The following is a 72,089-nucleotide window of genomic DNA, read 5'->3' as shown; positions in this document are numbered from 1 at the left end:
ATCCCACCTCAACGCCACCCCACCCCCACCCCCATCCCCTACCCCTGTAAATTACTAACTCCTTATCTCAAACTTATGTCCTCCAGTCTTAGACATAGTTGCCATGGGGCAAAGATTCTCATGATTTACCCTCCCCCTCATAATTTTGCACACCTCAATCAGGTCTCCCGCCTCAGCCTGCTCTGCATGAGGGAAAACAAACCAAACTTATCCAATCTCTCCTCATTACTGAGATTTTCCATCCCAGGCAATATCCTGGCGAATCTCCTCTGCACCCTCTCCAGAGCAAATATGTCTTTCAGTGCTATAGCGATCAGAACTGCATACCACCAGTGCTTTATAAGGTTGAAACAAGAGTCATAGAGATGTACACCATGGAAACAGACCCTTCGGTCCAACCTGCCCATGCCGACCAGATATCCCAACTTAATCTAGTCCCACCTGCCAGTACCCAGCCCATATCCCTCCAAACCCTTCCTATTCATATACCCATCCAAATGCCTCTTAAATGTTGCAATTGTACCAGCCTCCACCACATCGTCTGGCAGCTCGTTCCATACACGTACCACCCTCTGCATGAAAAAGTTGCCCCTTAGGTCTCTTTTATATCTTTCCCCTCTCACCCTAAACCTATGCTCTCTAGTTCTGGACTCCCCGATCCCAGGGAAAAGATATTGTCTATTTATCCTATCCATGCCCCTCATAATTTTGTAAACCTCTATAAGGTCACCCCTCAGCCTCCGATGCTCCAGGGAAAACAGCCCCAGCCTGTTCTGCCTCTCCCTGTAGCTCAAATCCTCCAACCCTGGCAACATCCTTGTAAATCTTTTCTGAACCCTTTGAAGTTTCACAACATCTTTCCGATAGGAAGGAGACCAGAATTGCATACAATATTCCAACAGTGGCCTAACCAATGTCCTGTACAGCCGCAACATGACCTCCCAACTCCTGTACTCAATACTCTGACCAATAAAGGAAAGCATACCAAATGCCTTGTTCACTATCCTATCTACCTGTGACTCCACTTTCAAGGAGCTATGAACCTGCACTCCAAGGTCTCTTTGTTCAGCAACACTCCCTAGGACCTTACCATTAAGTGTATAAGTCCTGCTAAGATTTGCTTTTCCAAAATGCAGCGACTTACATTTATCTGAATTAAACTCCATCTGCCACTTCTCAGCTCATTGGCCCATCTGGTCCAGATCCTGTTGTAATCTGAGGTAACCCTCTTCGCTGTCCACTACACCTCCAATTTTGGTGTCATCTGCAAACTTACTAACTGTACCTCTTATGCTCACATCCAAATCATTTATGCAAATGACAAAAAGTAGAGGGCCCAGCACCGATCCTTGTGGCACTCCACTGGTCACAGGCCTTCAGTCTGAAAATCAACCCTCCACCACCACCCTCTGTCTTCTACCTTTGAGCCAGTTCTGTATCCAAATGGCTAGTTCTCCCTGTATTCCATGAGATCTAACCTTGCTAATCAGTCTCCCATGGGGAACCTTGTTTAACGCCTTACTGAAGTCCATATAGATCACATCTACTGCTCTGCCCTCATCAATCTTTTTTGTTACTTCTTCAAAAAACTCAACCAAGTTTGTGAGACATGATTTCCCACGCACAAAGCCATGTCGACTATCCCGAATCAGTCCTTGCCTTTCCAAATACATATACATCCTGTCCCTCAGGATTCACTCCAACAACTTGCCCACCACCGAGGTCAGGCTCACTGGTCTATGGTTCCCTGGCTTGTCTTTACCGCCCTTCTTAAACAGTGGCACCACGTTTGCCAACCTCCAGTCTTCCAGCACCTCACCATTCTACACCTTGGCTAATGAAGGCAAGCATACTGTATGCCTCCTTCACCACCCTGTCTACCTGAGTGGACACCTTGAGGGGTCTATGGACTTTGGCATCAAGGTCCTTTTGTTTGTCCTCTCCTCCCTTCCTTGACATCTCTATTTCCATTTCTGGGGATTGGCTGGCCACCAATATGCACTACAAACTCAGCAACCCCCACAGTTACCTTCACTATACTTCTCACAGCCTGCTTCCTGTAAAGACTTTATTCCATTCTCCCATTTCCTCCATCTGTTACATATATTATGATGATGCCAGCTTCTACAAGGGAGCCTCCAGAAGGCCCACTTTCCTTGTCAGCCAAGCATTCTCCACCACTGTGGTTGACAGGACCCTCAGCCATGTCCGACCCATCTCTTGCACTTTGGCCCTCACCCCGTCTCTTCCCTCTCACAACAGTCTCACCTACCGTCCCACTAGCATCTATATCCAGAGGATCATTAGCTGCCATTTCCGCCACCCCCAGCAAGATGGCACCACCAGGCACATATTCCCATCTCCTTACTTGTCAGCCTTCGATAGGGACCATTCCCTCCAGAAATCTTGGTGTCCACTCCTCTTCCACTCCCAATAACCCCACAAGACCTTCCCACAGCATTGCATCTGCCTGTTTACTTCCTCGTTCCTCACTATCCAAGACCCCATACTCACCTCCCAGATAAAGCAGCGATTGACCTGCACTTCACTCATATTCACTGCTCACAATGTAGAATCCCTACAGTGTGGAAGCAGGCCATTCGACCCATTGAGTCCACAGCATCTCCCTAAAGAGCATTCCACACAGATCCAACCCCCACCTTATCTCTGTAACCCTGCATTAGCCATGACTAATCCACTGAGCCTGCACATCCCTGGACATTTGGGGCAGTTTAACATGACCAATCCACCTAACCTGCACACCTTTGGACTGTGGGCAGAAACTGCAGCATCTGGAGGAAACCCCTGCAGACACAGGGAAAATGTACAAACTCCACACAGGCTGTTACCCTACGGTGGAATTGAACCCAGTCCCTGGTGCTGTGAGGCAGTCGTGCTAAGTATTGAGCCACTGTGCCGTACACATTGGGGAGATGAACGCAGACTGGATGACTGCTCTGCAGGACCCATATGTTCTGTCCTCAAAATGATTCTGAGCTTCTGGTTATCTGCCATTTCAACACACAACCTTGTTTCCTGGCCAACATCTCTGTCTCAGGCTTGATTCAGTAAAGCTTAGCACAAGTTGGAAGAAGAGCACCCCATTTTCTGCTTGGGCACTCCGCAGCATTCTGGATTCAAATTCAATCATTTTAGTGCCTGACCATCTCCTTACCCTGATCCCCACACACCAACCTGACCATCTCCTTACCCTGAGCCCCACACACCAGCCTGACCATCTCCTTACCCTGATCCCCACACACCAGCCTGACCATCTCCTTACCCTGAGCCCCACACACCAGCCTGACCATCTCCTTACCCTGATCCCCACACACCAACCTGACCATCTCCTTACCCTGATCCCCACACACCAGCCTGACCATCTCCTTACCCTGAGCCCCACACACCAGCCTGACCATCTCCTTACCCTGATCCCCACACACCAGCCTGACAGCTCCTTCCATCTCCTTACCCTGAGCCCCACACACCAGTCATCACGCGGACTGCTACACATAACAACTTATTGTCAGCCACTAATGCTCCCCATTAGCAGCTATTCATTCTCCCAGGCTGACCTTTGTCTGTCCAAATGCTGTTCTTTCTCTCCAGGGTCTATCTCCATCTTTTGTTTACTCTACTCCCCCTCTGCCCAACCCCTTCTCTAGCATATATACCCTCACTACAATCAGTTCTGAAGATCAGGTACTGGACCCAAAATGTTACCTTTGCTTTCTCTCCACGGATGCTGCCAGATCTGCTGAGTTTTTCCAGCAATTTTTGATTTTGTTTCTGATTTCCATCATTTGCAGTATTTTATTTTCCCTGAATTTTTGTGTCACCTAAAAATTTACTAATTCTAACTTCTATTTTCACATTCAAGTTGTTAATGTACACAACAAATAGCAAGGATTATAACACTGATCCCTGTGATACACCACCAGTTATAGGCTTCCAATCACAAAAACAACCTTCCACCGTCACCTTTCATCTCCTATTCATAAGCCAGTTTTGGATCCAGTTTGCCAATGTGCCTTGGATCCCATGGGCTCTAACATTTTGGACCAGCCTTCCATGTGGGACCTTTTCAAAGGCCTTACTGAAGTCCATGTAAACCACATCACTGCACTACCCTCAATGTATTTAATCACCTACTCAATTCAGTTAGTCCTCCCTCCAACAAATCTGTGCTGACAATTGCTGATCAAGCTCTGCCTTTCTAAGTGTTGATTAATTAGGATATCTGGTCGGCATGGACGATTTGGACTGAAGGGTCTGTTTAAGGTGCTGTACTTCTCTGCCTGTATGACTTTATAGTCCTGCCTCTCTGATTTTTTTTGAATAATTTCCCAACCACTGACATCAGACTAACTGGTCCATAATTGCCTGATCTATCCCTGCTGCCCTTTTTGAGCAAAAGAAGCAGATTTGCCATCCTCCAGTCATCTGGCACTTTACCTGTGGCCAGCAGAGTCTCTGCCAGGGCCCCAATAATTGCCTCTCTTGCCTCCAATAGTAACCTGGGATACAACTCATCTGGCCCTGGGAATTAATGCACCTTTATGCTCACTAAAACATCTAATATCTCCTCCTTATTAATCTTAACATGCTCTTCAGTACCCAGCAACACTGCCGTTTAGCATCCAAGGGGCTGCACCTAAACCATGTCACACAGCAAGTACCCACAGCCTCTTTCACCCTCCCAACCTCTATATTCCTCTCTCTTGTAAATATATGACCTCCCCCATTATCCTGAACTCTATTATAGGCCCTGTTTAATTAATGTAGACACCTATGGGCCCAGAGATATTTAGTTGACATAACCAGTGTTTGTAGTTACAATAGCTAATGCTGAAATTGGGATTTCTCCACCTGAACCCCCTTCCCCCTGATGACACAAATGATTCTGTTGAAAATGTGGGCTGGATTCCTGATCTGGGTCCTTCTGTCATGTTAAAAGGCATTCAACTTGGTCCAAACCCATAGTCTGGCCTGGTTATTTACATTTGGTAAAAATCAAAAACTAGGTATTGAGACATACGGAATTTTTTCAATTGGTGATGTTGTGGCAGAACAAAGGCTAATTGTCGACTGAAGACAACCCTTTATGTCCATGTCAAGATAGCAAAGTAAGCGGGAAAGATGGGTTGGGTCATTATTTTGTGGTTGAGACAGGCCCATGTGGGACTGGTTCATCTATGTTGACATGTCTGCCCTCAACCCTTAGTCTCTTTATCCTTCCTGACCCTGATCCTGCATGTTCTTGTACCATATACCTGACATTCCAAAACCCTCCCTCACGAGATCATTCTAATCTACAAACATCCAAATGAGGACAGAGTAGGCTACTCAACCCCTTGAGCTAGTTCTGTCATTCAACAAGATCATGATCAATCTATTGCTCCACATTCCTGCCTACCTGTAAAGAACTTTCACCCCCTCCTCCTAGCTTAACGAGTCCCACTGAAATTCCCTCTCCTACATTCTTCTCACTGCTTGGAATGGTAAGATTCTGCCCAGGCTCACTGTCATTTAGATTCCCTACAGTACGGAAACAGGCCATTTGGCCCAATAAGTCCACACCGACCCTCTGAAGAGTAATCCACCCAGATCCATTTCCCTACATTTGCCCCTGACTAGCGCACCTAACACTATGGGCAATTTAGCACAGCCAGTTCATCTTTGGATTGTGAGAGGAACCTGGAGGAAATCTACACAGACACACAGAGAATGTGCAAACTCCACACAGAGAGTCACCTAAGGCTGGAATCGAACCGAGGCCCCTGGTGCTGTGAGGCAGCAGTGCGAACTACTGAGCCACCATGCCTCCCTTGTTCATGTGGATAGACTGCCATGTGCTGTACCACTGCTAGAGGGCCCCAGCACTTGCTTCTATCAATCTCTATAAGTCCATTCCTTATTATAGAGAACAAGGTTGGAGTGCTTATCTCCATCCTTTACTGTAGTAACTCCCATTCCAAATACTGGATAAAGGATGTGACAGCGGTGAATTTCCCATGAACTATAGCAAGTGTAGCATTGAGTGAACTGAAAATAGACAAAGATGAGGGATATAAAAGCTGCTGGTGCTGAAAGTGGAAGAGTCAGCCAGTGTGGATAGGAGACCCACTCAGCTATTCGGGGAAGTAAGAGTGAAAATTGAGAAGGTGTTGACCACAATCTTCTGAACCTTATTAGACATAGGCCTGGAGGAGTGTCAGTACTGCACCCTCATTACAGCTAAAGAAGGGAATGGTGACCTGTTGATTTAAGTTTGTAGTGGAGCTGATTTTAGAACCATTCAAATGGGAGAGTCATTGATCCTCAGTATCTATCGGTTTCCTGCCTCCATTTTTGAGCAACAATATAATTTTTGCAACTGTTCAGTCCTGTGGCACCACTCCCATATCAAAGCAAAATTAAAAATGACCTGACAACAACTTGTTCCTCTGCCTGCACATTTCCTGCAGCAAGTTACTTCACAGTGATTGGTTGGACCGAGCATGTGTTTCCATGCTGTGTGACTCTATGAGCTCAAGGTGAGCGTCAGAGCCAAGGGACACTTGCTGGTTTACCAAGTGATCACCCACATTGTTAGAAATTGGGTTCCGTTTATAACTGAAGCTTCTTAGTATTTACTGTGCAGCATAAGATTGTGTTTCACTGCTGTTACAGCCATGACTAGCTGTCCACATTTCTAGTAAATAAAGAGAAAAGGAAGGTACAAAAAAACAGGTCCCGAGAATCACCTGGATTACCAAGGTCATGATATTCCATTGTACGAACATCGGTGTTTTATCCGATATCATAGAGACATGCACAATAAACGAGGCCCTTTGGTCCATCCAAGACTACAAGAATACACAACCACTTGATCTGACTTTTCTGCACCAACTTTGAATGTTATGACATTCAGTACTCATCCAAGTATTTTTTTAAAAAGTGAGGCTTCCTGCCTTAACTACTCTTTCAGGTGGTCCAGACCCCCACCACCCTCTGGGTGCAAACCCTTTCTCATGTCCCCTCTAAACCGCCTGCCTTTCATTTTAACATTATGCCTTTTTGTTATTGATCCTTTTAATTAAAGGGAAACCATACTTGCTCTACTAACAATGCAATGTTTTGGAAAATAGGAAGTTTTGCTCTTAGAATTAAAGTGACTTTCAGATGATGGTGGGCAAGGAGTCATTGTGACACCATCTGTGGTGATTGGCAAAAAGGGTTTAGACACAAGGTTGATGTGGTATTGATTGCTAGCTCCTCAATGATGGATATTAATGGGAGTCAGTAGGAAGGGAGTTAGGGGGAGAACCCGGGAGACATGCCAGCACCATCTTGGGAGAAGACACTGTGAAAGATGATCAAGGACTGGATGTAGGTTTGCTTGCTGAACTGGAAGGTTGGTTTTCAGACATTTCATCACCATACTAGGTAACATCTTCAGTGAGCCGCCGAATGAAGCACTGGTGATGTAGCCCACTTTTTATTTATATGTTTGAGTTTCCTTGGGTTGGTGACATCATTTCCTGTGGTGACATTATTTCCTATGGTGATGTCATTTCCGGTTCTTTTTTTCAGGGAATGGTAAATGGGATTCAAGTCAATGTGTTTGTTGATAGAGTTCCTGTTGGGATGTCATGCTTCTAGGAATTCCCATGCATGTCTCTGTTTGGCTTGTCCTAGGATGCATGTGTTGTCCCAGTCAAAGTGGTGTCCTTCCTCATCCATATGTAAGGACATTCGTGAGAGTGGGTCATGTCCTTTTGTGGCTTGTTGATGTTGATGTCGACTGGGACAACACATCCTGGCTGTAATGAGGGTCAGGAGCTGAGTGGACTGGCAGAACCTAAACTGGGCGTGAGTCTGTTTTGCTGAGCAAGTGCTGCTTGATAGCACTGAAGATGGCACCTTGTTACAAGCAACGTGGATTATAGGGATTCTGTAGATGTAATATATCTGGACTTCCAGAAGGCATTTGATAAGGTGCCACACATAAGGTTAATATACAAAGTAATATCGCATTGGGTTTGGGGTAATTTATTAGCTTGGATTGAGGATTGGCTAACCAACAGAAAGTAGAGTCTTAGAGTTGTTCAGCATGGAAACAGACCGTTCTGTCCAACTCATCCATGCTGACTAGATATCTGAAATTGATCTAGTCCCATTTGGCCCATATCCCTCTAAACCCTTCATTCAGAGAAATTGGATAAATGGGTCTTTTTTGTTTGGCAAGACACAGTTAGTGGGGTGCCACAAGGTTTGATCCTCAGCCCTCAACCATTTAACATCTATTTTAATGACTTGGATGCAGGAATACTCGATAATACAACCAAATTTGCATTTGACACTGAAATTGGTGGGAAACTAAGTTGCAACAAAAAGAACATGAAATTTACAAATGAATACAGATGAGTTTTAGGAATAAAAGAATGACTAGGGTAGGAATAGGTCCAGTCAAGGATAGTAGGGGGAAGTTGCGTGTGGAGGCGGAAGAGATTGGGGAGACACTGAATGAATACTTTTCTTCAGTATTCACTCAGGAACAGGGCATTGTTGTCGATGAGAATACTGAGGAACAAATAAGTAGAATGGATGGCTTTGAGGTATGTAGAGAAGAGGTGTTGGAAATCCTGGAAAAGGTGAAAATAGATAAGTCCCCTGGGCCTGATGGCATTTATCCTAGGATTCTCTGGGAAGCAAGGGAGGAGATTGCAGAGCCATTGGCCTTGATTTTTATGTCCTCTTTGTCTACAGGAGTAGTCCCAGAAGACTGGAGGATAGCAAATGTGGTTCCCTTGTTCAAAAAGGGGAGTAGGGATAGCCCTAGTAACTATAGGCCGGTGAGTCTCACTTCTGTTGTGGGCAAAGTCTTAGAGAGAATTGTAAGGGATAGGATTTATGCACATCTGGATAGGAATAATGTGATCAAGGATAGTCAGCATGGTTTTGTGAAGGGCAAGTCGTGCCTCACAAACCTGATTGAATTCTTTGAAAAGGTGACGAAGGAGGTTGATGAGGGGAAAGCGGTAGATGTGGTATATATGGATTTTAGTAAGGCGTTTGATAAGGTTCCCCATGGTAGGCTACTGCAGAAAATACGGAGATATGGCATTGAGGGTGAGTTGGAGGTTTGGATTAGGAATTGGCTGGATGGAAGAAGACAGAGGGTAGTAGTTGATGGCAAAGTTTCTTCATGGAGTGCCGTCACTAGCGGTGTTCCGCAAGGATCTGTTTTGGGACCATTGCTGTTTGTCATTTTTATAAATGACCTGGAAGAGGGGTTAGAAGGTTGGGTGAGCAAGTTTGCGGATGATATGAAAGTCGGAGGAGTTGTTGACAGTGAGGAAGCATGTGGCAGGTTACAGCAGGATATAGAGAAGCTGCAGAGCTGGGCAGAAAGGTGGCAGATGGAATTCAATGTAGCTAAGTGTGAGGTGATTCACTTTGGGAAGAATAACAAAAAGATGGGGTACTGGGCTAATGGTCGGATACTTGGTAGTGTGGATGAGCAGAGGGATCTTGGTGTCCATGTACACAGATCTCTGAAAGTTGCCACCCAGGTAAATAGTGCGGTGAGGAAGGCATATGGCGTACTGGCTTTTATTGGTAGAGGAATTGAGTTCCGGAGTCCTGAGGTCATGATGCAGTTGTATAAGACTCTGGTACGGCCGCATCTGGAATATTGTGTGCAGTTTTGGTCGCCATACTATAGGAAGGATGTGGAGGCATTGGAACGGGTGCAGAGGAGGTTTACCAGGATGTTGCCTGGTATGGAAGGAAAATCGTATGAGGAAAGACTGAGGCACTTGGGGCTGTTTTCACTAGAGAAAAGAAGGTTTAGGGGTGACTTGATTGAGGTGTACAAGATGATTAGGGGGTTAGATAGGGTCGACAGTATGAACCTTTTCCCGCGTATTGAGTCGGGTATTACAAGGGGGCATAGCTTTAAATTAAGGGGGGTAGATATAGGACTGATGTTAGGGGTAGGTTCTTCACTCAGCGAGTCGTTAGTTCATGGAATGCCCTGCCAGTAACAGTGGTGGACTCTCCCTCTTTATGGGCATTTAAGAGGGCATTGGATAGGTATATGGAGGATAGTGGGTTAGTGTAGTTTAGGTGGGCTTGGATCGGCGCAACATCGAGGGCCCAAGGGCCTGTACTGCGCTGTATTCTTCTATGTTCTATGTTCTATGTTCTAGTTGGGTGAATGGGTCAGAGTTTGGCAGGTGTAGTTTAATGTGAAAAAAGGTGATGTCTATCTAGAACCCACCATCTACCCCCTACCCACAACCCTCCCCCTACCTACCCCCTACCCACAACCCACCCCCTACCCACAACCCACCCCCCTACCCGAAGCCCACCCCCTTCTGTTCACGATATGTCCTGAGTAAGGCTATGCAATTTCCTTCACTTCAGTGGTATTCCCTAAACTCAGTCAGACTGATGAGGGTGTTCATTTCCATCTGAATACCCTACAACCCGCATTTTCTAATAACAAAACCAGTTGCAGCGCCTATTTGAAATCCAGTTGGCTCCAGCCATTAGGCACTTTTGCGTGGTTACATCATTAGTCCCACATACCAAATGGTCTCTTAAGCATCTCATTAAGGGTTATTCCAAAGTCACATGCCTCTGCCAGTCATCTTAACCTAGTCAAAAATCCTGATATGGATTCCCGTTGTTCTCAAATTGCAAAGAAAATCTGAAAGCATCTCAGAGTTAGACGATGCTTGGGGTGATAATATTTCTTAACTAAATCTGTCAACTCTTGAAAAGTTTTAGTATCTGGTGCCTCAGGAATAATAAGGCTCCTAAGAATCAAAAAAGCGGTGGGTCCACAAGCCATCAGAAAAATTACTCATTGCTTTTCATCTGCCCCAATATCATTTTCCGAGAAAACCAATGCATTCTGTCCACATGCTGGGCCCAGTCTTCAACGGCAAGATTGAACGAGTCAAGCTTCCCAAATAATGGCATGATGCCAGAAGTACTTACTCCAACTCAAAGGTGACAGTTTTGAGTGAATTTCTTCAGGAGTGTATTTTCACTCATTGCTACTGAAATAAGTCCGCAGAGGCCAGTATCCTTTCACCAAATCACTCTTCATTTACACATGGAGAGTCTTTGACGCTGATCCAGCTCTTTCATAGCCGGCTCTGAGTGAACAGAGCCCAATGTCAATTTTTTTTTTGTTGTTCTTTAAAGAACCAAAAGAACTTCAAAAGGAAACTCCTCCTTACTGCAAAGAAACCAACAACAACAAAAAAATCAGTCTCCTCTTCCCTTGAGAGAGCAGAGTCTTTCCCTTCAATCCACACTGAACCAGCCCCAACCAGCAGGATGTCTGACACTCGTGTTTATATTTTTAAATCTTTTTTACATTACCCCCACACTACTGTCTAATTGCGGTAGAGAATTCTGCTTTTTTCTTTTCTTTTTTCTTTTCTTTTTTTTAAGAGCAGTATATCCACCGTTTTATCTACAACACATTACTCTTTCCAAGAACTCCAGCAAATTGGTTAAACATTAGTTGACTTTCACAAAACCATGTTGACTCTACTTGATTGTGTTGAATATTTCTAAATGCCTTGCGATCTTTAAGAGTGAAATAACTCTCCAGAGGCTGGTATCCCATCACCAAGTCACTCTTTATTTACATGTGGAGAGCCCTTAACACTGATCCAGCTATGAGTGAACAGGATGGCTGACACTCTTGTTTTTGTTTTTCACGCCTATTTATTTTAAAAAAAATTTTTTTCCTTTTCTTTTTTACCCCCACACTACCACCTAACTGCGGTAGTGCTTATTCCTTTTCCCCAGCACCCATGTTGTGTGTGTGCAGGTGTGAGACACAGTGAGAGACACAAGGTGCATGAATCTTTATTCAAATTTCCGCCACCAGAAAGAAAGGAAACACCTGAGTGGCCAGTGACAAACACTGCCCTTCACATCAAAGGGCAGTGCTGTGTGATCAAACAGTGAAGGGGAGGGCAGGGACTAAATCAAAATAGAATTGGAGGGGGAAATGATGCACTCCACTCCCTGCGGCGCCCACCTCTCCCTGAACAACTCCAGGGTGTTGGTCGACACCGCGTGCTCCTTCTCCAAGGACACCCGGGCCCTAACGTAACCGCGGAAGAGGGGCAGGCAGTCGGCCCTAACGACCCCCTCCACGGCCCGCTGCCTGGACTTGTTTATGGCCAGTTTGGCCAGGCCCAGGCGCAGACCAACGAGGGGGTCTTCAGACCTGCCCTCCCTCCTGCATACCGGGTGCCCACGTGGAACTGAAGTGCAACCAAAAGCAGAGAAGGAGGTTTTTGAGAAAATCAAAAAGGGAGTGTAAACGACCACACCCAATATACACATGGTCCACGGACTCCACAGCGCCACAGAACAAGCAGTTGGGCTGGGAGTCCGTGAACCACCGCAACCTGCGGTTGCAGGGGACTGCTGCGTGCAGCACCCTCCACCCCAGATCCCCGAGAGAAAGGGGGAGGACTCCCACGTAGAGAGCCCTCCACTGGGAATCTCCACCGCCCGGTGGCAAATGGGCACGCCAAGGCGTGTCCGGACGGTGGCACTCTTGTTTACTTTTTTTCACCCGGGTGGCCAGTGACAAGCAGTGCCCTACACAAAAGGCAATGCTGTGTGATCAGTTTTTAGATTTTTTTTTCTCTCAGAACAAACAGTACCTTTAACACTCTTGTTTTTATTTTTTATTTTTAAAATCTTTTTTAACCCCCACACTACCGCCTAACTGCGGTAGTGCTTATTCTTTTCCCCAGCGCCCATGGTGTGTGTGTGTGCAGGTGTGAGACACAGTGAAAGACACAAAGTGCACGAATCTTTATTCAATTCCACCACCAGGAAGATAGGAAAACACCCGGGTGGCCAGTGACAAACACTGCCCTTCACATCAAAGGGCAGTGCTGTGTGACCAAAACAGTGAAGGGGAGGGTAGGGACTAAATCAAAATAGAGTTGGAGGGAGAAATGATGCACTCCACTCCCTGCGGCACCCACATCTCCCTGAACAACTCTGGGGTGTTAGTGGAGACCGTGTGCTCCTTCTCCAAGGACACCCGGGCCCTAACGTAACCGCGGAAGAGGGGCAGGCAGTCGGCCCTAACGACCCCCTCCATGGCTCGCTACCTGGACCTGTTGATGGCCAGTTTGGCCAGGCCCAGGAGCAGACCCACGAGCAGGTCTTCAGACCTGCCCTCCCTCCTCCGTACTGGGTGCCCGAAGATCAGGAGCATGGGACTGAAGTGCAACCAAAAGTAGAGGAGGAGGATTTTCAGAAAATCAAAAAGGGAGTGCAACCGCCCACACCCAATATACACGTGGTCCACGGACTCCACCGCGCCACAGAACAAGCAGTTGGGCTGGGAGTCTGTGAACCACTGCAATCTGCGGTTGCAAGGGACTGCTGCGTGCAGCACCCTCCACCCCAGATCCCCGAGAGAAAGGGGGAGGACTCCCGCTTAGAGAGCCCTCCACTGGGAATCTCCACTGCCCGGTGGCAAATGGGCACACCAAGGCATGTCCGGGCGGTGGCACTCTTTGTTTATGTCTGTCAACCAGGGCTCCCTGATTGGACAAGATTAATAGCCCCAATCAGGGAACTCATATTCTGTGAGGACCACTTGGTTGACCTTGTTACAATCGCTATAAGGTGCACAATTTAACAATAAGAGATCTAAAGATACAGATGAGGACTTTTTTCTCTGAGGCTCATTAGATTATATTTGTAAACACATAGGTTACATTATTGATAGAGGTAGATTGTGAAATTGTATTAAAAGTTATGGTAGATAACCAATGTCAAACATTTCACAAATAGCTCATAATTCTCTATAAATATGCATTCTATTGGTAACTGAAATCTACAAGAAAAAAGAGATTCATCCACAACTAACTGAAAAGTTTAAACAATGAGATTAACAAGATTGCTAGGAGGAGTAAGGCTGAAAACTGGCAGTGTTTTAGATACCAACAAAGGCTAACCAAATACATTGAAGAAGTGGGAACACTACATGATAAGTGAAGTGTAAGAGATGCTACAAGTATGCAAAGAGGAATAGTTTAGCAAAAGTGAGCATAGGTCTTAGAGGCTGAGACAGGAAAATGATCATTTGAACCAAAAAGACAGCAGAAACTTTAAGTTAATATTTTGTGCCTTTCTTTGCAGTAGAAGACCAAAACAAAACGAGAAACCATGGCTCAACTGTAAGAAACTTAAAGTAATTTGTTGCTAGTGAAGAACAAGTACTGCCGAAATGAGCAGGCCTGAAAACTAACTGATTTCCTGAACCTCATGCTGTGAATGTTTTTAAAGAACTGGCTGCACAGATAGTTGATGCATTGATTTGGATCTGTTCAAATTCTCCACATTCTGGAACAGTCTCAGCTGATCGAAAGTTGAGGAGAAAGTGAGGTCTGCAGATGCTGGAGATCAGAGCTGAAAATGTGTTGCTGGAAAAGCGCAGTAGGTCAGGCAGCATCCAGGGAACAGGAAAATCGACGTTTCGGGCATAAGCCCTTCTTCAGAAAGGTAAATGTAATGTTCAAGAAAGGAGAGAGAGAGAAAAAACAACACACCTGGTAACCTGACACAGTCTTCAGGCAAATATGAGTAAATTCATTATCTCAAGTGTGAGGGGATATTGAGCAGAATAAATAAAGGAGAAGCAGTGAGTTCACAGCATTTGAAAGGGTGTTTGATGAGATGCTGCATGAAAAGTTCTAGATAAGGATACTGGGGTTGGGGGTGTTATATGGATGATTGATTAACTGTCAGAAACAGAGAGTCAGATTAATCCAGTTATTTTCACGTTGACAGGCTGCAAATAAAGGGGCGCCATGAAGATCAATGCTCAGACTCCAGCTCTTTCTACATTGATAATTCAGATTAAGGAACTGCGTATTTAAATTGCTGGCAATACAGAGTTAGGTGACAAAATAAACTGTGAGAATATAAAGGATTGTGTTTCCCCAGCCCTATTATAAAGCTGTTAAGGAAATTTATAATGAGGTGGATCTGGTTGACTGTACACAGACCCCTCCCTTTGTAGATTTTAGAAGAATGAGAGGCTAGTTCATTGAAAACTAGTTTCCCAGAGGCACTGATAGGGGAGATACTGACAGTCCTTTCCTCTGATTAGTGTCTCAAACATAATTTTGTGCCGGGGGGGGGGCGGGGGGGTGACAGGGCTGCTGTTCTTGGACTGAAATGAATGGAAAGGTCTTCACTGGGGGTCATTATGAACTTTGGAAACTCCCTAACCCACTGAGCTGTGGATTCTCAGTGATTGAGACTTTACAGGGTTGAAACGTGGTATGGGTGAGTGAGGGCATGTAAGGGCTAGCAGTGGAAGTAGTTGTGGGTTAGAAAAGTGGGAGTGTGAGGGTGTGAATAAGAGTGTGCGGATGGGAATGGAAGTGTAGGATGGAAGTGTAAGTGAGTGGAGAGGAATGGGAGTGTGAGGGCTGTGATAGGCGTGTGAAGGTGGGAGTTTAAGTGTGGGAGGCTGGCAGGGGGGCGTGTGAGTATGGGGATGGAAATGGGAGTGTGAAGGAAGGGGAGTGAGTGTGGGTGGGAGTGTGAGGGAGGGGTGTGGAAGTATGAGCTGGGGGGCATGGAAGTGAGGGTGGGGGTGGGTTCTGACTGGGGGTGTTTTCTGGCTGGGGGGTGTGTTTCTGGCTGGTTGTGGGCTTCTGGCTGGAGGATGTGGGTTTCTGGCTGTGGGGTGGGTTTCTGGCTGGGTGGTGTGGGATCTGGCTGGTGGGTGGATTTCTGGCTGGGGGATGGGGTTTCTGGCTGATTGTGGGGTTTCTGGGGATGTGTGGGTTTCTGGCTGTGTGGTGGGTTTCTGGCTGGAGGGTGGGTTTCTGGCTGCGGGGTATGGATTTCTGGCTGGTTGTGGGTTTCTGGCTGGGGGTGTGGGTCTCTGGCTGGGGATGTGGGTTTCTGGCTGGTTATGGGTTTCTGGCTGGGGTTGGGTTTGTGGCTGGTTGAGGGTTTCTGGCTGGGGGTGTGGTTTCTGGCTTGGGGTGTGTTTCTGGCTGGTTGTGGGTTTCTGGCTGGGGGTGTGGGTTTCTGGCTGGGGATGTGGGTTTCTGGCTGGGGGTGTGGGTCTCTGGCTGGGGGTGTGGGTTTCTGGCTGGGGGATGTGGGTTTCTGGCTGGGGGTGTGGGTCTCTGGCTGGGGGTGTGGGTTTCTGGCTGGGGGATGTGGGTTTCTGGCTGGGGGTGTGGTTTCTGGCTTGGGGTGTGGGTCTCTGGCTGGGGGTGTGGGTCTCTGGCTGGGGGTGTGGGTCTCTGGCTGGTTGTGGGTCTCTGGCTGGGGGATGTGGGTTTCTGGCTGGGGTGTGGTTTTGTGGCTGGTTGTGGGTTTCTGGCTGTAGGTGTGGGTTTCTGGCTTGGGGTGTGTGTTTCTGGCTGGTTGTGGGTTTGTGGCTGGTTGAGGGTTTCTGGCTGGGTGTGGGTTTCTGGCTGGTTGTAGGTATCTGGCAGGGGGTTGGGTCTCTGGCTGGTTATGGGTTTCAGGCTAGGGGGGTGGGTTCCTGGCTGGGGTAGTGTAGGTTCTGGCTGGGTGGGTGGGTCTGTGCCTGGTTGTGGGTTTCTGGCTTGGGTTGGGTTTCTGGCTGGGGTGTCTGTTTCTGGCTGGGGTGTGTGTGTTTCAGGCTGGTTGTGGGTTTCTGGCTGGGTACGTGGGCTTCTGGCTGGTTGTGGGTCTCTGGCTGGGGGTGTGGATTTCTGGCTGGTTGTGGGTCTCTGGCTGGGGGTGTGGGTCTCCGGCTGGTTGTGGGTTTCTGGCTGGTTGTGGGTTTCTGTCTGCGGGGTGTGGTTTTCTGGCTGGGTGGTCGGTTTCTGGCTTGGGGGTGTGGATTTCTGGCTGGGTGGTGGGTTTCTGGCTGGGGTGTGTGTTTCTGGCTCTTTGTTGGTTTCTGGCTGGGGAATGTGTGGTTTCTGGCTGGTTGTGGGGCTCTGGCTGAGGTGTGGGTTTCTGGCTGGGGGGTGGGTTTCTGGCTGGTTGTGGGTTTCTGGCTGGGGGTGGGTTTCTGGCTGGGGTGGGTTTCTGGCATGGGGTGTGGATTTCTGGCTGAGGGGGTGTAGGTTCTGGCTGGGGGTTGGGTTTCTGGCTGGTTATGAGTTTCTGGCTTGAGTTGGTTTTCTGGCTGGATGAGGGTTTCTGGATTGTTGCGGTTTTCTGGCTGCAGGGTGTGGGTTTCCTGCTGGGGTGTGTGTTTCTGTCTGGTTGTAGGTTTCTGGCTGTTTGTGGGGCTCTGGCTGGGGTGTGGGTTTTTGGCTGGTTGTGGATTTCTGGCTGGTTTGGGTTTCTGGCTGGGCTGTGTGGGTTCTGGCTGGAGGATGTGGGTTTCTGGCTGGTTGTAGGTTTCTGGCTTGGGGAGTGGGTTTCTGGCTGGTTGTGGGTTTCTGGCTGGGGGTGGGTTTCTGGCTGGGGTGGGTTTCTGGCGTGGGGCGTGGATTTCTGGCTGCGAGGGTGTAGGTTCTGGTCAGGGATTGGCGTTTCTGGCTGATTGTGGGTTTCTGGCTGTGGGGTGTGGGTTTCTGGCTGGGTGGTGGGTTTCTGGCTGGGGGGTGGATTTCTGGCTGAGGGGTGTGGGTTTCTGGCTGGTTGAGGGTTTCTGGCTGGGGGATGGGTTTCAGACTGGAGGGTGGGTTTCTGGCTGGTTGTGGGTTTCTGGCTGTGGATGTTGGGTTTCTGGCTGGGGGTGTGGGTTCTGGCTCGGGCAGTGGGTTTCTGGCTGGGGTGTGGGTTTCTGGCTGGTTATGGGGTTCTGGCTGGGGGTGTGGGTTTCTGGTAGGTGTGTGTGTTTCAGGCTGGTTATGGGTTTCTGGCTGGGGGGTGGGTTTCTGCCTAGGGGTGTGGAGCTGTGTCGGGGCCCCCCAGCAAGGAGGGAGGGCGGGTGGGACTCAGTGAGCGGCTCCCAGTGGCTCCGGCTCAGCCCCAGAGGCGGGTCCGCGATCTGCAGCTTCACATAAAGAGCCGAGCGGACACTGGCTCCGCAGACCCGTCTGTGACATTCTTACTCCCCGGGATTGTGAAGCTATGTCTCCCGCGGAGGGCGAGGGTGAGTGAGAGTGAGTGGAACAGTGAGTGAGTGAGTGAGTGAGTGAGTGAGTGGGAGGGACAGTGGGTGGGTGAGTGAGTGGGACAGTGAGTGGGTGAGTGAGGGGGACAGTGTGAGTGAGTGGGAGGGACAGTGAGTGGGACAGTGGGTGTGAGTGGGACAGTGGGTGGGTGAGTGAGTGGGACAGTGTGGGTGAGTGAGTGGGAGGGACAGTGAGTGGGACAGTGTGAGTGAGTGGGACAGTGTGAGTGAGTGGGACAGTGAGTGAGTGAGTGGGACAGTGGGTGAGTGAGTGGGTCAGTGGGTGGGTGAGTGAGTGGGACAGTGTGGGTGAGTGAGTGGGACAGTGTGGGTGAGTGAGTGGGACAGTGGGTGAGTGATTGGGAGGGACAGTGAGTGGGACAGTGTGAGTGAGTGGGACAGTGTGAGTGAGTGGGACAGTGTGAGTGAGTGGGACAGTGAGTGAGTGGGACAGGGTGAGTGAGTGGGACAGTGGGTGGGTGTGAGTGGGACAGTGGGTGGGTGAGTGAGTGGGACAGTGTGAGTGAGTGGGAGGGACAGTGAGTGAGTGGGACAGTGGGTGAGTGAGTGGGACAGTGTGAGTGGGACAGTGGGTGGGTGAGTGAGTGGGACAGTGGGTGGGTGAGTGAGTGGGACAGTGTGAGTGGGAGGGACAGTGAGTGAGTGGGACAGTGGGTGGGTGAGTGAGTGGGACAGTGTGATTGAGTGGGAGGGACAGTGAGTGAGTGGGACAGTGGGTGAGTGAGTGGGACAGTGTGAGTGAGTGGGACAGTGGGTGAGTGAGTGGGACAGTGTGAGTGAGTGGGACAGTGAGTGAGTGGGAGGGACAGTGAATGAGTGGGACAGTGGGTGAGTGAGTGGCACAGTGAGTGAGTGGGGCTGAATGGGTGGGGAGTGGGTGGGAGTTAGTCAACACGGAGTCCATATCACAATGGAAAGCTTACTCTGTATCTCTGTGCAGCTGTTTCTCACTCTATAAGTATTTATCTGGAACCCTAACTCAATCTGTTTACTCATGCATTTCTCTTTCATGTTCTCCCCTGTTCTGTACTTCAACCTGTCTATTGACCTGTCGCTATCAAATCAAATAATTTCTCTGTTACTGTCTGTTTATATAGTTTGAGTTGACAGTCTGGAAAACTGTGTCTCCCCAACACTTGAGCTATTTCCTGCTGTTGTAATCCCTAACTGTGCTGTCCTCTCTTCTAGTACCTGAAGGGCAGCCTGTGGACTTGGCTGTTGACGATGTAACTGGCACCTCGCTGACTCTGTCCTGGAACACACCCAAGTACATTGGCCATACTGGGCTGGCAGGCTACCTTGTGGAATATCGCAAGGAAAGCAGTGAGTCACACACTTATCCTCTCCACACTGACTGACATTGGTAGTGCCTGTTCAGCACCTTGGCTAATGGACAGGTTCACCAACATTACACGCTGTAGATTAGCCTGGGTGAAGGAAGGTGATAGGGATTTAGAGTGGGCAAAGGAGGGCAGGTTAAGGAGGAACCTGTAGTGGTGGGATGGAGCTCTGGTTAGAATTGCAAATCTGCACAATCCAATACAGCCTTGTGATTGTGCTAAGCCCATCACAGAGAGATCTATATCCATAAACTGCTGACAATATCTTTGCTTGAAGTGGAATCCAGTGCCGTTAATGAGTGACGTCTACAACTCGCTACTTTTAGATGGTGATTATGGTGCACAGAGATCTCAAAGTGTTTGATCTGGATCCTCGCCTGAGTCATCTCTCATTTGAGTCTGGACCTCAATCCAAATAAAGGTTAAACATTTAAATTAAACAAGTACATCATTAACTAGAAACAAGAAAATTGACTGCAAATTGAAATTATCCCAGTCACCTTCAGTCAAGATTTGGAGATGCCGGTGTTGGACTGGGGTGTACAAAGTTAAAAATCACACAACATCAGGTTATAGTCCGACAGGTTTAATTGGAAGCACACTAGCTTTCGGAGCACCGCTCCTTCATCAGGTGGTTGTCACCTGATCCACAATCACCTGATGAAGGAGCGTCGCTCCGAAAGCTAGTGTGCTTCCAATTAAACCTGTCGGACTATAACCTGGTGTTGTGATTTTTAACCTTCAGTCAATGCACTGAATTGGATACATTCACCCAAGGTGTGAACTTGTTCTTCTAGTGATCAAAGTGTGAATATGAGATGTTTTTGTTTTTGTAAACTGATGTTGATTCAGATGAATACTTTATGTACTGTAAGGGTTTCTGTTTATCTATATGTTGTGACTATTTGTCTCCAATGTGGAATTGTATATACAATGACAGAGAAAACCAGTATTGCGACAACAGACAGAGTGGGATCATGAAGAGTTTATATATTGTGTAGCAAGTGGAATAAATCAACTGAATGAGGCGTAAAATTCAGCTCAGTGTGTGACATTGTGACCATCACTGAGACTTGACTATAAGTTGGTTATGATTGGGAGATAAATATATGGGTAGAGACAAAAAGGAAGGAAAGGGACATTGGAAAAGGACACGATGAAATGGATTGTAGTAAGAAGCAGGCAGTAGAACCCTTTGGGATTTATTGATACATTGTAATGGAATGGAAGTTATGTCCAGATCTCCTGATGACAATGATGATGTAGCTGGATGCTTAAACATGGAGCTCAAAGAAGCTTACTGCAAAAATTTATGCAGCTGTAATTGGAGAGTTTAATTTTCACATTGACTGGGGGAAACAGACAGACAAGAGTTCCAAAGGCAGCAAATGTCTGCATTCAAGAGTTTCCTAATCCAAAACAGTGAGACCAGGCCATTTTAGACTTGGTGATGAGTAATCAGCTTGAATTAGTTAGTAATCTAACAGTCAGTAGCATCTGTTGATAGTAACCACCAAATGACTAAAATCTATATTTGGATTCAGTGGAAGAAAATGAATCATTAAATCAAGACTTCATATGAAGGTAAGGTTTGGTTTGAAGGGATGGGGAACGATGCATTTTTTTTTAAAGTAAAATATGAAACCATCAATACTATTAAAGGATGCAAACTCTACTTGTGTCCTATTGACAAAATCAATACATTACATTTAGAATCCCTACAGTGTGGAACCAGGCCATTTGGCCCATCAAGTCCACACTGACCCTCTAAAAAGTAACCCACCCAGATCCATTCCTCCACATTTCCCCTGGCTAATGCACCTCATCTACACACCCCTGAACACTATGGGCAATTTAGTATGGTCAATCCACCTAATCTGAACATCTTTGAATTGTGGGAGGAGCTCCTGACACAGACACAGGGAGAACATACAAACTCCACACACCTGAGGCTGGAATCAAACCCAGGTCCCTGGTGCTGTGAGGTAGCAGTGCTAACCACTGAGCCACCGTGCCACCCAATAAAAAAACAAAAGTTTAATTTGTATTTGCATATTTAAAAGGGGAGACTTTTGAAAGAGTAATGTTTGAATGCTGGTGCCAGAGACTCTAGAGGTGTGTTTGACTGTATGTATTTGTAATGAAGTTTTACAACTCTTGCACTGAAGGATGGGGGTGGCTTAGAAAAAAAAGCAAACAACTATGCTGATTCCTAGTGACAGAAATCCACAAGCGACAGAAAATTTTAAAGGTTATTTGGGGTGTACCAGAGAGAATTGCTGAAAATGGAGATTAAGGAACTCATCTGGTTGCTCTGAAGTAAAAGTCATTTAGTGAGTTTAAACTTAAGTGAGTTTAGTTTGCAGTTTGTCCCAGTGAAGTGTAACACTAAAACAATGTACTGGAAACTAAGGCCTGCTATTCATAAGAGTCATCAAAAAAAAACACAACAGGTTTCTTTACTGAATAAGAATCACTGTTTGTAAAAGTACCTTGACTCTGGCTATAGATAAACAGTTGAAAATGTGTTGCTGGAAAAGCGCAGCAGGTATGGCAGCATCCAAGGAGCAGGAGAATCAATGTTTCGGGCATGAGCCCTTCTTCTTCAGGAATGACTGAAGAACAGTTCAGGATAAACAGGATAGATAAATAGTAAAGGTTAAGTAGATTATGGGCAGGAAGGAAAGATTCAGTAGTCCTTGTCTCCAGGTTCTGTGGTTGAGATGCTTATATTGACTCTTCTGCTGTCCAGCAAATTGATTCGGTCAACTATCTCTAGATGCTCCCACTGATTGGTGAGACATAGCGTGCTTGGTTCAATTATTTTAAAGTCTTAGTTGTCAGTTAAAAGTCTCTGCTCACAACTACTGTTGCAAGAAAGTTAAACTGGTTTTCAATGTGTTTTAACTACAGAGAGATCTCTCCTGAGCTGGGGAAGAACTGACAACTTTCACTTTTTTAATGCATTCCCAGTTCCAAGTTGTTCAGTTACCTAAGAGGAGAAAGTGAGGTCTGTAGATGCTGGAGATCATTCCTGAAGAAGGGCTAATGCCCGAAACGTCGATTCTCCTGTTCCCTAGATGCTGCCTGACCTGCTGCGCTTTTCCAGCAACACATTTCCATCTCAGTTACCTAAGAACCAATCATACACAGGAGTTGGCAGGCAAAAGGTTTCTGTCATCAATAGCTGGTCACTAGTCCATAGACCCATCAACTTCTTGTTTCAGCAAAACCTATATCACTCGATTCCCAGGACTCCAAGCTGCCTGCAGCTCAGTGACCAGTTGTTCAAACAGTGTTTACACCATGCCTATGATGGGAGTCAGGTTACTTGCTTTCAAATCATTCAACCATTCTTTGAAACACCGGTATTCAAAACTCTCTCTCATTTCAGTTCAGTTTTTAAAAACAACATATAGTTATGGTTCATGCATTAGGTTTTGGGGGGGGAGGGCGGTGGAGCAAGGGCACATACATCAGCTAAAGGTAAAAGAATCAAAGGAATTTTCTGGCAGAAAGCTGGTTCTAGCCATCCTGAGCGAGATGCATTGGCTTGTAAATTCAGCAAAACGTTCACTAGAGGTTTGATGTTTAAGGATATTACTAGAATAACAGAAATAGTGAACATTTGAATTATTTTATGATGTCCCATGAATGAATAAAAGAAAATGACATGAACTTTGCTGGCTGGGTTAGCATTTATTGCCCATCCTGGGTTGCCATTGACGATGGTGATGTTCCCATGTATCTGCTGCCCTTGCCCTTCTAGATTGAAGAGATTTCAGTTTGGAAGGTGCTGTCTAAAGAGTCTTGGTGAATTTCTGCAGTGCATTCTGTAGATGGTGCATATTGTTGTGATTAAGCGTTGGTCGTGGAGGGAGTGGGTGTTTTTATATGTGGTGCCAATCAAGTGACAGTGAAGGAACAGCAATATATTTCCAAGTCAGGATGCCGAATGACTTGGAAATAGGCAGCTAAGCTAACACATGAGCCACTGTGCCACTCACTACATGAGTGTTGTTGAAGCTGCACCTATTAGGACAACACTGAAGTATGTTTTTCTAAAAACAAAGTGCAGCAGAAACCCTGTAGCTTGACAAAGAAAATAAAGAATAGTACAGGGACTTAAAGTATGGTAAGAGGATAACAATGATGACACAATGTATCATAGAATCCCCACAGTGTAGAAACAGGCCATTTGACCCAACAAGTCCACACCGACCCTCCAAAGTGCACCCCACCCCCACCCATTTCCCCTCCCTTATGAATCTACGTTATATTTCCCCTGATTAATGTACCCAACCTACACACGATGGGCAATTTAGCATGGCCAATTCACCTGACCTGCACATCTCTGGACTGTGGGAGGAAACCAGAACACCCGGAAGAAACCACGCAGACACGGGGAGAATGTGCAAACTGCACATAGTCAGTCGCCTGAGGCTGGAATTGAACCTTGGTACCTGGCGCTGTGAGGCAGCAGTGCTAACTTTTTCTTAGTAATGATATCACGCTTTACGAATTTGCGCGTCATCATTGTGCAGGGGCCACACTAGTCTTCTCTGTATCATTCCAATTTTAGTATACAGAGGAACCTCGATTATCTGATGGACACAGGCAGGGAGTATTTTGTTCAGTTAATTGAATCTGGATAATAGAGGTTTGTCTGTATGTGCTGCAGAGGCGAAGTGTATATGTACATTCAGAGACAGTGGGTAGTTAGGAATGCTGCTGAGAGGTGTTGGCATCACCATAAATGAAGATAAAATGCTATGAAAACAAAATAAATCAAGGTTTAACTAGTATTAGTTTAATTAAAATAATGGTGATGGAACAATTAATAAGATTTAAAAATAGACAAATCTCCAGCACCTGATGCTTTCCAACCTAGGGTACTGAGCAAAGTAAATGAGTAAATTAAGATCCTTTGAAAACCCTCTTGATTCAGAAAGTGTTTCCTTAGATTGACAATCACCAATCTCATTTCCTATTTTCAGATGGATATGTGAGATGTTGTCAGGAAGTTACTAGAACTTGTTGTTAGGGACAGAGCATTTGAGTAATAAACAAATCAAAATCCATCTGCGAGGCAGTATGAATTGTAAAGGGTAGGTCATGTGATAAGAATCCATTTTAATTGTTTAAGGAGCTAACTATTTTGATTTTTAAAAAAAAAAGAGTGATGGGAGTGACTAAGAATATTATTCATATGGGTGCCCAGATTCCTGCAAGAAACTTCATAATAATAAGTACAAGGTGGCAACCTGGTCATATGGGTTGTGCACTGGTTAGATGGTGAGAGGGATAATGCGTATGTAGCTGAAACTGTGTTACTGGAACAGCGCAGCAGGTCAGGCAGCATCCGGGGAACAGGAGAATCGACGTTTCGGGCATAAGCCCTTCTTCAGGAAGACTTCCTGAAGAAGGGCTTATGCCCAAAACGTCGATTCTCCTGTTCCCTGGATGCTGCTGACCTGCTGCGCTTTTCCAGCAACACATTTTCAGCTCTGATCTCCAGCATCTGCAGACCTCACTTTCTCCTCCATAATGCGTATGTACTCAAATTGGCAAGATGTGACTAATGGTATCTGCCAGTGATCTGTTTTATCATTTACGTTATATTTATAAATAACTTGAGTGAATGAGATCTATATTTGCTGACAACAGTAACTTAGATGGTACAGTTCATTGTGAAAATGAGAATAGAGGGTTGCATGGGGATGAAAAGGGACAAAATAGTGCAGATCTCCATTTAATGCCTGAGAAAGGTACCTCAGATTGTCCAAGGTGAGAACTTGTGTAAAGAGTCACTTAACATGGGGAGGCTGCAGGCTCTAGCTGACCAAGAGAGACTCCCATAACCTGCCCTGGAATATATTAGAAGGATTGGCAACCTAACTATCAATCTGTTTGGCTGCATTGCAAGCACCTATTCCATGGCCATGAGGTTTGGGAGTGGGCTCAAATCCAGAGCTTCTGGCTCAGAGGCAGGGTCACTACCGATTACCCTAGAAGCCAGCCTCTGGTGAGACAGTAGGAGCTGAGAAAGTAGAGATGTCTGGATTTCAGTGCAGTGGACAAGTGCAATGATTTAGAGTAGAAGGCTAATGGAATATTTTCACTTAATTCAAGCGTGTAGGAATACAAAAGGTGGAAATTACAGAACAGTTTAAATGAAGTTCAGACAAAGCTTCACCAAGAGTATGAGATTCTCTTCTGGTCACTGTACAATATGTTGGAGGTGAATGGGGCACAGTGCAGATTCACCAGAATGCCATTTCTTTGAGTGGCTTCAAGCAGGGGATCTTGTTGCGGCTGAAAATGATTCAAGGTGACATGAGAGGGTTGTGGAGAGTAACTGTTCCATCCGTCTGGTGAGGTGATGTGAGGAAGCACATTTTTCTTCAAATAGTAGAAATTTGGAACATTTTTCCCACTAATGCCCTCTTGACATTGGGGATTGAATATCTCACATCTGATATTGCTGCATTTCTGTAAAGTTTCTGGAGCTGAGGCAGATAAACAGTTAAATCAGTATTGGTCTAACTGAATGGCAGAACAGATTTAAGATGCTAAGTGACTACTAATTTTCCTAAGTAACTGGCACCAATCACTGACTATAAATAGGGAGTGCTTGGGACTTTGTGTGTGTGTATAGTAATTGTCTGTAGCTTGGGAGTGTGCATAAATAGCGAGTGCCTGTAGCTTGGGACTGAAAACTGGCCACGTGTAAACATTATCTGCTATCTATCTCCTGGACATGAGACTTAGGTTTCTGAATTAGTCCTAAACAGAACTTCAGACCCAAAGGCTGACACTTCTAGGATAACAAATCCAGAAATCGCTGAAGAAACTCAGCAGGTCTGGCAGTTTCTGAGAGCAAAGCAGAGTCCAGGGACTCTTGATCAGTTTTGAAGATGCTGCTAGACCTGCTGAGTTTTGCCAGCAACTTCTGTTTTTGTTTCAGATCTCCGGCATCTGCAAATTCTTTGTTTTATCAACCTTTCTAAATTGGTCTGTTGGTTTTTTCTTCTTTTTAAGCTGAAACCTGGGTTGCTGTGAATAAGGAAGTTACCACAAAAACTGTATTGGTGATTAAAAACCTGACCGAAGGTGACAAGGTGCAGCCTCGGGTTAAAGCAGTTCATGGTGATGGTGCAGTTGGCACTGCCATCTTTCCAGAGCCTGTGGTAATCAGGCAGCCCATTGGTAAGTGAAGAGTTAACTAGTAATTGAGTTAGAGATCAAAACATTGCTGAGCAGAGCCACTGGGAGGGTGTCACATTTCCCCGTTCCCAGCAGACTGATAGTGACAAGTGTTAGTATGTACAAAAAATTCCTGCCAGATTCCTGAGTCAGGGAGAAAATGTAATATCAGCTGTGTCATATGGACCTCAACAATTTAAGTATTCAATGTAGAACTGCATGGCAATTTGTAAAGAACTTATGGACCTGTTGTCATCGGTAATGAACATTACCGTGTTGAAACTACCATGCATTGAGGGCCTTGTTATTCAATAAGTGACATTCTAATTCAATAAGCTACAACACCATCCAATAGTTTAGTTTCATCTTGCATTCAGTGAACCTGTTGGGCTTTAAGCACATTCTGACAGATTTAATCTCTTTTCTTTTTAGTTTGAAGGCTTGTTTTTGAAAGAGTCACCAATGTGGAATGTAGATTCCCACTCTTTGAGATTTCTAATTTAGCAGCAAATCCATAGCATTAAAACCATTCAAAGGAAAACTTAAACAGTCACTTAACCTCAAACACACGTGATTCTATATTAATCTGATTTCTGACAGGAGGCATTCACTATGTATTATTGCAGGGTTTACTACTCAGCATGTTATAGCTCAGAAGAATTGAACATGTAATCAAGGCCAGTATTCCAATACAGAACAAATGGAGTGCTGCGCGGTTGGAGGGCCAACCTTTTTTTTGGATGAGATGTTCAACTGAGGCCATGCCCTCTCTTGAATGTCAAAGATTTCAAGACAGTTCTCCAGTGTCCCATCTAATACTTTCTCTCTGAGCATCATTGAAACAGAGAATCTGATCATTGATGTTATTGTTTACAGGATATACTGGCAGCCATGTTTCCGACACTACAACAGTGACATAGAATCATAGAATCCCTAAAGTGTGGAAACAGGCCCTTCGGTACCAACAAGTCCACACCGACCCTCCGAAGACCATCCCACCCAGACCCATTCCTCTACTCTATTACTCTACATTTACCCCTGACTAGTACACCTACACATCCCTGAACACTATGGGCATGAAAGGCACTGTTAAAATGCAATGTCTGACTTCCATTTAGACAGTAAGTTTTCAATGTTTTGATCTTTATTTTCATAGATCCTCCCAAAATCCGACTGCCTCGTAACTTGAGGGAAACTTTTATTCGGAAAGTTGGGCAGCAATTAAACCTGTCCATACCGATCCAGGTGAGTAACTGGGCCTCGGTGTTATATTCAGGTCTTGTTACCACAACACAGACTTGGTATCAGGTAAATAATAGTTAGAGCCAATTCAGACATGTAATGTGTCATAATAAACTGTTGGGTTAAAGATTAGTATTGTTATGGTCTAAATTTGTTAAACCAATAGTACACCCAGTCCATATAATTCAAGTTAAATCAGCAAACTTACTTTATATAATAAAATAAGCTTACATGGAAGCAAGTGAAAGTAACTTATTTAACGCCATCGATTTGTTCTAAGTTGCTAACCATTCAGTAAATATTCAGTTTTGAGTTCTTTGTGCAAATCCACTAAATGCTTTATGTTTATAATAATTTTGTTTGCTTTCAAAATAAGTTTGTATAAAAGATTTTCTTTTGAAAATTTGAAGCTTTTCTTTCCACTCAATAACCATTTCTTTCACATAGTAATATGACGTAATATCAAATTCCTTTCAACCAATTCTTGCCAACAAATATATGGATTTTTAACATCATGAAATCTGCTTCTCTCATTTCTTGACCTGTTCTCCCTCCACTCTGAACTTGCTATGGTCAATCTGAGTTGTAGTAGACTTGGAGACTGAGGTTGGAATGGTTAGCTCCATTGCCTATAATAAGACCAGAAGAAAAAGGCACAGAAGTAGGCCATTCGACCTTTCAAGCCTGATCTGCCATTCAACAGGATCACGGGCCAGTCCAAGATTCCTCACGTTCATTTTTCAGCATTTTCTCCATAACCCTCAATTTCTATTACTGTTCAAGAATCTATCTATCTTGACCTTAAACATACACAAGGACTCTAACCGCACAGAGAAAGGAGTTCTAAAGACACTTAACCCTCTGAAGGAAGAAATTTCTCTTCATCTCAGTCTTAAATTGGCGCTCCTTTATTCTGAGACTGTGCCGTCTGGTCCTAGATTCTTCCGTGTTTAGACAGCTAACAAAGGATGAATCAGATTAATGTCAACAACACTGGATTCAGTTGCCATTCTGGCTCAGGAACCTGCCTCCTTGCCCTATCCAGAGTAAAGGATCATGGTACTTTGCCCATGTTAGGTATGTATAATCACCAAGGACCTGCCTTCAGGGAGACAACTGAAGAGGAAAGAATAGTGGCTTGTCCATTCATTTTCACATTTCCAGGGTGAAGCCTGATGGGATGATCCAACCGGGAATCTTGGACAGATCACAAATGGGACAGAGAAAGCAGACAGGTAAGTGAATGATTATTGTTGCTTCTTCACTGACATGCAACAATCTGTAGCCTGCCCTTCAGTATAAGAGTTATGTGTTCACCAGAGTAAGTCATTTGTAGGTTTTTCTTCAACCCAGCGAGTGGTAACATTATACCATCGACAACCCTGCTCAGATTCACATCCTCATTGCCGAAACCTTCAGGAAAGTTCAAGTCCCGTAACTATGGCAAACATCACACAATGTTAACTGTAATCATCAAAAGGTGGTTCAAAGAGTTTGGACGCTCCAAGTCACTTGTCCAGATTGAATTCCATTTGTCACTTCTGTCCACCAGACCGTGGTCTTTCATTCATGTCTTCCTGGAGAAGGCAGCTTGCTTCCTCTCTCACGATCACATCACTAATTTTCATATCATTGACAATCTTCTCAATCATAATATTAAAGTCATTCCAGCACAGAAGGAGGCCATACAGCCCTTTGAGTGCATGCTAGCTCCCTGCAGAACAATCCAGACAGTCCCATTCACTGCCTCTATTCTTGTAACCCTGAGCACTTATTTCTTCTAAAATCATGAAATTGTTTCATGTCTGCCACCCTCTCAGGCAGCGAGTTCCAGGACATTAACACTCACTGGGGAGGGAGAAGGCTCCTCCTCCTTGTATCTCTTGCCCCAAAACTTACACTTTTCCCACATGGTTAGTACCATGAGATAATGGGAACAGCTTTGTCGAACTTATCTAATGCCTGTCTTAATCTTGTACACCTCTGACAAATTGCAGTTTTGTTTGCTGCAGGGAAAACTATCCCAGCTTCTCTAACCAAACCTTGTAACAAAACTTTCTTATGCCTAGGACCATTTAAGCAAATCTCCCTGAAGGAGCACTGCATCTTTCCTAACGTGTGATAACCAGAACAGGACACAATAATCTGGTTGTGCCCTGATCAGAGTTTTATGAAAGATTAGCATAATATCCTTGCTTTTATATTCAATACCTCTATTCATGACGCTTAAGATCTCATATTCTTTAAGTGATGAACTTCAAGATATCATAGATATGGGGACACAGGGTAGGTTAAATTTAATGCAGAGGTGTGAAGGGATTAATTTTGTAAGGAAAAAACAAAGAATATAAAACAGAGGGGACAATTCGAAAGGGGAGGCAGGAGCAGAGGGATCAGGACGTTTTTGTGCAGACATAATTAAAGTGAGAACACCGGTTGAGAGCACAGTTGATAAAACATACAGTATCCCGGGTTTAGTTGTAGGGTACAAAAGCAAGAAGCAAACTTGTTTAAAACAAGTTCAGCCTCAGGCAGAGAATGTGTTCACTTCCAGGATGATTTCACGAATGATATATAGGCAGGAATAGTGCAGAAAAGGTTTTAGAAAAATTGAGTTTCTTCAGAGACATAGATGGATTGAAGAACTGGGACGTTTTCCTTGGAGAAGTGAGAGGGGATTTGATTGAGATTCTCAAAACCAGCAGGAACCTGGGCAGAACAGCTTGTCAGAAACTGTTCTCAAGGGTGGAAGGGTCAAGAATAAGAGGACACAGGTTAAAAGATGCAACAACTACATGAGGAAAAGTCTTTTTTTTCTAATAATTGAGTGTGGCTGAGGCAGATTTTAACTAAAATGTTCAAAAGATAGTTGGAGATTGAGGGAGAACATTAGTCGTGCTTTGGGAAATGCTGAGGAATGGAGTGGGGTGACTTTCTCTTGCAGTGCACAGGCACAGTCTTAATGGGCTCTGTGGCTTTGTCTGTACTACAACCGTTTTGATTCAAATTGCTCTCTCAATATTTCCTCAAACTAAAAATAACAGTGCACATGAACCGCAGGTCACTTTGTCACTGCCGTGATTGTAACGAGGTGAGCCAGGTGGATCTCACAGGATATGAATTCCCTGATTGATGCTGTTAACCGGGTCCAATCAGTGAGCTCTTAGGAAACCAGCCCAGTGTCAAGTACTATGCATGTGTGAATAAAGAGTGACTTGGTGACAGGATATCAGCATCTGTGCAGTTATTTCAGTCACTGTACATTCTTTAAACTGTGCCTTTAGGTCCAATCTGTCTCTCCTTATCCTCTAAGCCAAAATATATCAGCTCACACTGCTGTCCACTGAATTACATCTGCCATTTGTCTGCTCACTCTGAGCTTATCCATATCCTTTCTCATTGACTGGAAACTTTAAACTTTAAACACCATGTGGCGAATAGATTTCAGAAAGAATCAATTAAAAAATTCATCATCAGGAACTCAAAGGTTTGGGTTAATTTAAGAAGAGCTGAAAATGTGTTGCTGGAAAAGCGCAGTTTGTTGCATCTCAAATTTGGAATCGGCAAATTTGGAATGTCGCTCTGTATTCAAACGCACCGGTCCTGTCAATGAACTTTGGGAAAACAATGATTTAAAATGACTAATTGCTTCTGCTGTCAAGGTGTTTTTTATAAATTCAAGCTGACACTGACCTCAATTTTTGTTCAGCAGCTCTTTGTGTTATTCTGTTAAATGCTTTTTAAAAGATCCATATATACCACATCTGCCGCAATATCTTGACTAACCTTCCATTATTTCATCAAAAAAGTTCCATTAGATTAGTCAAGCATGATCATCTTTCACAGATTCATGTTGGCTCTTCTTAAATTCTAAAGCTCTCCTGAAGAAGGGCTTATGCCCGAAACGTCGATTCTCCTGTTCCTTGGATGCTGCCTGACCTGCTGCGCTTTTCCAGCAACACATTTTCAGCTCTTCTTAAATTAACCCAAACCTTTGAGTTCCTGATGATGAATTTTTTAATTGATTCTTTCTGAAATCTATTCGCCACATGGTGTTTAAAGTTTCCAGCCTGTTTATAGGAAAATCCTAGCTCCCTTTTTTGAGCCAGGGTATCAAATTGGCCTCTCCACTCTTCCTGCACCTCCCCGAGAAACCAGAGGATTACGGTCAGCCCTTCATTTACTTTCGCTTGAACTTCCCAGTAATCTTGCGATGCAAACCATCCAGTGCAGGATTAAGGAGTTAAGGCATACCCTGCCTTTCCACTATATCCTGCTTATCAATTTTCCCTCCATCCATTCTCTTTCTCTTTTCCTGTTTCTACTGATATTTTATTAGTTTCTTCTTCCTCCATAAACACTGACACAATGTACTCAGTAAATATTGTAAACATGCACTATCCCTCTAACCACAAACTACAACCTTTCAGGGAATCCCTACAGTGTGGATGGTTTGGAGATGTTGGTGTTGGACTCGGGTGAACAATGTTACAAGTCACACAACACCAGGTTATAGTCCAACAGGTTTATTTGGAAGCACTAGCTTTCAGAGTGCTGCTCCTTCACCAGGTGATAGTGGAATATAAGATCATAAGACACAGAATTTATAGCAAAAGTTTATGGTGAGATACAACTCAAATGATATATTGAAAAAGACTTGGATTGTTTGTTAAGTCTCATCTTTTAGAATGATTTGGAGATGCCGGTGTTGGACTGGGGTGTACAAAGTTTAAAATCCCACAACACCAGGTTATAGTCCAACAGGTTTGATTGGAAGCACTAGCTTTCAGAGCACCGCCCCTTCATCAGGTGATCACCGAAAGTTAGTGCTTCCAATTAAACCTGTTGGACTATAACCTTGTGTGTGATTTTTAATCTTTTAGAATGATCATGTTGGTTTCAGTTCTTTCATATGTAAATCACAGAATTTTTTAAAAGTTACATTTGCAAGTGAGCTTTAACAATAGGTGTTATGGCGGCTCAGATAATGCATCGAAGGTGTGAGGTGCCCTGTATGAGTCTGTCTGTGCCTCAATGTTCAAAATGATTCTATTTCTAAAAAAGGGATTTGCATGGATTCATGCGGTTTTTGAAGAAAATAAACTGTAATTCTGCAAGTACAAATTCACCCCACAAACCTGTGTGTCTGCACGTGGGTGTGTGTGTAAGGGGATGTGTGTGAGTGTAAAGGGATATAAGTCTGTGAGAAGGTGCATGTGAGTGTGGGAGGTGTATGTGTGAGTGTATGAGAGAGCGTCTGTGTGTGTATGTGCTTGCACGCGTGCCTGTGTCCGTGTCTCTCTCCAAGAAGCTGCCAAACTTGCTGAGTTTCTCCCGCATTCTGTGTGTTAGTTTTACCTGGTGTGTGTGTGCGTGCGTGTGTGTGTCCGGTCGGGCCCGGGACCCAGGCGGTGTACACCTCTGTACTCCTGGTCCTATCCCTGACCCTGTGGAGGGGGCCAGTGATTGTGACTCTTATAACACAACCCCCAGTATCACACCATGACCAACCTACGCACAGCATCTGCTGTTTCATTCACTTCCCTCCATTAAAAACACGTTTCTGCTCCCAAATCCTCAGGGCAATCTTCAACCTACAGTCACCTGGACAAAGGATGAACAGCCCATGGATCAGGCACATGTAAACATCAGGAATAGTCCCATGGATACTATCCTATTCATCAGGAAACTCGAAAGAAAGGATTCGGGCAAGTACAAGCTGGTGGCACAAATAAACACCCTGGTGGATGAAGTAGTCATTGACATCCAGGTTGTGGGTAAGCAAATATACAATACTTAGAACTATCATCTGAATTGAAATGCAATTGTTATAAGTGGATTCTGGCAGTGCACAGTAATATGATTGTGCCAGCTTCTCTCTGCGTCAGAAGCTTTGTGACTTCAAGTCTGAGTCCAGTAATCAGGCACAAAATTCAGGTTAACACTTCAGTGAAGTGGTGCAATGCAGTCCTGTCAGACATGCTATGTTTTGGATGAGATGTTACCTTGAGCCCTGTGTGCTTTGTGGTGAATGTCAAATTTAAATGAAAATCCACAGCACTTGTGCAAAGAGCAGCAGGAGCCATCTCGCTATGATATCCTAGTCAACATTTATCACTCATACTATTTATCTTTGCAATAAATGATCTGGTGACTATCTCCTTGTGGGATTTCTGGGCACAGACTGCCTGCTGTGTTTCCTTTACTCAACACCTCAAAATATTCTAGCGGCTTTCATTAAGTGATTTGTGATGTTTAGACTTTGAGAAATGCCCTTTCATATTGTTTTTCTGTAACTAACCATCCATTTCTGTTGGGCATGAGGAATAGTAGACCGACTGGACAGCCTGGGGTTGTTTTCCTCAGAGCAGAGGAGATTAAGAGGGGACGTGATTGAGATGGATAAAATTGAGGAGCATAGATAGGCGAGATAGGAAGAAACGTTTCCCTTTGATGGAGGGATCGATGACTGACTGGGGACATAGATTTAAGGTAAGGGGCAGAAGGATTAGGGGAGATGTGAGGAGGAACCATTTCATCTAGAGGGTGGTGGGAACCTGGAACTCACTGTCTGTCAGATTGGTAGAGGCAGAAACCCTCAGAACGTTTAAGAAGGATTTAGATGTGCACTTGTGATGCCAAGGCATACAAGGCAATGGGCCAAGTGTGGGGAAATGGGATTAACATAGATAGGTGCTTGTTTTGCCCACCATGAGATGAAGGGTCTTTTTGAGCTGGAGATCTCTATGCCTGTAATAGGACCAAGGTGCGATAAATGCATTAGAACAATAGAACAATACAGCACAGAACAGGCCCTTCGGCCCACAATGTTGTGCCGAACATTTGTCCGAGCTTAAGCACCTATCCATGTACCTATCCAATTGCCGCTTAAAGGTCACCAATGATGCTGACTCTGCCACTCCCACAGGCAGCGCATTCCATGCCCCCACCACTCTCTGGGTAAAGAACCTACCCCTGACATCCCCCCCATACCTTCCACCCTTCACCTTAAATTTATGTCCCCTTGTAACACTCTGTTGTACCCAGGGAAAAAGTCTCTGACTGTCTACTCTATCTATTCCTCTGATCATCTTATAAACCTCTATCAAGTCACCCCTCATCCTTCGCCGTTCCAATGAGAAAAGGCCTAGCACTCTCAACCTATCCTCGTACGACCTATTCTCCATTCCAGGCAACATCCTGGTAAATCTCCTCTGCACCCTCTCCAAAGCTTCCACATCTTTCCCAAAGTGAGGCGACCAGAACTGCACACGGTACTCCAAATGTGCCTAACCAAAGTCCTGTACAGCTGCAACATCACCTCATGACTCTTGAATTCAATCCCTCTGCTAATGAACGCTAATACACCATAGGTCTTCTGACAAGCTCTATCCTTGAGGAGAAAGTGAGGTCTGCAGATGCTGGAGATCAGAGCTGGAAATGTGTTGCTGGAAAAGCGCAGCAGGTCAGGCAGCATCCAGGGAACAGGAGAATCGACGTTTCGGGCATAAGCCCTTCTTCAGGAATGGGGAAAGTTTGTCCAGCAGGCTAAGATAAAAGGTAGGGAGGAGGGACTAGGGGGAGGGGCGTCGGAAATATGTGATAGGTGGAAAGAGGTCAAGGTGAGGGTGATAGGTCAGACTGGGGTGGGGGCGGAGAGGTCGGGAAGAAGATTGCAGGTTAGGAAGGCGGTGCTGAATTCGATGGATTTGACTGAGACAAGGTGGGGGGAGGGGAAATGAGGAAACTGGTGAAATCCGAGTTCATCACTTGTGGTTGGAGGGTTCCTAGGCGGAAGATGAGGCGTTCTTCCTCCAACCGTCGTTTTGTTGTGGTCACCGCCTTCCTAACCTGCAATCTTCTTCCCGAGCTCTCCGCCCCCACCCCAGTCTGACCTATCACCCTCACCTTGACCTCTTTCCACCTATCACATTTCCGACGCTCCTCCCCCTAGTCCCTCCTCCCTACTTTTTATCTTAGCCTGCTGGACAAACTTTCCCCATTCCTGAAGAAGGGCTTATGCCCGAAACGTCGATTCTCCTGTTCCCTGGATGCTGCCTGACCTGCTGCGCTTTTCCAGCATTTCCAGCTACAAGCTCTATCCACCTAGGTGGCAACTTTCAAAGAGCTATGAACATAGACCCCACGATCCCTCTGCTCCTCCACCTTACTAAGAACCCTACCGTTAATCCTGTATTCCGCATTCTTATTTGTCCTTCCAAAATGGACAACCTCACACTTGACAGGATTGAACTCCATCTGCCACTCCTCAGCCCAGCTCTGCATCATATCTAAGTCCCTTTGCAGCCGACAACAGCCCTCCTCACTATCCACAAACCCACTTATCTTCATATTGTCTGCAAATTTACTGACCCACCCATCAACTCCCTCTTCCCAGTCATTAATAAAAATTACATACAGCAGAGGAGCCAGAACTGATCCCTGCGGAACTCCACTTGTAACTGGGCTCCAGGCTGAATATTTACCATCTACCACCACTCTCTGACTTCGACCAGTTAGCTAGTTCTCTATCCAACTGGCCAAATTTCCCACTATCCCATGCCTCCTGACTTTCCGCATAAGCCTACCAAGGGGAACCTTATCAAATGCCTTACTAAAATCCATGTACATTACATCCACTGCTCTACCCTCATCCACATGCTTGGTCACCTCCTCAAAGAATTCAATAAGACTTGTAAGGCATGACCTACCCCTCACAAATCCGTGCTGCCTGTCCCTAATCAAGCAGTGTCTTTCCAGATACTCATAAATCCTATCCCTCAGTACCCTTTCCATTACTTTACCTACCACCGAAGGCCTGTAATTCCCGGGGTTATCCCTATTCCCTTTTTTGAACAGGGGCACAACATTCGCCACTCTGCAGTCCCCTGGTACCACCCCCGTTGACAGTGAAGACGAAAAGATCATTGCCAACGGCTCTGCAATTTCCTCTCTTGCTTCCCACATAATCCTAGGATATATCCCGTCAGGCCCGGGGGACTTGTCTATCCCCATGTTTTTCAAAATGCCCAACACATCTTCCTTCCTAACAAGTATCTCCTGTAGCTTACCAGTTCATTTCATACTCTCCTCTTCAACAATACGGTCCCTCTCGTTTGTAAATACTGAAGAAAAGTACTCATTCAAGACCTCTCCTATCTCTTCCGACTCAATACACAGTCTCCCACTACTGTCCTTGATCAGACCTACCCTCGTTCTCGTCATTCTCATGTTTCTCACATACACATAAAAGGCCTTGGGGTTATCCTTGATCCTACCCGCCAAAGATTTTTCATGCCCTCTCTTAGCTCTCCTAATCCCTTTCTTCAGGTCCCTTCTGGCTATCCTGTATCCCTCCAATGCTCTGTCTGAACCTTGTTTCCTCAACCTTATGTAAGCCTCCTTCTTCCTCTTTACAAGACATTCAACCTCCCTCGTCAACCAAGGTTCCCTCACACGACCATCTCTTGCCTGCCTGACAAATACATACATATCAAGGACACGTCGTATCTGTTCCTTGAAAAAGTTCCACATTTCCACGACATCCTTCCCTGACAGCCTATGTTCCCAACTTATGCTCCTCAGATCCTGTCTTACAGCATCGTAATTACCCTTCCCCCAATTGTAAAACCTACCCTGTTGCACGCACCTATCTCTCTCCATAACCAAGGTGAAAGTCACAGAATTGTGGTCACCATCACCAAAATGTTCACCCACTAACAAGCCCATCACTTGTCCTGGTTCGTTACCGAGTACCAAATCCAATATGGCCTCCCCTCTGGTCGGACAATCTACATACTGAGTTTGTAAAGCTTCCTGGACACACTGCACAAACACCGCCCCATCCAATCTACTTGATCTAAAGAGCTTCCAATCAATATTTGGGAAGTTGAAATCGCCCATGACTACTACCCTGTGGCTTCCGCACCTTTCCAAAATCTGTTTCCCAATCTGTTTCTCCACATCTCTGCTGCTATTGGGGGGCCTATAGTAAACACCCAACAAGGTGACTGCTCCTTTCCTATTTCTGACTTCAGCCCATACTACCTCCAAAGGCAGATCCCCCTCGAACTGCCTTTCTGCAGCCATTATACCATTTCTAATTAGCAACGCCACCCCCCTCCTTTTTTACCACCCTCCCTAATCTTACTGAAACATCTGTAACCAGGAACCTCCAACAACCATTCCTGTCCCTCTTCTATCCACGTTTCCGTGATGGCCACAACATCGTAGTCCCAAGTACCAATCCACGCCTTAAGTTCACCCACCTTATTTCTGATACTCCTTGCGTTGAAGTATACACACTTGAACCCATCTGTGTCCGCAAGTATTCCCTGTTAGTGCTACCTTCTCCACAGCCTCCCTACATTCTTGGACATCCTGACAAACAGCTAACCTACTTGCTGGACTACAAGTCCGGATCCCATCCCCCTGCCAAATTAGTTAAAACCCCCCCGAAGAGTGCTAGCAAACCTATCCCCCAGGATATTGGTGCCCCTCTGGTTCAGGTGCAACCCGTCCTGCTTGTACAGGTCCCACCTTCCCCAGAATGCAGTCGAATTGTCCAAATACCTGAAGCCCTCCCTCCTACACCATCCTTGCAGCCACGTGTTCAACTGCACTCTCTCCCTATTCCTTGCCTCACTGTCACGTGGCACCGGCAACAACCCAGAGATGACGACTCTGTCCGTCCTAGCTTTTAGCTTCCAGCCTAACTCCCTGAGCTCCTGAGTGACCTCCCCACCCCTCTTCCTACCTATGTCGTTGGTGCCAACGTGCACCATGACTTCTGGCTGCACACCCTCCCCCTTAAGGATTCTGAAGACACGGTCTGAGACGTCTCGGACCCTGGCACCTGGGAGGCAACAAACCATCTGAGAGTCTCGCCCATGTCCACAGAACCGCCTGTCCGTCCCTCTAACTAGAGAGTCTCCTATAACTAGCGCTCTCCTCCTCTCCCCCTTTCCCTTCTGAGTCTCAGAACCAGACCTCGCGCCAGAGACCCGGTCACTGCAGCTTACCCCTGCTAGGCCCCCCCCCCAACAGTATCCAAAGCGGTATAATTATTGTTGAGGGGAATGACCACAGGGGTCCCTGCACTGCCTGCTTCCTCCCCTTCCCACCTCTAACTGTTACCCAGCTACCTCTGTTCTCTGGCGTAACTATATCCCTGTAGCTTCCATCTATCACCCTCTCAGCCTCTTGAATAATTCTCAGTTCATCCAACTCCAGGTCCAGTTCCCTAACACGGTCTGTGAGGAGCTGGAGCTGGCTGCAATTCCTGCAGATGAAGTCAGCAGGAGCATCGGTGGTCACCCCTACCTCAAGCATCCTATTAGGATACAGAATATAAATGATCTAGCTCTGAGTTCCAATCCCTTTGCAGCAAAGAAAGAAAATGAGTTCTTAAAATTTGTAAAAGGTGATGCTCTGATAGGCTGAGATGGAGATGCCAGCCTAACCGATACTCTGGAAGATTTTTGAAGCTTCCCAGATCCAACATGTCAAACTTTACGTGGGGTTGAAGGGAAGAAATCATTGCAAGAGTGGTCAGAGGAACTGGCCTGCTCTCCCTATCATTGCCCACATACCCAGTAGGCAAGGACCTGAGTGCTTTGCCTTCTCTGACACGAGCTACCTGAAGCACAGCTTCCAGTGGCTAGACTGAAAGAGCAATGAATGGGATATCTTCCAGGATCCTCACCCTTAAAATCAGATGTTGGTATGAGAGCCAGGAAGAGGGGAAACTATGATGGGAAGAGGTTTCATCCCATAGTTTAGCTGCTCTACACTCAAAAGAGCCTGGCTATCACCTTGGAATCATGTGTTAAGGCACATCACTGATTTGGGTAACTGTGATTGACTTTGCAGAGAAACCTGGCCCTCCACGGAACTTGAAGATGGTGGACGTGTGGGGATTTAATGTGGCTTTGGAATGGCAGCCACCTTCTGAAAACGGAAATGCTGAGATCAAGGGCTACACTATTCAGAAAGCTGACAAGAAAACAGGGGTAACTGGAGCAACATCAATTTGATCCTTTATTAGGCAGTTGTCCTTTGCATTAATTGATCAAAGTGACAAGTTTCCCACAATGAGATAATATTTTCCATTCTAACAAAACCTCAACTTCAAACTTCTGGTGCTTGCCTGCCCTTTGCCTGAGATGGTCAATGGAATTAGTCCTCACCTGAAAAGGGACCTATTTCCAACTTCATTTTAAAACTGCTAGACTTTGTTTTTAAAGAATCCCAGGGCTTTTACCTGAACTCTCAATCTCTGCCCCTTTCATCTCTGTGCAGAGACCACCAATACATTGAGATCCCAAAGAAACCACGCAATGATGCCAATCCTGTCAGTGCCAGTCCTCTTCTACCCTGGTGCATCATCAGCTGATGGCACCATGGGGTGGGGAGTTGAAATTGACTCAACACTACACCAATTAGTGACCAGAATGGCAGTGACACCAGCCAGCTTAGTTTTGTAGACTATTGATCAAAGTGAAACTAATGAGAGTGTGTCAGTGGTGCTTATCTTCAGAGCTGGATGAAGATAGGCCAGACCCCCATTGTCTCGGTGACTCCCAAATTGTAGTAAGCTTCCATGTGGCCCTGAAGCTGGAGTGCTAAAGGACCAAATCTCATATCCCTCAAGTGCTGGAATCTGAGTACAGACCCATGTGAGGCCATGAACCAATCATAACTGGGGCTGGCTGAACAAAAAAAACCCATTCCATTAGTCACAAGCCCCTTCTCCAAACTCATCCACCCATGTGGTATCACTTACCCTCTTTCTTTCTCATCTCTATGACTATCTATTTATCTGTCTATGGCTCTATCTGGGCATTTGTCCCTGACTCCACAGTCTCTCAGCGTATTCAGCAGTCTATTATGGGACAACTTATCAAAGGTTTTGAAAATCTAGAGATACCACATTATTCCAATACAACTGTATTAAGCCACTACAGAAAACTGAATAATGAATAAACCTGCTTCGAGCCCCCGGCTGTAAAGGCATGTCCTGGCTAATCCTCCTCACTAATTGGGAGAGCTATCTCACAGACTAGTCAAGCAACAGTCATATTCACAAATCATACCTTACATATGCTGTCTCAGACACCACCATCACCATGCCTGAATATCTCCTGTCCCACTGGAAGGATGGACCCAGCAGAGTTAGCAGCACAGTGGCATACAATTGGGAGGGAGTTGTCCTGGGAGTCCTCAACTTTGACTATGGACCCCATGAAGTCTCATGGCAACAAGTCAAACATGGGGAAGGAAACCCTGTACTGATTACAGCATAGTTCTCCTTTGGTTGATGAATCAGTGCTCCTCCATGTTGAACACCATTTGGAAGCAGTACTGAAGGTACTAAGAGCAGTCTGAGTAGGGAACTTCAATGACCTTTGTCAGCAGTGACTCAGTTGCATCCTTTGTGACAGAACTCTAAAGGACATTGCTGCAAGAGGGAAAATCTAGTTGACCTCCTCCTCACCGATGTGCCTTCAGCAGATACATCTGTCCATGATGGTATTAGAGAGAGTGACCACTGCACAGTCCTTGTGGAGACATACAGCTGAGTTCACATTGAGGATACCTCCATCATGTTCCGTGGTACTGTCACCATGCTAAATGAGACAGACTTCAAACAGATCTAACAACTTGGGATGAGGCTTCAACAATGACAGAATCATCATTGTCACATCCTTGATCAAAGATTTGAAATAAGGATCAATACAGCAAAACGGGGAGATGGGGAAATAGACTCACTGTCCTGTAAAATATGGAATGCATTGATAGAAATTGACAGAAACAAATACTTGCTGCACCCCCCACCCCACAAGCTACAAAGTCATCCACACAAACTGCAATTTGTTTCCATTTATGTATCAACAAACTGCCAAGGACAATCCTAAAATGGGACAAGCTGTCAGATCATTTGAATTCTTTAAACCCATCTCTAGATTATACCCATATACAATCTCTTAACTTTTTAAATATACGATTTCTGTTATTACTGTAGGTGCCGGAGTACGGTGACATGAACACTTATCATTGTTTTTTTTTGTAAAAGTACAAGTGACAATAAATGATTATTTTATACTCCAACATAATCTGCAGTTTCATGGCCCAGCCTATTCCCCACTGTACCGTCACCATCAGCCCACGTCCAATGAAGAGAGTAGGAGGGCATGCCAGAAGTAACGCCAGGTATATTTAAAAATGAGGTATTACCCTTTTGAAACCAGAAAGAAAGGACAACTTGCTAAACTGTGTAAGCAGCAAATGATTGACAGAGCTAAATAATTCCATAGGCAAAAGTGAGGACTGCAGATGCTGGAGATCAGAGTCAAGATTAGAGTGTTGCTGGAAAAGCACAGCAGGTCAGGCAGCATCCAAGGAGCAGGATGAAGGGCTTTTCCCCAAAACATCAATTTTCCTTCTCCTCAGATGCTGCCTGACCTGCTGTGCTTTTCCAGCACTACCCTAATCTAGACTCTAAATGATTCCATGACTAACAGATCAGATCTAAGAAATTGACAGAAACAAATTACTGCAGATGCTGGAATCTGTGCTGAAAACAATAAATGCTGGAGACCACAGCGAGTCAGATAGCATCCATGGAGAGAGAACAAGCTAACATTTAGAGTCTAGATGATTCTTCATCAGAGCTAAAGTAAAGTGTGGAGGGGGCAGCATTTATGCTGTAGTTTTGGGGGCAGGTGGTGGGGGTAGTGGGTAAAGGGTGCTGGTGGAGAAAAGATGTTAGTAGTTTACATTAAGTGATTCCAGTCATTTAATGTAAACTACTAACATTTTTTCTCCACCCCTTCTGAACTATAGCATAAGTGCTGTCCCTCCACACTTCACCAGCTGGGATGCTGCCTGACCCACTGTGATCTCCAGTTTTTGTTGTTTTCGGATCAGATCGATGCTCTGTAGTCCTGGGGGATAATTAAACAACTCACTGGAGCAAGAGCCTCCACAAATATCCCCATGGTTAATGGTGGCTGGGAGGGGGGCCCAACACATCATTGTAAAAGACAAAGCTGAAACCACTGGATACTATAGAGGCTATGGAACCTGATCCTCTGACATGTTAGTACTGAAGACTTGTGCTTCAGAATTAGCCACACCCTGAGCTAAGTTTTTTCATAGAACTACAACATTGGCATCTACCCAACAATATGGAAAGTTGCCCAGGTATGTCCTGTACACAAAAAGTCTGAATAGCATTCAAGTCTTGCTGCATTTGATCATGGATTGCTTTAGTATTTGAGGATTAGTGAATGGTGCTGAACATTGTTCCCTGATGATTGCACACTGCCTCTTTTGATCTTATGATCAAGTGAAGGTCATTGATGAAGCAGCTGAAGGTGGTTAGGCCAAGGACACTACCCTGAGGAACTCCTGCAGAGATGTCCTGGATGACTGACCTCCAACAACTAGGCAAAAGTGAGGACTGCAGATGCTGGAAATCAGAGTCTAGACTAGAGTGGTGCTGGAAAAGCACAGCAGGTCAGGCAGCATTCGAGGACCGAAGGGCTTTTGCCTGAAACATCGATTTTCCTGCTCCTCGGATGCTGCCTGACCGGCTGAGCTTTTCCAGCACCACTCTAGACTCTGATCTCCAACAACCACAGCCACCTTCCTGTGAGCCAGGTATGACTTCAACCAGTGGAGTGTTTTTCCCCTAGTACCTACTGATTTCAGTTTTGCTAGGCTGCTTGTTGTCACACTAGATAGCTTTGATGTCAAGCGCTGTCATTCTCACCGCATCTTTGGAATTCACATCTCTTGTCCATGTTTGAACCAAGGCAGTATTGAGGTCAGGAGCAGAGTGACCCTGGTAGAAGCCAAACTGGGTGTTACTCAGCAGGTCATCATCATTTTACTGATGATTAAGAGTAGACTGATGGGGCAGTAATTAGCTGCGTTGGGTTTGCCTGCTTTTTATGTACAGGACATACCTGGGCATTTTTCCACATTGTTGAGTAGATGCCAGTGTTGGAGCTGTACAGGAACAGTTTGGCTCGGGGAATGGCAAGTTCTGGAGCACAAGCTAGAAAGTTGTCAGGGCCCGTTAGTCTTTGCAGTATCCAGTGCCACCAACTGTTTTTTGACATCATGCGAAGTGAATCAGATTGGCTGTTCAGTGCCTTTATTTTATGTTATTAAAACTGTTGAAAAAACTGCAGCATGTTGTTTGCTCTTTCCCTATAGCCATAAAAATATTTCAACTTCAAGTATTTATTCAATTTCCTGAAGAGAGTTCCTATTAGATCAATTCCTGCTGTCTTTTCTGATTGTGTGTTCCGGATGACAACTCTCTGTGAAAGAGTAAAACTAAAACTCCATCCTGTCACAGTGCCCGATCTGAAACCTTGACTCCCTTTCTTTTTCCACAGAGGCTGACAGACCTGCTGATTATTTCCACAATGCTCTATTTTTATTTCTTATTTTCAGCATTGCTTTCACTTTTTATGCTCGTGGTACCTCGTGCCATTATCTCCTCTGATCGCTAACACCTCTCTCAATGGTGATTTTTTTTTCCTCTATAGTCTGAAAACTCCTTAAGAATTTGAACACCTCCAAGGAAATTTGTCCTGAATGTTCTCTGCTCTGAGGAGAGCAGTTTATTTTCAGCCTGCCCACTTAGCCTGGCCAGTTATTGGTGTGTTCTCATATGTTGTAAGGTCTTTGGGAGACACAGGGCACAAAGTGTATGAACAGAGTCTCTGATGCACATATTCTGTTCTGTTTTTCCATCAGGAATGGTTCACTGTGATTGAGAAGTGCCGTTCCTGCTCCTACACTGTCTCCAACCTGGTGATGGGCAATTGCTACAACTTCCGGGTCTTCTCTGAGAACCTATGTGGACTGAGTGAGACAGCCGCGCAGTGCAAGGATACAGCCAACATCCCCAAAATAAGTGAGAGCTCACTCCCAGATAAACAACCAGTCAACCAGCCTCAGCCTCTGCAAGGAGTGTCTCTGACTCACTCCCAGTCAGAGGGGGAACAGAAAATTGCACTAAACTTTGCATCTGGTTTTGGTGGAGACGGGCCACTGGGTAGGGAACTGAGCTGATCTCAGGAGGTGGGTCGGTCAGTGAAAGCAGTGGGCCTCTGTGTTCACTGATGTTTTAGTTTTAGTATTTGGAGACCAGTGATCTGAGTAGGTAAAAGGAAGTGAGAAGCCCATTCTTGAGGGAACACCCTTTACTGAATGGCTTGTGAGATATTGGGATGTTGTGACGTCCACCACATAGCTCCTGCATCCACACACTTTCCGACTACCACTCCTTAGTCCTGCCTTCTCTGATCTCAGCTCTGGGACCCCTCCCCTACCCTTGAATCCTACACTGTGCAGCACCCTCCACGTACTAGGACCTGCTCTGTCCAACTCCTCCTTGCTTTTCAAGCCCCCGGCTGCTACACCATGCTCTCCACAACACTCCCCCAGCCCCATGCTGTTAGTCAGCCCACCCCATTTAGTCCCACACTGCAGAGCCTGACCACTGTTTGAAACCCTCTGACATTACCTGCCTCTCTCATAGTGACCACCTTCACTGGCACAACTTCCTAACCTGTCTAAAATCGGTTCTGTTTGTACATTCAGTGATGCCAGTGAGAAACCCAGACTTCTGAAAATCCTGCTTCCATCCCCTCCCTCTCGTATCCTCAACTCCATCTCTCGGGTGTCTCTTCAGATTGTGAAGCTCCCTCCCCTCAGGCTGCTGAGGAGAGCGACACCGTTTGTGAATCAGGGCCATCCCTCCAGCATTGATGAGCACACAGCGAGTGCAGCGTGAGAGGGAGTCCCAAAGAGGAAAGCGGATCACAGATCCTGGGCTGACTGATCACAGAATTAGGTTAACAGAATAAAATCCCCTACAGTATGGAAGCAGACCATTCAGCCCATCAAGTCCATACTAAGCCACCGAAGAGCATCCCACCCAGACCCACCCCCCCCCCCCCCCCCCCCCCCCAGCTGGGTTATCCCTCTAATGCTGGGTTATCCCTCTAACCCAGCATTTGCCATGGCTAATCCACTTAGTCTGCGCATCCCTGGACACTTGGGGCAATTTAGCATGGTCAACCCACCTAACCTGCACGTCTTTGGACTGTGGGTGGGAATCAGAGCACCCGGAGGAAACTCACACAGACATGGGGAGAACATGCAAACTTCGCACAGACAGTCGCCCACGGGTGGAATCGAACCCAAGTTCCTGGCGCTGTGAGGCAGCAGTGATAACTACTGAGCCACCGTGTCACCTTGATCAGTGATCCTGGGTGGATTACTAAGCCCTGCTTGTTCACTGATTGTGGGTTGATCAATCAGTGATATTGAGCTGATCACAGATCCTAGGTTGATTACTCCTCCTGGATTGGCTGTTATCACCATCCAGCCAACCTTCACCACCTGGCCCTCACAGTGGGTGTGAATAAACTCATCAAAGGTATGGACCTCTCTGTGAAGTCCAAGGTGTCTCGAATGCAGAAATGAATATTTTTACTGATTTAACAGACTGGAACCTGTCCTGCCCTAGCTCAGGGTTTGGTGAACACTGTACAATCCACCCACCACAAACTGAACATTATTTTGGAATAGGACTTCATCCATTCCTGGTCTGTACAATCCAGGACCAATCATTGCAGGGCCGGTAATTTATTATATGACTACTGAACAGAGTTCAACTCTATCAATAACTCACATTCATGACCACCTCTATTTACAGGTACCCCATATAATGCCCCTGTTTACCAAGAGAAAGATTTCACTGAAGCCCCGAAGTTTACACAGCCCCCAACAGACAAGACTGCAACTGTAGGATTCACCACCAAACTCTTCTGCAGTGTCCGAGGAAATCCCAAGGTAAGAAAAGACACAGGTACACTCTCATATGCCGAGTGTTGTAGTCTCATGGTCAGACACACACTTACACCCTGAGTATTACTTCCTGTGAAACTCCCCTGTAGTCTTTTCAGTCGTCCATATAACCCACAAACATCCATATCCTCAGACACGACTCCTAGAGTGATTGAATATGATAACAAAACTCCTTTATTATGATCTCTTAAAGCCCAGAATCAGTTGGCTGAAGAATCAGATGTTGATTGAGCATGACCCCAAATTCAGAACTCTGACCAACGAAGGGATCTGTACACTGGAGATCCGCAAGCCCAGCACCTTTGACAGAGGAGTCTACACATGTAGAGCAGTCAATGCACTGGGAGAAGCAGTAGCAGACTGCAAGCTCGATGTGAAAAGTAAGTTGGAATGAATTGGTATTTTGAAACCTCAGCATGTACCAAACCTTCAATATTTCAATTATTACGGTTGACCTACTTACACAGCAAGATCCAACAAACTGCAACCGGTAACTCGACAGTCTGTTTAGTAGTGCTAATTGAGTGAAGAATATTGGATCCTGAGGAGAACTTGTTTACTTTTCTCCAAAACAGTGCAATGAGATCTTTAATTCCACCTGAGTGGGCAGATTGGGCCTTATGCAAAACTCTCAGACTAAGGACAGACAGCATCCCCAACAGTGTAGCTCTCCCTCAGTACAGCATGGGGAATATAGACCTGGATAATGGATGAAAGACTTTGTATTGGGCTTGGTCTGAACTAAAAGAAAGAAAGAAAGAATTGTATTCACATTGCACTTTACAGCCAATGAATCATTGATGTATTATAGGAAACACAGTAGGCAAGTTGTACACAAGCATCAATGTGATTTTAAACTGATAATCTATTGATTGTGATCAATTGATAAGCATTGGTCAGGAAAATCATGAGGGGCATGGATAGGGTAAATAGACAAGATCTTTTCCCTCGGTTGGGGGAGTCCAGAACTAGTGAGCATAGTTTAAGGTGAGAAGGGAAAGATATAAAAGAGACCTAATGGGCAACCTTTTCATGCAAAGGGTGGTACGTCTATGGAATGAGCTGCCAGTGGAGGTACTGGAGCCTGGTACGACTACAATATTTAAAAGGCATCTGGATGGGTACATGGATAGGTATCTGCCAGCATTTGGTCTACATCCCTCTAAACCCTTCCTATTCATGTATACATCCAGATGCCTTTTAAATATTGTAATTGTACCAGCCTCCACTACTTCCTCTGGCAATTCACTCCATACACACACTACTCTCTGCGTGAAAAAGTTGCTTCTGAGATCCCTTTTAAATCTTACCCCTCTCACCTTAAACCTACACCCTCCCCTTGCACTCCCCTATCCTGGGGACCATAAGACCATAAGACATAGGAGTGGAAGTAAGGCCATTCGGCCCATCGAGTCCACTCCGCCTTTCAATCATGGCTGATGGGCATTTCAACTCCACTTACCCACGATTCTCCCCGCAGCCCTTAATTCCTTGTGACATCAAGAATTTATCAATCTCTGCCTTTAACAAAAGGTTGGCTCGAGGGATGACTTTCAACAGATCGCAGTGAGATAGCTGCTCTGCTACTTACGAAACCCTGAGACTGAATCAGGTCATCTACGAATGATTTAGCACCAGGTTCCCCATGAACATGAGATGCAAGTAAAGGAGAGAGGCGGCGCCCATACGGCCGCACTCCAGACCAGAATCGAATGGCAATACGCACCGACCGGAGTCGGTTATCCTAGGCCAACCAGTGATTCACGGCGCTAGGGTATCGTTACATTTAGGCAGGATTCTGACTTAGAGGCGTTCAGTCATAATCCCACAGATGGTAGCTTTGCACCATTGGCTCCTCAGCCAAGCACATACACCAAATGTCTGAATCTGCGCTTCCTCTCGTACTGAGCAGGATTACTATTGCAACAATACAACATCAGTAGGGTAAAACTAACCTGTCGCACGACGGGAAAGACCCCACCCGTGCACCTCATGACTTTATAGACTTCTGTGAGGTCACCCCTCAGCGTCCACCCTCCAGGGAAAATAGCCCCAATCTATTCAGCATCTCTGTATAGCTCAAACCTTCCAAACCTGGCAACATCCTTGTAAATCATTTCCAAACCCTTTCAAGTTTAACAACATCTTTCCTATAACAGGGAGACCAGAATTGAAAGCAGTATTCCAAAAGTGGCCTAACCAATGTCCTGCACAACCACAATATGACCTCCCAACTCCTTTGCCTCAAAAACACTGATCAATAAAGGCAAACATACAAACAAATAGCATATGGTTAGACTTAATAAACCCAGTCAGCTGTTCCCCTGCTGTGAGGAGCTCCAGATATTGAGTTTGTCCAAGGTCAGCTGTGAATTTTAATTTTTCTTTCCTTAATTTTGTTTATTTTTCTTAGACCAAACTCAGATGTCTAGAGATACTTGAAACTATATAGCAGAGGCAGTCAGCTGTGAAAGTTTGCTGCCCCTTTTTTCACCTCCCATGTGGTCCCTGTTCTCTCTCTCTTGTTTTATTGTACCATTGTTTTGATTTTATTCCCCCAAAGATCCAAAACAATGCAACAGCTTGTAAAACAATAATTATTGCTCCGAGGAATCGAGGACATCAGCTCCAAAACTGAAAAAAAACCTCAGGAATAAAGGAGCAGCTCTTCCAGCCACAACTTTCTCCCTTCCTCCATCTTGGATTACCCAGAATCCATTCTTCCTTTCTCCAGGTTCTTTTCACTTCTTTGCAGGAAACATAGGACCATTAGGGCACTGACTGCAAAGTCTCTTAGCTACTGGTTAAAGCCAACAGCTGAGAGCAACTGGTGAGAGAAATTCAACGACTTTCTTTAGGGTTATTACATTTTTACTGCAGAAAGACTTCTCATAGTTCCTAGGTGCTGCAGTGTGTTGTGCCTCATTTAAATAATGTTTTGTGGGTGTTGGAATGATTGCTCCTGTAGTTGAGTATCTGGTCAGTGTGTGTGACTTTCCTGTAGACACAGCTTTACATTGGCTTTTTGTTCCACTGTGACATCTAGGAAGGGGAGTTTGTTGTTGTTCTCTTACCTCGGGAGTTTAGCCTTTTTCCTTTTCTCAGCGGCAGACGCAGTGGGAGGAGTGACAGCGAGGACTAGAGGCCCGACGGGAGGGTAGGAGTACAGTTTAAAAACTTACTCGTATATAGGCAGAGCGCTCGCTGAGCAGGAGCGGACATGGGACTGCTGGGTAAGTGAGGCTTTACATTTGGGAATGGCGGTTAGGGCAATCGAATGTTCCTCCTGCAGTGTCCCTGCTGACTGCATCAGCGGGAAGTGCACCCAACTCCAGCTCCTTGGAAGCCACGTTAGGGAACTGGAGCTGGATGAACTTCGGATCATTTGGGAGGCGGAGGTTATTGAGAGAGTTACAGGGAGGTAGTCACATCTTAGGTACAAGAAGAAGGTAGATGGGTTACTGTCAGGGGACAGAAAGGGAACTGGCAGGCAATGCAGGGATTCCCCGTGGCCATTCCCCTAAATAACAAGTATACCATTTTGAATATTGTTGGGGGGAATGACTTACCGGGGTAGACAATGGGGCTCAGGTCTCTGGTACAGAGTCTATCCCTGTTGCTCAGAAGGGAAGGGGGAAGAGGAGCAGAGCAGTAGTCATTGGGGACTCCATAGTTAGGGGGACAGATAGGAGGTTCTGTGGGGATGAGAGAGACTCGCGGTTGGTGTGTTTCCACCCAGGTGTCAAGGTTCGTGAAGCCCCTGATCATGTTTTCGGGATCCTTGAGGGGGAGGGGGAGCAGCCCCAAATCATGGTCCACATAGGCACCAACAATGTAGATAGGAAAAGGAATGGGGATTTCAGGCAGAAATTCAGGGAGCCAGGGTGGAAGCATAAAGCTAGAACAAACAGAGTTGTTATCTCCGGTTTGTTACCTGTGCCACGTGCTAGTGAGGTGAGGCGAGAGATAGGAGTTGAACACATGGCTACGGGGATGGTGCAGGAGGAAGGGTTCTGGATTCCTAGATAATTGGGGCTGTTTCTGGGGTAGGTGGGACCTCTACAAACAGGATGGTCTACACCTGAACCAGGGTGGCATGGTGGTTCAGTGGTTAGCACTGCTGCCTCAGCGCCAGGGACTGGGCAACTGTCTGTGTGGAGTTTGCATATCTCCTTATGTCTGCGTGGGTTTCCTCCGGGTGCTTAGGTTTCTTACCACAGTCACAAAATGTGCAGGTTAGGTGAATTGGCCATGCTAAATTGCCCAAAGGAAATGTAGGTTTGGAGTATTAGTCGGGGTAAATGTAGGGTAGGGGAATGAGTCTGGGTGGGTTAGTTTTCAGAGGGTTGGTGTAGACTTATTGGGCCAAAAGGTCTGTTTACACACTGTAGGAATTCTAATATCTTGGGGGGAAATTTACTCATGCTCTTCGGGAGGGTTTAACCAAATTTAGCAGGGGAATGGGAACCTAAATTGTAGTTCGGGTATAGAGCACATTGAGAGTAGGGAGGTCCGAAATAAGATTTCATGGTTGCAAGAAGGCACCGGCAAGCAAAAAGTTGGTTTGAACTGTGTCTATTTCAATGCCAGGAGCATCTGGAATAAGGTGGGTGAACCTGCAGCATGGGTCGGTACCTGGGATTTCAATGTTGTGGGTAGAGCAGGGACAAGAATGGTTGTTGCGGGTTCAGGGATTTAGATGTTTCAGTAAGAACAGAGAAGATGATAAACGAGTTGGGGGTGTGGCACTGTTAGTCAGGGACAGTATTACAGCTTCAGAAAGGGCATTTCAGAATTTGCCAATTGAGGTAGTATGGGCTGAGATTAGAAAGAGGAAGGGAGAGGTCACCCTGTTGAGAGCTTTCCACAGGACTCTGAATAGTTCCAGAGATTTAGAGGAAAGGATAGGAAAGATGATTCTCAATAGGAGAGAGAGTGACAGGGTAGTTGTTATGGGGGACTTCAAATTGCCAAATATTGACTGGGAATACTATAGTTCAAGCACTTCAGATGGGTCAGTTTTTGTCCAATGTGTGCAGGAGGGTTTTCCGACACAGTATGTAGACAGGCCAACAAGGCAACATTAGATTTGGTACTGGGGAATGATCCTGACCAGGTGTTAGATTTGGAGGTAGGTGAGCACTTTGGTAATAGTGACCACAATTCGGTTATGTTTACTTTAGCAATTGAAAGGAAACGTTATACACTGGAGGGCAAGAGCTACAGCTGGGGGAAAGGCAATTAGAATGCGATTAGACAATGTTTAGGATGCATAGGATGGGTAAGGAAACTGCAGGGCATGGGCACAATGGAAATGTAGAGCTTATTCAAGGAACAGTTACTGTGTGACCCTGATAAGGATGCACCTGTCAGGCAGGGAAGAATTTGTCAAGCGCAGAAGCCGTGGTTTACTAAGGAAGTTGAATATCTTGTCAAGAGGAAGAAGAAGGCTTATGTTAGGATGAGATGTGAATGTTCAGTTAGGATGATTGAGTTACAAGTTAGCCAAGAAAGACCTAAAGAGAGAGCTAAGATGAGCGAGGAGGGGACATAAGAAGTTGTTGGCATATAGGACCAGGGAAAACCCTAAAGCTTTCTATAGGTATATACGGGATAAAAGAATGAGTACAGGAAGATTAGAGCTAATCAAGGACAGTAGTGGGAAGATATGTGTGGAGTCAGAGGAAATAGGGGAATGCTAAATGAATATTTTTCATCAGTATTCACACTGGAAAACGACAGTGTTGTCGAGGAGAATACTGAGATACAGGCTACTAGACTAGATGGGATTAAGGTTCACAAGGAGAAGGTGTTAGAAATCCTGGCAAGTGTGAAAATAGATAAATCCTCTGGGACGGATGGGATTTATCCGAGGATTCTCTGGGAAGCCAGGGAGGAGATTGCCAAGCCTCTGGCATTGTTCTTTATGTTGTCATTATCGACAGGAATAATACCAGAAGACTGGAGAAGAGCAAATGTTGTTCCCTTGTTCAAGAAGGGGAGTAGAGGTAATTATAGACCAGTGAGCCTTACTTCGGTTGTGGGTAAAGTGTTGGAAAAGGCTATAAGAGATAAGATTTCTAATCAACTCAATAGGAATAAGTTGGTTAGGGATAGTCAACGTGGTTTTGTGAAGAGTAGGTCGTGCCTCACAAATCTTATTGAGTTCTTTGAGAAGGTGATCAAACCGGTGAATGAGGGTAAAGCCGTTGATGTGGTGTATATGGATTTCAGTAAGGAGTTTGATTAGGTTCCCAACGGTAGGCTACTGCACAAAATACGGAGGCATGGGATTGAGGGCAATTTAGCGGTTTGGATCAGAAATTGGCTGGTTGAAAGAAGACAGAGGGTGGTGGTTGATGGGAAATATTCATTCTGGAGTTCAGTTATTAGTGGTGCACCGCAAGAATCTGTTTTAGGTCCACTGCTGTTCGCCATTTTCATAAACGACCTGGATGAGGGCGTAGGAGGATGGGTTAGTAAATTTGTGGACGACACTAAGGTGGGTACAGTTGTGGATAGTGCCAAAGGATGTTGTAGGTTACAGAGGGTCATAGGGAAGCTGCAGAGCTGGGCTGAAAGGTGGCAAATGGAGTTTAATGCAGAAAAGTGTGAGGTGATTCACTTTGGAAGGAGTAACCCTATTTTTATATTCAATCCTCAACATAATAAAGAACAGCAATCTATTAGATTTCAAAATTACTGTTTGTGGAGAAGATTTGTAGCTCAGGTTGTGGATCAGGTTGTAAGTTTGCTCACTGAGCTGGTAGATTTGTTCTCAGATGTTTCGTCACCATGCTGGGTAACATCAGTGAGCCTCCGGTGAAGCGCTGGTGTTCTGTCCCACTTGCTATTTACATGCCTTGGTCTGTTGTGGTGGGTGAATGGTAGGATTCTTCATAGTATAGATGAGCAGAGAGATTTTGGTGTCCATGTACATAGATCCCTCAAAGTTGCCACCCAGGTTGACAGGGTTGTTAAGAAGGCATATGGTGTGTTAGCTTTTATTGGTAGAGGGATCGAGTTTTGGAACCATGAGGTCCTTCTGCAGCTGTACAAAACTCTGGTGTGGCCGCACTTGGAGTATTGTGTGCAATTCTGGTCAATGCATTAAAGGAGGCTTTGGATAGGGTTCAGAGGAAATTTACTAGGTTGTTGCCTGGTATGGAGGCAAGTTCTTACGAGGAAAAGTTAAGGGACTTGAGGCTGTTTTCATCAGAGAGAAGAAGGTTGAGAGGTGAGTTAATTGAGACATACAAGATAATCAGACGGTGGACAGTGAGATCCTTTTTCCTAGGATTCTGATGGCTAGTATAAGGGGGAATAGCTTCGAATTGAGGGGTGATAGATATAGGACAGATATCAGAGGTAGTTTCTTTACTCAGAGAATGGTAGGGGTATGGAACGCCCTGCCTGCAACAGTAGTAGACTCACCAACTTTAAAGGCATTTAAATGGTCATTGGATAGACAAATGGACGAGAATAGAATAGTGTAGGTTAGCCAGGCTTCAGATTGGTTTCACAGGTCGGTGCAACATCAAGGGCCGAAGGGCCAGTACTGCGCTGGAATTTTCTATGTTCTATGTTCTTCCTCTTTGGTGAACTCTATGCCAGTAAGGTTGTTGTTTATGTGTTTGTGGGTTTTTTCTAATTTGTTGCATTTCATGATGACAAAGGTGTCATCCACATAGCAGATCCAAAGCTTGGGTTGCATCGTGGGAAGGGCTGTTTGTTCTAACCTCTGTATAACTGCTGCTGCATACATACAGATGAAGAGGGACACCAGTTCAACTGGGACAATACATCCACTCTGGGACAGGTTAAACAAAGACACGCATGGGAATTCCTAGAGGCCTGGCATTGAAATTGGAATTCCATTAACCAACATATCGATTTGGACCCCATTTACCAACCTCTCTGAAACAGAACAGGAAATGGTAGCACCTGCCACAACAGACCAAGGCACGTAAATAGCAAGTGGGACAGAACACCAGCACTTCATCAGAGGCTCACTGATGATATTACCCAGCATGGTGACGAAACATCTGAGAACAAATCTACCAGCTCAGCGAGCAAACTTACAACATGATCCACAACCTGAGCTACAAATCTTCTCCACAAACAGTAATTTTTAAATCTAATAGATTGCTGTTCTTTATTATGTTGAGGATTGAATATAAAAATAGGGTGGAGTTATGTTTCAGTTATACAGGGCATTGATGCCACTACGTCTGCTGTACTGTATAGAGAATTAGTCACCTTTTTTAAAGAAGGCTGTAAATGCATTGGAAGGACTTCAAACTGATACCTGGAATGGGCAAGTTATCTTATGCAGAAGAATTGAACATGTTAGGCTTGTATCCACTGTAGTTTAGACCTGTAAGAAGTGATTTTGTTAATACATGCAAGATCTCAAGGGTAGATGTGGAGTTGTTTCCATTTGTGGGAGAATTCAGAACCCAGTGGACACTTTAAAATTAGGGTCGTCCATTTAAAGAGATAATAAGGAATGTTCTCACTCAAAGGCTAGTGAGAATTTGGAAAACTTCCTGAAAAGGTGATGGTAGCAGAAGTTTGACTGTATTTAAGGCAGAAGTAAATAGATTCTTTATAGGAGAATGAAAGATTCCAGAGTCAGCAACAATGTGGACTCATCAGATTAATTATGATCTTGTGACTCTGAGGTTAATTTTGACTGTGGACAAAATATCAGGCAGTGGACAATGTTGAACCTGCTGCTGATATTTTGATGCATCTCATACATGACCAATGCCAGTTTGCTGTTGGAGGTAACTGTTCCATTGGTAATACCCCTGTTGTGTTATGTGAGCCTACATTACAGCTCCTCTCCTGTGAGAGTGAGTCAAAGCCCAGGCGCTTCTCAATCAGTTATTCTCTGATGGGCTTCCACCTATTCATTCCCACACATTTAAATTGTGCTGTTTCTATCTCTTCCCCACACTCTCGTGGACTTTGCAGTTGGCAGAAATGTGGGGTTGTCACAGCATTCTGAGCATCACATCCTATAGTAGCTTTTCAGCAGCTTAGATCGAGAGTGTGGTGGGTAATGGAATGGAATTTCCCCTCTGCACTATCACCATAGCTGTGACCGCCTTATACCTACTGTTGGTATAGGACACATGCCAGTGCCATCTAGAAACAATAGAAAAGAAAGTGGAAATGCAAATCCTCAGTGCTTGAAGAGAATTCAATATGGACAGCAGCCTGAAGTTGTTTTCTATCTTTCAAAAATCCAACTGGTGGCTTGTCCCAGATCCCTCAACCTTCATATTCACTTTCCATCCTTCCTACATTGATGTCTTAGCTTGACCTCTCCTTGCTACATCTTATAATTCTCACACACCTTTTCCCCTCAACAATGCTTTGTGAACTCCATGACGGTCAAATTCTTTCAAACTTGAACTCTAGGTCGTGCTGCTAATTTTTCTTTCGCTGCTGGACATGATACAAAACAAAGGTTGCTGTACTCAGGGGCAGATCCTTTAAGTTCTATCATTTGCTTCTGCTAACCTACAGCTGTTCGTTCTCCCTTCTCTCCATAGTTTGTGTCTCTTCAGTCTCTCTCTGTCTTGATCGTCTTATTGATGGAGTTCAGTATATTAGGAGTGTTGAAGGCGATTATTGATTATAAGCGTAGCCAATGCAGGGGTAATAGATGAATGGAGCTTGGTGCATGTAAGACTTTTGGACCATCTTGTGCTTACAAAGAGTGCAGTGTGGGGCATTGGCCAGGAGTGTGTTGTCAGAGACCTGATAGGTGTCAGATTGAGGGGCATAGACAATGTGGATAGGAGGACATATTAGCATTTAGTAGAAGAGTCAATAATCAGAGGAATTGATTTTCAGGTAAGACTTGAGAGGGGAGTTGAGAAATGTTTTTGTTTGGAGGGGAATGGCAATCTGGAACTCACTGCCTGAAAGGATGGTAACATTTAATCAATACTTAGACATTGTCTTTCCAGCTATTGAGAGAAAGTGAGGACCCGCAGATGCTGAAGAGTCAGGGTCAGAAAGTGTAGCGCTGGAGAAGCACAGCATGTCAGGCAGCATCCAAGGAGCAGCAGAGTTGACATTTAGGGCGTAAGCCCTTTATCAGAAATGTTCATGATGAAGGGCTATTGCCCGAAACGTTGACTCTCCTATTCCTCAGAAACTACCTGACATGCTGTGCTTTTCCAGTACCACAATTTTTGACTCTTTCCAGCTACTAACCAAGAATTGAAAAATGGGATGAGTGTAGTCAGATTTTTGACCGGCCTCCGCTGCAATGTAAACATTAATGAGCAGAAGGGGCAGGGCCAAAACTGCAAAGATAGAAAAAGTGGGCTTGAGAAAAATAGAGGCTCATTGGCTCAACTCAAGTTATGACTGCAAATAGATCTTCAAACAAATGCTGAGTGGAAGTCCATGCTGAGAGAACAACAGGATAAATCAGGATTATTTGGTATTGGGGCAGCTAGATACATCACACACTAGATACATTACATCACACATGTTATCACAATCTTCCCAACATCCTTTCCACTTTGAGCAAGCAACAGTCAAACTGACAAGATATTCCTGCAAGATGGGATAGTCCCTTTAACTTCACATCACAGAGAGAATGACCTTCATTCCACAAACATCCTGTGAAAAGGTTTACAAGGTGAATAAGCATTCCTACAAATGGGTTGATAAACTCTTCATAAATCACCCTGTAAATTAATCTGGCCAGAATATCCCAACTGGCAGAAGCAGATCCTGGGACATTATAACCAAGAACATGATGCCCTAAATACCAATAATTTCTCTTTGAATCTGGGTGCTGTGCCAGAGCTGAACTGTTACTGGGCACTGCCATTTCACATGGTCTTGTTCGGGGCCAGCTGGCTCTGATCCGGTTCCAAACTAAAATAAGCCAGAACCTTGGCCAAATCTTATGGGGAATGTACTTAGAGGAATTAGCAGCTGATTAGGTTGCTCCCTGACCTCGAGATTGCGGCTTTGCTTTGTACACTGCACAAGCTGCCAAGCCTCATTCAAACTTGCTCTGTCTGTGGAGTCCTGACTCAGATTCTCTTTGCCATTCTGCAACGCCTTCTTTTTTTTTCGTAAATTCATTTAAGGAATTTGAACGTGAGTGGCTGGACAAGTATTTATTGACTGTCTCTAGTTGCCCTTGAGAAGATGGCGGTGAGCTGTCTTGCTGAACCGTTGCTTTCCATGTGCTGTAGGTAGACCCATAATGCCATTAGGAAGGGAGTTCCAGATGTTGACCCAATAACAATGAAGGAACGGTGATATTTTTCAAAGTCAGGATAGTGAGTGGCTTGGAAGACATCCTGCAAGTGCTGTTCTGATGTATCTGATTCTCTTAGAATAATAAACAGCAATAACACATAAAAAGGCACTTCAACCCTTTTGACAGTCTGTGCCTGTCAGAAACAATCACCTGTAAAAATCCCACTTTCCAGCACTTGGCCTATTGCTTTGTATGCTGAAAATGTATTGCTGGAAAAGCGCAGCAGGTCAGGCAGCATCCAAGGAGCAGGAGAATCGACGTTTCAGGCATGAGCCCTTCTTCATGAATGAGGAAAGTGTGTCCAGCAGGCTAAGATAAAAGGTAGGGAGGAGGGATTTGGGGGAGGGGCGTTGGAAATGCGATAGGTGGAAGGAGGTTAAGGTGAGGGTGATAGGCCAGAGTGGGGGTGGGGGAAGAGCGGTCAGGAAGAAGATTGCAGGTTAGGAAGGTGGTGCTGAGTTCGAGGGTTGGGACTGAGATAAGGTGGGGGGAGGAGAAATGTGGAAACTGGAGAAATCTGAGTTCATCCCTTGTGGTTGGAGGGTTCCTAGGCGGAAGATGAGGCGCTCTTCCTCCAGCCGTCGTGTTGCTATGGTCTGGCGATGGAGGAGTCCAAGGACCTGCATGTCCTTGGTGGAGTGGGAGGGGGAGTTGAAGTGTTGAGCCACGGGGTGGTTGGGTTGGTTGGTCCGGGTGTCCCAGAGGTGTTCTCTGAAATGTTCCGCAAGTAGGCGGCCTGTCTCCCCAATATAGAGGAGGCCACATCGGGTGCAGCGGATGCAATAAATGATGTGTATGGAGGTGCAGGTGAATTTGTGGTAGATATGGAAGGATCTCTTGGGGCCTTGGAGGGAAGTAAGGGGGGAGGTGTGGGCGCAAGTTTTGCATTTCTTGCGGTTGCAGGGGAAGGTGCCGGAAGTGGAGGGTGGGTTGGTGGGGGGTGTGGACCTGATGAGGGAGTCACGGAGGGAGTCGTCTTTTCAGAACGCTGAACACTTCAACTCCCCCTCCCACTCCACCAAGGACATGCAGGTCCTTGGACTCCTCCATCGCCAGACAATAGCAACACGACGGCTGGAGGAAGAGCGCCTCATCTTCCGCCTAGGAACCCTCCAACCACAAGGGATGAACTCAGATTTCTCAGTTTCCTCATTTCCCTTCCCCCCACCTGGTCTCAGTCCCAACCCTCGAACTCAGCACCACCTTCCTAACCTGCAGCAGATCAGGCAGCATCCAAGGAGCAGGAGAATCGACGTTTCGGGCATGAGCCCTTCTTCAGGAATGAGGAAAGTGTGTCCAGCAGGCTAAGATAAAAGGTAGGGACGGAGGGACTTGGGGGAGGGGCGTTGGAAATGTGATAGGTGGAAGGAGGTTAAGGTGAGGTTAAGGTGAGTATTCCATCACACTCCTGACTTGTAGATGGTGGGCAGGCTTTGGGGAGGCAGGATGTTAGCTACTCGCTGCAAGATTCCTAGCCTCTGACTTGCTTTTGCAGCCACAGTATTTATATGGTCAGTCCATTTTAGTTTCTGGTCAATGGTAACCCCATGTTGATAGTTGGGGATTACTCAGTGATGATGATACCGTTGAATCTTACGAGGTGATGGGTAGATAGTTTTATTGGAGGTGGACAGTCATTGCCTGTCATTTGCTGTTTCAGTATCGAAGGAGTGAATAGTGCTGAACATTGTTCAATAGTTAGTAAACATCCCCACTCTGAACTTATGATGGTCATCAATGAACCAACTGAAGGTGGTTGAACCTAGGACACTACCCTGAGGAACTCTGACAGAGATGTCCTGAAGCTGAGATGACTAATGTCTAACCACAACCATCTTCCTATGATTCCTAATGAAGGCCTTATGCCCAAAATGTCAATTCTCCTGCCTCACGGATGCTGCCTGACCTGCTGTGCTTTTCCAGCACCACTCTCAGCCCCCAACTTCCTACGTGTCACATATGAATCCAACCACCTAGTTCCCATTGACTGCAGTTTTTGTAGACTCCTTGAAGTCACACTTGGTCAAATACAGCCTTGATGCCTAAGGCAGTCACTGTCACTTCCCCTCTGGAATTCAGCTCTCTTGTCCAGGTTTAAACCAAGGATGTAATGAGATCAGTAGCTGAGTGGCCCTGGTGGAACCCAAACTATGCTCCATGAGCAGCTCATTGCAAAGCAGAAAGAGAGGAAAGCAGGAGTTACAGACTCGTCAGCCTGACATTGATAAGGGGGAAATGCTAGAGTCCGTCATAGAAGATTTAACAGCTGAACACTTGGAAAGTAGTGGCAGGACTGGACACAGCATGGATTTATGAAAGGGAAATCTACTGGAATTTTTGAGGATGTAACTGGTTGAGTTGATTAGAAGTGGCCAGTGGGTGTGATGTATTTAGACTTTCACAAAGCTTTTGACAACTCCAACAAAAGAGATTAACTTGTAAAAATGAATCATGCAGGATTGGGAATATTGAGACCGATAGAGAATTGGTTGGCAGACAGAAAACAAAGAAAATGTCTGAGCTCACTCAACATCTCTTCATAAGATAAGCCCTCCAATCCGGGTAAATCTCCTCCACACCCACCCATCTACGTCCTTCCTATAATGAGGCAACCAAAACTGGACACAATATTCCAAGTGTGGTCTAACCAGGGTTTTATAGAGCTGCAGCAAACCTCGCGGCTGTTAAACTCAATCCCCCCGTTAATGAAAGCCAAAACACCATACGCCTTCTTTACAACCCTATCAACTTGGGTGGCAACTTTGAAGGATCTATGTACATGGACCCCAAGATCCCGCTGTTCCTCCACACTGCCAGAATCCTGTCTTTAACCCTGTATTCAGCATTCAAATTCAATCTTCCAAAATGAATCACTTTGCATTTATCCAGGTTGAACTCCATCTGTCACTTCCCAGCCCAGCTCTGCATCCTGTCAATGTCTTGTTGTAGCCTGCAACAGCCCTCGACACTATCTACAACACCACCGACTTTTGTGTCAACTTACTAACCCATCCTTCCATTTCTTCATCCAAGTCATTTATAAAAACTACAAACAGTAGAGACTCAAGACCAGATCCCTGTGGGACACCATGGTCACCGATGTCCAGGCGGAAAACTTTCCGTCCACTACCACTCGCTGTCTTCTTTCGGCCAGCCAATTCTGTATCCAGACAACCAAATTTCCCTGTATCCCATACCTCCTAACTTTCTGAATGAGCCGACTGTGGGGAACTTTATCAAATGCCTTACTGAAATCCATATACACCTCATTCACTACTCGACTTTCGTCAACTTGTCATGTTACATCCTGAAAGAACTCATAAGGCTTGTGAGGCATGACCTGCCCCTCACAAGTGGACTTCACCAGTTTCCTCATTTCCCCTCCCCTCACCTTACCCTGGTTCCAACCTTCCAGCTCCACATTATTCTCATGACCGGTCCTACCTGCCAATCATCCTTCCCACCTATCCACTCCACCCTCCTCTCTGACCTATCACATTCATCCCCACCTCCAACCACCCATTTTGTACTCTTGGCTACCTTCTCCCCAGCCCCCTCTCCATTTATCTCTCCCCCCTGGAGGCTCCCTGCCTTATTCCTGATGAAGGGCTTTTGCCCAAAACGTCGATTTTCCTGCTCCTCGGATGCTGCCTGACCTGCTGTGCTTTTCCAGCACCTCTCTAATCTAGACTCTGACCTCCAGCACCTGCAGTCTTCACTTTTGCCCCGCCCCTCACAAAGCCATGCTGACTATCTTTAATCAAACTATGTTTTTCCAAATAGTCATAAATCCTATCTCTCAGAATCCTTTCTAGTATCTTTGCTTACCACAGATGTAAGACTAATACATCTGTAATTCCCAGGGATTTCCCTATTCCTTTCCTGAACAGTGGAACAACAGTCACCTCCCTCTAATCATCCAGTACTACTCCCGTGGAGAGTGAGGATGGAAAGATCATCACCAGAGGCACAGCATCTCATTCCTGGCTTGCCGTAGTAACCTTGGATATATCTGGTCCAGCCATGGGGACTTGTCAATCTTGATGCTTCCCAGAATTTCCAGCCCATCCACTTTCTTAATATCAATCTGTTCAAACCTATTAACCTGGTGTTCTCACTATCAACAAGGTCCCTTTTTCTAGTGAATTCTGAAGCAAAGATGTCATTTAGGGCCTCCCCCACCTCTCCAGACTCCAGGCAAAAGTTCCCTCCACTATCCCTAATTCGCCCCACCACCAGGGATATATTTCCCTCCCCACCCCTTTCCGCCTTCCGCAAAGACCGTTCCCTCCGTGACTACCTGGTTAGGTCCACGGCCCCCCAACAACCCACCTTCCCCTGCCACCACAGGAATTGCAAAACCTGCGCTCACACCTCCTCCCTCACCTCCATTCAAAGCCCTAAAGGAGCCTTCCACATCCAAAGTTTTAACTGCACATCCATCAATGTCATTTATTGTATCCGTTGCTCCCAATGCAGTCCCTCTACATTTGGGAGGCTGGACGACTCCTAGCAGAGCGCTTTAGGGAACATCTCCGAGACACCTGCACCAATCAACCACACCGCCCTGTGGCCCAACACTTCAACTCCCCCTCCCACTCTGCTGAGGACATGGAGGTCCTGGGCCTCCTTCACCGTCGCTCCCTCACCACCAGATGCCTGGAGGAAGAACGCCTCATCTTCCGCCTTGGAACACTTCAACCCCAGGGCATCAATGTGGACTTCAACAGTTTCCTCATTTCCCCCACCTCACCCCAGTTCCAAACTTCCAGCTCAGCACTGTCCCCATGAATTGTCCTACCTGCCTATTTTCCTTTCCACCTATCCACTCCCCCTCCCCCCGACCTATCACCTTCATCCCCTCCCCCACTCACCTATTGTACTCTATGCTACTTTCTCCCCACCCCCACCCTCCTCTCACTTATCTCTCCACCCTTCAGGCACTCTGCCTGTATTCCTGATAAAAGGCTTTTGCCCGAAACATCAATTTTACTGCTCCTCAGACGCTGCCTGAACTGCCTGAAAGGGTTCAGCAAAAAGTTACAAGGATGTTGCCAGGGTTGGAGGATTTGAGCTATAGGGAGAGGCTGAACAGGCTGGGGCTGTTTTCCCTGGAGCATGGGAAGCTGAGGGGTGACCTTCTAGAAGTTTACAAAATTATGAGGGGCATGGATTGGATAAATAGACAAAGTCTTTTCCCTGGGATCAGGGAGTCCAGAACTAGAGGGCATAGGTTTAGGGTGAGAGGGGAAAGATATAAAAGAGACCTAAGGGGCAATATGTTCACGCAGAGGGTGGTACGTGTATGGAATGAGCTGCCAGAGGATGTGGTGGAGGCTGGTACAATTGCAACATTTAAGAGACATTTGGAAGGGTATATGAATAGGAAGGGTTTGGAGGGATATGGGCCGGGTGCTGGCAGGTGGGACTAGATTGGGTTGGGATATAAGACCATAAGACCATAAAACATAGGAGCGGAAGTAAGGCCATTCGGCCCATCGAGTCCACTCTGCCATTCAATCATGGCTGATGGGCATTTCAACTCCACTTACCCGCATTTTCCCCGTAGCCCTTAATTCCTTGTGACATCAAGAATTTATCAATTTCTGCCTTGAAGACATTTAACGTCCCAGCCTCCACTGCACTCTGCGGCCATGAATTCCACAGGCCCACCACTCTCTGGCTGAAGAAATGTCTCTGCATTTCTGTTCTGAATTTACCCCCTCTAATTCTGGTCGGCGTGAACAGATTGAACTGAAGGGTATGTTTCCATGCTGTATATCTCTATGGCTCTATGATACAAAGTTCATCCAGCTCCAGCTCCAGCTCCAGTCCCCTAACTCGGTTCCCGAGGAGCTGGGGTTGGGGGCACTTCCCGCAGATGAAGTCAGTGGGGACACGAGTGGTGACCCTTACCTCCCACATCCTACAGGAGGAGCATGCAACTGCCCTAACATCCGTTCCCACTGTTCTGTACTCCCAAGGATGCTATTGAAAAAAAACTAGTAACCTTACCAAATCAGCACACAGAATGTTTATTTTCAGTTAGAGGAGGAGACCCTACCTAAGTAGTGTTTCGGATAAAGCAACAGCCCAAATATATTACCTCACTTACTCAGCAGTCCCGTTATCGCTCCCACTCAGCGTGCACGCCGCCTATTCACAGGTAAGTTTCTCAAGGATTAATTTACCTTCCCGGCATTCCCCCTGGTCCTTGCTTTCACTGCTCCCGCTGATCCAATCATGCAAGTTTTTAAGGGATTAGTTTACCTTCCCAGCAGCCTTTCACCGCTCCACTGCTGCTGCAAAAATGAAGGAACAATGTTTATTCTGGCATTGTTTCCTCACATCAATGCCAGGACTTCGGACTAGCAGTCCAGTGACAATATCACTACGCCATGACTTCCTCTGTGCTGTTCAATTAATAAATCTGGAATTACATTTAATGATGACCTATAAAATCATTGTTAATTGTGAAAACCTATCTGATTCACTGATGTCGTTTGGGGAAGTAAATCTGCTGTCCTTACCTGGACAGCCTCCATGTGACTCCAGGCCCACAACAACATGCTTGACTCTTAAATGCCCTCTGAAATGGCTGAGCAAGCCACTCGACTGCATTTGATAAGAGGAATGAATGTGGAGGACCCAAAAACAGCAACAGGAACACCACCACCTCCAAGTTCCCCTGCAAACCACTCACCATCCTGACTTGGACATATATAACTATTCCTTCAGTATCATTTGGTCAAAATCTTGGCATTCCCTCCTTAAGGTGATTGTGAGTGTTCCTAAACCACATGGACTGTAGCATTTCAAGAATACAGCTCACTACCACTCTCTCAAGGGCAAGTAGGGATAGACAATAAATGCTGGCCCAGTCAGTGATGCCAACATCTCATGAATGAATTTGGATTATTGTGCACAGTTTTAGACCTCATACCTCAGGAAGGATGTACTGGCCCTGGAGTGGGTTCAGAGGAGGTTCAAGAGAATGGTCCCAGGAATGAAAAGCTTAACATTTGAGGAACATTTGAGGACTGTGGGACGATGGAGGAAGAAGGGGGATCTAATTGAAACGGAATACTGAATGTCCTGGACAGAGTAGATGTTGTGAAGATGTTTCCGTTGGTAGGAGAGACTAGAAACTGAGGGCATAGCCTTAGAGTAAAGGGAAGACTTTTTGGAGAAACATGTTCACCCAGAGAGGGGTGAATCTATGGAATTCATTGACACAGAAGGCTGTGGAGGCCAGGTCATTGAGTGTATTTAAAACTGAGACAGACAGGTTCTTGTGTATCGAGGGGATCAAGGCTTACATGGAGAAAGCAGGAAAAATAGGGTTGAAAAACTTATCAGCCATGATTGAATAGCAGAGCAGACTTGATGGGCTGAATGGCCTAATTTCTGCTCATATGTCTGGTGGTCTTATGGAATGAATAATAAAATAGAACATCCTTCCAAAGGATGTTAATAAACCAGAAGGGTTTGTGCAACAGCTAGCAATGGTTTTTAGTTCAATTTGATTTTTACTATCTGCTGTCGGATTTGAACCCACATAATCAAAGCTTGGACTGGGTCCCTGAATTACTGAACCCGTGACATTGCCAATATGTCGATATCTCCAACACTTCTGGCAACAAACAAATCCAACCATTTTGTTATCTGAGAGGGCTAATGTGATGGACCTCAGTTTAACATTCATGTGATAGTGCAGCCCTCATTCATTACTGCAATAGAGTGTTAGCCCGGATTATGTGTCTCTTTGTCTCCCTCCCTCGACCCAACTCTCTCTTTCTTTTTCTGGTTCTGTCTTTCTTCGTTCCGTTCAGCTGTTCCTGTACCCCAGTGAAGATGGAAGCCATTGGAACCAGTTGCTCTGGACAGGTGAGGTTTAATCTGATAGAGACACTGAGTTCTCCTCCAAATCTGCTATTTCCACAGTGAAGGTAAACAAGCAATCATCTGCAGGAAGTTAATACATGAAGAATTGGCGTGTAATTTCTGCCATTCTGGGATAGCAGGACTGAAGTTTGAATAGAAATTGGATTGGTTAAGACTGTATTTTACTGAGATTTGGCTGAATGAAGGCAATCTCAGAAACACATAAAATTTTAACAGGATTAGACAAGGTGAGCACAAGGAGACTATTCCTGATGACTGGAGAACTACAGTCTAAGGATACGGAGTAAACCATTTAGGTCTGAGATAAGGATAAATTTCTTCACCCAGTGTGTTGAACCCAATGAAATTTTCTGCCACAGAAAGTGATTGAGGTCAATACATTATGTTTTCAAGAAGAAGTTCAATATAATGCTTAGGGCTAAAAGTATCAAAGGGATGGGGAGAAAGTGGGAACAAGGCATTGGGTCGGATAATTGGCCATGATCATATTAAATGGCAGAGCAGCCCAAAGAGTCGAATGGCCTCTTCCTTCTCCAACCTTTGTTTCCATGATGTTTTTATCAAAACATGCTCTGTCTCCTCTGGTACAGCACCAACGGAACCCGCAGGTCAGGTGGGAGCTGAGAAAGTCAAGAGTTGTTCTGGGCATGTCCTCAAGAGCTTCCATCTAAGACTGCACCACCACTGTGTGGGCAGGTACAGGCTCTGGTTCACCCAATAGGCAATCCTGTAGAGGGGGAGAGGGGTGGTGAGTCACAGAACAGTTCCTGAAGCAGACTCCTAGGTTTTTGGTCCTTGAGATCTGACACCTCACTGGGTACCAAGACATTCACATCAAGACACTGGGTACCAAGACATCCCCCATCACGAAGGACTCAAAGCACTCCGCTTCTTCCTTTCCCGCCGTACCACCCAGTACCCTTCCACCGACACCCTCCTTCGACTGACCGAACTGGTCCTCACCCTGAACAACTTTTCTTTCCAATCCTCCCACTTTCTCCAAACAAAAGGAGTAGCCATGGGCACCCGCATGGGCCCCAGCTATGCCTGCCTCTTCGTAGGGTATGTGGAACAATCCATCTTCCGCAACTACACTGACCCCACCCCCCATCTTTTTCTTCGCTACATTGATGACTGTATCGGCGCTACCTCGTGCTCCCACGAGGAGGTTGAACAGTTCATCCACTACACTAACACCTTCCACCCCGACCTCAAATTCACCTGGACAGTCTCGGACTCCTCCCTCCCCTTCCTAGACCTTTCTGTTTCTATCTCAGGCGACCGAATCAACACGGACATCTACTACAAACCAACCGACTCCCACAGCTACCTGGACTACACCTCCTCCCATCCTGCCCCCTGTAAAAACGCCATCCCATTCTCCCAATTCCTTCGTCTCCGCCGCATCTGCTCCCAGGAGGACCAGTTCAAAATACGTACAACACAGATGGCCTCCTTCTTCAAGGACCGCAATTTCCTCCCCGACGTGGTCGACGGTGCCCTCCACCGCATCTCCTCCACTTCCCGCTCCTCCGCCCTTGAGCCCCGCCCCTCCAACCGCCACCAGGACAGAACCCCACTGGTCCTCACCTACCACCCCACCAATCTCCATGTACAGCGCATCATCCGCCGTCACTTCCGCCACCTCCAAACAGACCCCAGCACCAAGGATATATTTCCCTCCCCTCCCCTATCAGCTTTCCGTAGAGACCACTCCCTCCGCGACTCCCTTGTCAGATCCACACCCCCCACCGACCCAACCTCCACTCCCGGCACCTTCCCTTGCAACCGCAGGAGGTGCAACACTTGCGCCCACACCTCCCCCCTCACTTCTCTCCAAGGCCCCAAAGGAAACTTCCATATCCGCCACAGATTCACCTGCACCTCCACCCACATCATCTACTGCATCCGCTGCAGCCGGTGTGGCCTCCTCTATATTGGGGAAACAGGCCGCCTACTTGCGGAGCGATTCAGAGAGCACCTCTGGGCCACCCGGACGAACCAACCCAACCAACCTGTAGCACAGCATTTCAACTCCCCCTCCCACTCCACCGAGGATATGCAGGTCATTGGACTCATCCACCGCCAAACCACAACAACCCGACGGTCGGAGGAGGAGCGTCTTATCTTCCAACTGGGAACCCTCCAACCGCAGGGGATGAACTTGGACTTCACCAGTTTCTTCATCCCCCCTCCCCCCACCTTGTCTCAGCCGAATCCCTCCAGCCCGGCACCGCCTTCCTGACCTGCAGTCTTCTTCTTGACCTCTCCGCCTCCATCCTACTCCGACCTATCACCCTCACCTTGACCTCTTTCCACCTATCACATTTCCAACGCCCCTCCTCCAAGTCCCTCCTCCCTACCTTTTATCTTCTCCTGCTGAACACTCTCTGCTCATTCCTGAAGAAGGGCCTGTGCCCGAAATGTCGAATCTCCTGTTCCCTGGATGCTGCCTGACCTGCTGTGCTGTTCCAGCAATAAAGTTTCAACCAAGACATTCAGTCAGCCCTGTCCTGCAATGAGCCACTGTGGTAAATGGCTGAGCAGTTCATTCTTCCTCATTAGCTTCTTTGAACTGGGAAGCCAACAATATTGTTGGTGAACTGATTAAACTGTTCTGCACTTGAAGAATTTCAGAATCACAAAGTCAAAAATAGCCAGCAATATGATATCCTGTGGCTCCCACACATTAGACTTCACATTCTTGCAGCTCAATGTTGAGGGATATGTACAACCAAGAGACACTGAGTCAGCACCCTCTCCCAATAACATACCAGATCAATGTTATCTACTTTCAAGAAGCACACCTCCCATTATTTGAATCAGGGTTGATAAGATTAATGGTTTCAATCTAATCTGCCATATTGCACATCTCAAGCATGATTATGCCACATTAGTTCAGGCAACCATTACCAACACAGTCAATCTGTTCTTCACTAAATATTCTGATCGCATCAAGATTCATGGGCTTCTGAATAACAGATATCTGCAAGTGGAACCAACTGTCCTCCCAATCCTACCATACTCAGTAGTCTACACATAGAGTACGATGGTCAAGGGATTAATGCAGTTTGACCTTGCTCTCATCCACGATCTCAAACAGCCTGTGGTCTGCTTGATGGGAAGCTGGTTCAGCTCGGTACAAAGCGACCTATGCCAATTTCCTACTACCATCTGTGGCTACTGCACACTTTCCTGCATTGTCAGCATTGCTGATCAAAGTGAGCCTCTAAATGATGGTGTCTTTTATCTGAATGTTGTGGGAGTGGGTATCATTGACACAGTGCACTCATCCTCACTCTCCTCTTCCTCTCGACGTGGGGGAGGGGAATGGAAGTTAACCACCATAGGAGAGAGCATGTAAGACCTGAGGGAAGGTCAAGTGAGTGAAGACAAGTTGGGACAGTCAGGGGTCAGGAACAGTTGTGAATATGCAACAACTCTGAGGCCACATGGCTCACTGAGATATACTCCCTGCTCTGTCTGGGACCAAAGTGTCTCCAATTCCTGATCATGGCCAGGATTATGTTCTCAGGGAATTTCCCTCATGGTTAATCTCTCTCTCTTACCTACTACCTTATCCTTGAAATTAAAGGGTGTGTATTGGGAATGAAGTTATTGGCAGATGCATGTGTGTGTGTCTGTTGAAGAGCTGTGAGGCGTTACTGAGGTTAGTATCTGGACAGGATGATTGGTGTAGACAGTGTAAATGTCAGATGATGAATGTAACATGTTCAGGTTTTGATGATGGCCATCACATGGTTAATAAGAAATAGGATTGGGAGTTGGATTCTTATCTTGACCACGCATGTCACATCATTAAAGTTCTTGTAGCATTGAAGCGATGATCTTGGTTAATTCTCCTGGTTATCATCTCCTCTGATGTCTTTCACTACTGGTATCAAGCCCAGCCAGCACATTCCATACCTTAGGAGAATGTGTGTGGATGGAAGCTCCAAATTCCTGAAAACTGGCTTCTGACCAGAACTTGAGTGCAATTTATATTCATTTTAATAGCTTCAAGTACATTCCAGGCAACTTATCCTAAAGTTGTGGGCAAAAGCCAGACTTTTAAACAGGCATGTCTTATTAATACAACAGCCACTTGGTGTCTATTACCATCTTTTCTCCAAAATGTATTTGTGTTCCTGTAAACAGGAGGAGAGTTAGGCTGTCCAGAATTAAGTGGTGAATCCTAACTGTGTCTTCTATAAAGAGTTGGGACATCACTATGTTTCCAATAAAAAGACAAGAAGAACCCCACACACACACAGGTACATCCACACTTGGTTCATTAGTAAGAGGTAATACCATTAGTAACACTCCTTATAGAGAAATGAAGTGCTTATCCATGATGACCAAATGGCACCAGTGTAGGTGGAGACAGAGCCTATGTCATCACCTGGCTACCATAAGATACACAAAGGATCTCTGTGCAAATGCCTCCAGCATGCTCAACCCACTAGCTGTTGCCGCCCAAATGTCTTTAGCTGTCACACTGACCAGAGCTCGGAGGCCAATCTTGGGGGCAGGGCAGATTCAGTGTCTGTTCCCCTGCACCACTACTGTTTGAAGAAGGAGGATCCCTTCCTTGTCCAGATGACAAAATGGTCACCAGTGTGTTTGGAAACAGGCCATGGCGCTGTGTTCGATGCCCCACCTGGTAATGGTGTTCACAATAAATGTGTCCTTGGAAAAAGCTATCCTTTAGTATTCCACCTGTAAAGAGATCCACCGCTCACTTCTAACAGACAATATTTTCCCTTTGAACAGTCCCTGATAGCACTGGGCCCTGTTGGTTCAATAAATAGTTTCAAAGAAACCTCACATGACCATGTGACAATTTCACTTTTTTTCCACAAGATCTTGTACATCCTGCAGGTTGGGGTAATGAGGAGGCCACTTTAAAGACAGCAATGAGTGTTCAACTTGATCTGTGTCTGTTTCAGTTACCTCATTGTAAGATTCCATCTGAATATGTTCTTGCATGACCGATATTCTCAGTCTGATTTATGTTTCTGTTCGTCACAGGTGTGGTTAACTTGCCTCTTGCCTCATCGACCTGAAGGTCAGACTTCAGCTGTCTTGGTTGCTGAACTCAGTCGAAATTAGGATTGTTTATTGAGAGATTTATGTGTCCATTAACCCCATTGTGAGCTGGACAGTGGATAAATCTTCTCTTGTCTTGTCTGTTCCCTGAAATGATAACATTTTAAATAGTGTGTGACGTTAATAAAATGGAAATACATTGAAATTTAGCAGAGCCTGCAAATAAAGACTATACACAGGTCAGGATGTGTGTTTATTTTAACAGAAAATCACTGATGACTCACACACTTCAGAGACTGTACAGTGAAATCAGCCCAATACCAACATGGATCTCCAGAGCATTCTGACCACAGCAGAATATCCAAAGGAGCTTCTCAAAGACAGTCATTGAGCTGTACAGCCTGGAAACAGAACCTTTGCTCCAACTCATCTATGCTGATCAGTTAGTCTATATATATCTTGTTCCATTTGCCAGCATTTGGCTCATATCCCTCCAAACCCTTCTTAACCATATACTCATCCAGATGCCTTTACAAATGTTATAATTATACCAGTCTCCACCACTTCCTCTGGCAGCTCATTTCATACACTCGCCACCCTCTGTGTGAAAAGGTTGCTCCTTAGGTCCCTTTTAAATCTTTCCCCTCTCACCTTAAACCTATGCCCTCTTGTTTAAGACACTGCTACCTCACGAGACATTGGCTATTCACCCTATCCATGCCCCTCATGATTTTATAAACCTCTATAAGGTCACCCCTCACCTCCAGAACTCTAGGGAAAACAGCCCCAGCCTATTCAGCCTCTCCCTATAGCTCAAACCCTGCAACCCTAGCAACATCCTTGTAAATCTTTTCTGAACCCTTTCAAGTTTCATATCATCCTTCCTATAGCAGGGATGACCAGAATTGAATGCAGTATTCTAAAAGTGACCTAACCAACGACCTGTATAGCTGCAACATGACATCCCAACTCCGATATTCAATGCACTGACCGTTAAAGGAAAGCATGCCAACTG

The 72,089-nt window shown here is 45.7% G+C and overlaps 1 protein-coding gene and 1 non-coding gene across 3 annotated transcripts; one reads left to right on the top strand and one right to left on the bottom strand.

Moving 5' to 3' along the window:
* Positions 1-17,966: 17,966 nt before the first annotated feature.
* LOC122562952 (myosin-binding protein H-like) lies at positions 17,967-71,315 on the top strand. 2 transcript variants are annotated; one of them, XM_087973776.1, is made up of 11 exons: positions 17,967-18,094; positions 19,325-19,459; positions 26,518-26,685; positions 27,839-27,927; positions 33,506-33,701; positions 39,796-39,935; positions 44,698-44,857; positions 46,667-46,803; positions 47,012-47,198; positions 65,953-66,007; positions 71,057-71,315. In XM_087973776.1, exons 1-10 carry the CDS (start codon positions 18,073-18,075, stop codon positions 65,970-65,972), a joined length of 1,254 nt encoding a protein of 417 aa, XP_087829902.1. In that variant the 5' UTR covers positions 17,967-18,072; the 3' UTR covers positions 65,973-66,007; positions 71,057-71,315. The 2 variants fall into 2 exon arrangements, with proteins under 2 accessions (XP_087829902.1, XP_087829901.1); XM_087973775.1 differs by lacking the exon at positions 65,953-66,007.
* LOC122563361 (U6 spliceosomal RNA) lies at positions 23,976-24,082 on the bottom strand. Its single transcript, XR_015751020.1, has one exon. It is a non-coding gene; the product is annotated as a U6 spliceosomal RNA (small nuclear RNA).
* Positions 71,316-72,089: the final 774 nt, after the last annotated feature.

This window comes from Chiloscyllium plagiosum, unplaced genomic scaffold, assembly GCF_037043375.1.
Source record: "Chiloscyllium plagiosum isolate Xiang-an unplaced genomic scaffold, Cpla_swu_hap1 HiC_scaffold_26, whole genome shotgun sequence".
Lineage (NCBI taxonomy): Eukaryota > Metazoa > Chordata > Chondrichthyes > Orectolobiformes > Hemiscylliidae > Chiloscyllium > Chiloscyllium plagiosum.
This window is presented reverse-complemented; position numbering and strand designations above follow the sequence as displayed.

Excerpts from the sequence above, each read along its gene's own strand:
- LOC122562952 (XM_087973775.1), top strand. The coding sequence starts at position 18,073 with ATGTCTCCCGCGGAGGGCGAGG. Across the intron at positions 44,858-46,666 it reads AGCCAACATCCCCAAAATAA|GTACCCCATATAATGCCCCT; the intron begins GTGAGAGCTCAC and ends CTCTATTTACAG. Across the intron at positions 47,199-71,056 it reads CTGCAAGCTCGATGTGAAAA|GTGTGGTTAACTTGCCTCTT; the intron begins GTAAGTTGGAAT and ends TGTTCGTCACAG.